The sequence below is a fragment of the Bombus vosnesenskii genome, unplaced genomic scaffold (assembly GCF_011952255.1).
Source record: "Bombus vosnesenskii isolate JDL3184/JDL3185 unplaced genomic scaffold, Bvos_JDL3184-5_v1.1 scf7180000013266, whole genome shotgun sequence".
Lineage (NCBI taxonomy): Eukaryota > Metazoa > Arthropoda > Insecta > Hymenoptera > Apidae > Bombus > Bombus vosnesenskii.
The window spans coordinates 6084776-6154349 of record NW_022882926.1 but is presented as its reverse complement, the minus strand read 5'-3'; the positions used below and the strand labels follow the sequence as shown (position 1 = coordinate 6154349).

The window sequence follows — 69574 nt, the reverse complement described above, 5'->3', positions numbered from 1 at the left end:
GTACGTCCGGTAAGGAAATCAGGCCGGGAAACGGCGTTCTAGTGAAAGAAAGGAGAATAAAAAGGGAAGAAAAATGACGTTCGCGCAGGAGCAACCAGAGATTTTTATCGAAAGTTCCTACTGTGCATGGCAAGCATGAAATTCGTTCGTAACTGGTCACCATTTCATTTTGTTTTTACAATGCGACATCTGTACAGGAAATAAAGTCCATTTTGCATCACATCCTTGAATTTCGCTCTTTAAACTAATCTGTTTCTGAATTATTCTAAATAGTTGGGTACTTTCCAAACAGACTTCGTAGGCCAATTTAACCGCTCGTTTTATAATTTCTTCAGCTTTGCTGTACAAATAACACAATGTCGATGCTGAAATATTATATATACATCATTTGTATCTGACAATCATCAAGTAAATGACACTTTAACGTATACAAAGCCTTAGGAAAGTATTGAAAATTCTTACAAACTTCTTACGTATATCGTACAAAATTTTTCGATCAGCACTATAACGAAATATCACTATCGTCATTATATTGGTAAAATTTAGAACGAATCTGCAAATGTAAAGCTAGAAGATATTTATTCGTAGCATACACTTCGTAGAGATTGCCAAATATTTGAACGGTCAATTATTCGTCGTATCAGTAAGTCGCGATATGCAGTAAAGTCATCTTCGGTGCTGATTATACGTTTAAAGCTATTATTCATGCTGTATATCAATTTTTCGCTAATAAGCGAAAATTCCCAACCGCCAAATTTAAAAAATTATGGAACTTTGTTATGTTATTTCTTTTTTACTTTTTACTATTTTACTAAATTCACCCTGAGAGGGCGACATCGACCCCTGAAAATTCGGGTATTTTCCGATTTTGCGTTATAACTGATAAACCATACGAGACAGAGAAAAAATGTTCAGACAAAAGTTACATTAGATCTGTCATTCGATTAAAAATCAAAGATCAATTTCAACCCCGTAGACGGAGTGAATTTTAGCAGCAAAACAAACTTGCGTAATATATAACACTATATTTTCTCTACATAACATTGCATTTACTCATTGACGATCTTCTCTTGCAAACGTATGTTGGCAATAAATATCTTGTAACTTGTGCATGCACTTCTGATCTCAAATTTTACTATTACGATCGCTCTGATAGCGCCACACTACAGTGGCAATAAAGTTTCAAAAAGTTTCGTACAATCCACGTACTATATTCATAAAGCAAAATTCTCTGATAAATATAGTATCGTGGAAAAAAGGCCTGTGGCGGTACTCGATAGCAAATACCACCACTCGACACTAACTAGTGTCGGACGACGGCAGCGCAGTGATTAGCGCTTTAGGTTGTGAACATTCGAAACCCGGGTTCGAATCCCGGCGACCGGATTTCCGATTTTTCTTCCACAAAAAATGAGAAGAAAAGCGGCCGTACCCAGCAGAGCGACATCTGCAGCCTAAGTATTCCGATACTACATGTTTTAATGTTCCAATACTTTCGAATACTTTCGCGTAAATCGTAACTAGAAACTACTATACCGTGCTACAACCCCGTGTACTTCAGTGCAAATATTCTTGAACTATTCTTAGTATATAATAGTCTCTTGAAAATAACGTTAATTCCATTCGAACAAACGGTATCTGTAAAATCGATAAAACGAGAGCAAATATGCAGAACGAATGAATCAGCTTACACGGATACTCTTCTAATAAATTCCCTACCCATCATACCGATACTTTACGATAAATTCCAACGATGCTTTCAATTATTCCGATAGAAACGCGATCGAACGTGGCTGTTTAAAAATACCGTTCCACGTTAACGACATTGGCAGCCGAATTTTCGTCCGACGCGTGGAAGGATCGACGAACGTGCACGCGATCGAACCTTTTCGAATAATAATTACGGTGTTGGCGGGTCAACAGCGCCACTCCGATAATAATACGACCCCTCTCAGCCTCGTTTCCCAGCTTCGAGAGGCGATCCTGATAGACGCGTTTCGATACTCGATATTCCGTTCCTCTTGTCCTTCTACCTACCTGGAAATTCTATTTGGCTGTTTGTTTATGCCAAAATACAGATGCGTTTAGGATGTACCTGTAACCTACCCTGGCTGCACGCAGCCGGACGTAAATCGAAACTGCTACACGAACGTATGGAAAAATAGTGGAAAAGAGTTTCCCATGAATACAATGCAGAGAACATCGCAGCGTTCTTTATATATTTGAAATTCTTTCTCGTTTTATTCGATTCGTAGAATTTTATTCTCTACTCTGTTCGTGGAATTTTTTAATGGATGAGTTCGGTTGCGGATATTTTCCGAGCCTGTACCCTGTCGTGGAAATCTTTGCTACCAGATATCGTTAATATTGTTTATTTTATTTGAATTCGCAACGACTACCATCCTCGCTATCGGCTAGAAATTCTTGTTAATATCGATCGAATCACGATTATCTTCTTTCGTAATTTTCAAGCGGATCTTTAATAATCCGACTTGTTTTACGAGTATTTTAATGGAACGAGAAACTGTACATAATAAAAGAAAGTACGTAAAAGTATAGAAAAGAAATCAGTTGCTTCTATGTTACTTTTTCCATTCTCATTGTTGCGACAAGAAAATAATAGAATTGAAAGATCTTAACACGAACGTGTAAATTTCACATTCGTCGAACCGGTGCAAATAGATTTTTAAATTTCAGCATAAAATATCAAATCTACATAGACTAGAGAAGCTCTACCGAGCTAAAGAGATGACAAAGAATTGCAGTACACGTAGCACGCGATGATAATCGCGTTTCTAAAAGCACCGTCAAAGGCAAACGATTCCAATGAATATATCAAATTTCACTGGCCACTTCCCAGACAGACAATTGAAAATCGTCCCTTTTGTACGCGACGAAACGAAAACAAGAACTTCAAAGAAACTTTGCCCGCGTGTATCGCCGAGTTACTCTAAATTCGCATGAAGCACGCGTGACACCAAATCATGCTCTACAGCTTTTGTTCGTTCGAACGACCACGTCGGACAAAAGTATCGCTGGATAGGTTTTGTCGCTTTTTGTTTGACAGAAACGCGTGCCCCGCTTTGACACGAGGCCGCCGGTGTTTGCATTTTTCATTACTCGACCCAGCAAATTCAAAGGGGGCGACGTAGCAGAACCCTTTTTCCTTCGCGTTTCTTGTTTTCTATGATAATCCGGCCGCGAAAATCGCCACGCTCAGCAGTGTCTTTCACCGAAATTACGTATTCCAAGTGGGGCCAGTGTCTTGAGCAGCGGCCCTCCATCGACTCTTCTGTGTCCTTTCACTGCCTTTTCACGCCTCTTTCTCCCTTTTTTCCTTCGTCCTATTTCGAGTATGCTTTTGATCAATCGTTTATCTCTTTTGATAGAAAGGTTTATTATGACGTAGGTAAAAGATGATAAAATCAGAAGAATATTAATTGATTTTTCATTATACTATTGTGTAATGAGTAATATCGTAAGCAGCGAGTACATGCAGTATATTCTTTATACACACTGTACGTATAAAAAATAATGTTAATGTATCATTTGTAATAGAGAACGTTATTAAACAATTTGTTAATAATTTACCTCGTCCATTGTAGAAAATCATGAAACAAAGTAAATATTAGGTTGTCCGAAAAGTTTCTTTCGTTTCATAAGGTGATAATAGATGAACGACAATTTCTGTTCTATATTATTTTATTGAATTAGGTGTGATTCATTTCGTTCGATTTCTATTGTTATGTTCGTGCATAATTCAATAAACTAATATAAAACAAAAAACATTGCGCGTCTGTTATTTCCTTATACAACGAAAGAAACTTTTCGGACAACCTAACAGAAGGATGATACAGTACATCGTTGACATACCGTTTAACGATAGTATCAGGTTGTCCCAAAAGTTTCTTTCGTTTTGTAAGGAAATAATAGTTGAGCAACATTTGTTGTTTTATACTATTTTATTATACTTCGTGTGATCCATTTTGTAATAGGAGAACAAAAACAGAACAGTACATATGTAAATAAAATAATATAAAAGAAAATACTTTGCCTATTTATTGTTTCCTTATAGAACGAAAGAAACTTTTAGGACAATCTAATATTTTACACTAACATGATATTGTTTACAAGTTAGAAGAAATCTCTATTTGCGCTCCAGTTTTTAAGTTGTAGTGGGAACAGTATACAGTATATTTTCTATTTCGCCATTTTTCAATACTTATGAACAAAACTATGTATGAAACAATGGTTACGATAATTACATACTTGGTGAAAACGAGGAATTACACGATGCGTAGGTGGAAGCTGCGGGAATTCAGATATTTCGCGATCCATCCAAATTTCACTTGGCCGATTCCAGTGAACGTTGAAGTTTGGCACGTAATTTGAAAACGATCGATAACAGACTCGGGGGTTATTTGTTAATTTAGTAGAGAGGCCGCAACTAAGACCAACTGTTTGACTAGCAACATTGAAGTGAATTGCAAACACCCGAATGCCGAAATCGGCTGGCTATTCGTTTGCAACTCTGGTCGCATAATATTTGCACGTGCTAATGCGTTTGAAGATGTTACCGGTGTTAAAGTGATCCGCGACGCGGTAATGCGAGCCAAATAACGCGTAAAATGGAAAATTTACTTAACAAAAACCGTGGGTGCTGATGTGCCCGACCAGCCGGTGCAAATTACCAAATGAATTACAACATTGTTGCATATTTTAACGTGCATTAATGTTGCACTTTTAGCGTGTGCATCGTATCTGTTTTAATTCGTTGAAAATCGCAATACGCCAATTAATCAACGCGTCGATATTCTGTTTTATTTGCGTACACGTAAAATGAATAAATAATTTATTCGAAAGCCTATCGTATATATGTGTGGGTCGTCATTTTCTATATCGAATCGTAGAGGAATATAAATGGAAAAAAGAATAGTCATCGACTGGGGCACGAACAACACCTTTCGCAATTTTAAAATCGCTCGAATATAATTTTCTACTAAACGATTCTTCTATTCAGAAATTTTACGATATTGCATGGTTTCTTTTGAACGAATAAATCAATATCGGGCGAATTTTTATTAAATAATTAAATCAATATCGGGCCTCTTTGTCCAATGAAGGAGCTGATATTCGAGGTAAAGAACGTTCGAGACCTTGTGGCAAGATTCCACAAATTCCGAACTTTCTACTTTCAGTGGAAATTTCAAATAATTTACATGTAAGCAATAACGCTTCAGATATTAAATATTACGATATAAAAATCCGAGATTATATACACATATATATACATATATATCGTATATATACAGAAATTATGTACACATAAATAAATATTTTCTCCGATAAAGAATTGTCCAAAATTTCATGACAATGTTCGGCAACTACTGACACACGTTATTATTCTCTACTTGCTGTATTTTTATTTTTCTTCGAAAAGAAACAAAACGTGAAGGAAATGCATTTTAAAATTTCCTGGATTTATCAAAGAGCGTTCAGACGATCAATATTATTGTCGATGTTATTTCCAATATTCAATTAAAACAATATTTAATTAAAAGGAGCTTAAGCTTCTCAAAATTATCATACGTGAGACTCTCTAGACGATCAATTGCATATTGTCAATATGCAATTACCTTAAATTTTTTTTATCATTTAATTTGTACTTTACAATTTGTCAAGCTGGACAATAATATCCATACACATAATAAAACAGTAGGAGAGTTGCGTCTGTACGTTGAATAAGAAAAAGAAATGAAACAATCGTTCAGGAACGATCCATAAGCTATAGAGTCCGAGAAACTAATTTTTATGGAACTTGTGTCTGTCCGTTTGTTTGCCTGTTTGTACTCGCATCACGAAAAGATTACTGAAGTTTCCTTTGCTGTATGATGATGTCTATAGCGTATAGTATGTTAGTATCCGGAAAAGAAAATAAGATATGTCTCATCTCGATCCGTATCGTATAAGTTAAGAAATAGCCTGACATCTGAGTTGTATGCTTTTTCGTGTTTGATAGAAGTGAAACAACAATGCTTATTGTTTACATCGTGTTTGTTCCGAAATCGAACCGTCTCCTAATTTAATATTTTTTATTACGGAGAATAATCTAATCGTTGACATAAAAGTTATGCAGAAATTCATAAAAATTCATCTGCTTAAAAATCGTTGCGTATATCAATGGGCCAGGTCGCAACTAAAAGGTAGAATAGTTGACAATATTATCGATCGTCCGAACATTGCTTTAACGTTTCCGAGGAACAAAGAACGTTTCGTATCTTCGTTGGAAAAATAAACGAATTCGATACACCCGAGAGCAGCGTAGTTTGAAACGCAGAGCAAATGTAAAAAGTTAATTTCAATATCATTCCGCGTTCTGCCGGTTCTCTCTTTTTCCCGCGCTCAGTTTCAATTTATCAAAAGACACGATACATTTCATGTCTAGTGAAAAGGAGGAAAGCGAACGCGGAAAATTAATCTCAGCCCGTCCACTGTTTTCACGATTCTTACCTTCATTTTTAATTTCAATTTAGCGGGCAGTAAAAAAGCGACGAAAAAAAGAAGTAAAGAGAGAGAGAGGAGAAAATAAAGATGACTGGTATTCGTGACGTGACCAAAAAGTCAATAAATTTGATTCAAGAAAGATAGATAAAAATGGCGTAAATGAAAAATTAATTTCAACATGCCACGTATGTGTACGGAATACTTTTCTCATGTTCTTCGTTTCAATTCATCAAGAATCCGATATATTTTATTCGACATCGAATAAAGGTATTTACGATTAAAACGATGTAAAAATATCGTTTAATAAAATTTGCCATCTATATTCATGAAAAGGACATTTTACTAAAAATAAATATTTGTTTTTGAACGAAATACACGATATAAGCCACAGCAAAAATGTGTCTCTTTTTTAATATATCGGTTAAATTGCAACGGCTAACATTTTAGAGAAATTAGAAGACTAGAAATAATAGAAGGAAAAAATGAAAAAGAGACCAAAACAGAAAACTGTAACTAACCGGTTGTTTGAGAACTTAAAAAAAACAAGTTAGTTTGGAAGATCTAAAATATCTCTGAAAATCGATAAACTTTTCCTTGAATTTAGAACTGATTGGAAGAAAATTCTCTGCCATGAACTTCTGTCAGTTAGTAACAATAATAATTAAATTCGAGCAATTACTATTTCCAGTAAAATACTATAGAGAATTGAAGGTAAAGAGTCAAGTTTGATTAACAATATCATTTCCTAACAGCGAAATAACTACAAAGAGTACAAAAATTCGAACTATTAAAAAATATATACACATAAATATCAAATACCTAACAATATAATCAAGCAATATTTTACATAATTCTAGAAAAACCACATTGTCTGCAAATCTTTCTTAAACTACTTTTGATCTTTTAAATCTTTTAACAAAATAATACAATTTTCAGGCTTAGAGAAAGAAACTATTTCTACAAAATAATTTTTAAACAAAAACGACCATCTCCTCCAATCAAGATGACACCGATCGATGTCTATGAATATTAAAAAGAACAGATCAATCGGCAACCTATCGTGATAAAAGATTGAAGAAGAATCTCGCGTCGAACATGAAAATCGATATTCCGCCAGTAATTTCCAGTTCCATCGTCCGAGCGAAAATCCCTTAAACACGGTTAATCCGTTGATTGGTCGGCGTACAAATCGCATTAGCACCGGCAGGAAGAGTTGTGTATCGATTTCTTCGTGCTCGGGATCCGTCACACGACCTTATGCAACCAATTTCAAACGATTATTCGCTTTCCAACCTTTTTCTAATCTTCGTACTTTTTCTCAGTTTGACAGTTTCATTCCCCTCGGCCTTGCCACGTTCTGCTTCGTTTCGAATCTGCTTTGACATCGAGCTGGCTTGTTATTAGCAGATAATTGCGTTTATCTCGCAGTTGCTTCAAACCATTACACAATGGGTGGAACGGGTTGTGCTTGCTTTGTGTCTGTTATGTTCGATGCGATGAAGATGAAAGACCGAGATTTTGGAGGAGGCTACTCACATCGGTGAAGCCAGACAGTTTTAATGGGGCAAATTTAATTACTCGAATACGGGCAATCTAAATTGTCAGTTAGATTTTTGTCAAGTGAACAGCTTGTGGCGATGGAAGGGAGAGAATAGCGCAGCGAATAGGATGTCCTTTTGCAGGTCTTGGTTCGTCTTCATGGTTATAAAAATTTACTTTAATCGCGTTGATATTGCTGTTAAAATTTGCTTGTTGTTTAGTAATAGGACTGTCAAAATTCATGGAAGTGACCGATTTTGGATTTTTCTGCTTGCATCGTTGCTGTAGACTTCCAAGTAATTTTTGCCAAAATCGATATTGATTTTTATTTAGATAGACACAATTATGTAGATCTATTTAGTTTGATTAATATCATTTGAATTATACCGATCTGTGCATAGTGCATTTAGATACATCTTACAAACCGGTAATTTTAAGATATACAGTGGTTGAAAGTATTGATACTTGCGTTAGCCACAACATATTCCCAACTTCATTTTCCAATTCAATTTTCTTATCAGATTCTATGTTACATTTCATTCTCGTAGCATTAAATGTTCGTAATCGTATGAAGGTACTACTGAATCATAGGAAAAGATTTTCTACGATTCTAATCTTACGCAACGATTATATCATTAATACCACGTGAATAATTATATCAATCTACAGAGTTTCGCTTCCGTATCTTTTAAATGCAAATACCTCGAGTTTTGAGACAGCCTTGGCTCTCATAACTGGCAGGGTTCTCCGACCTCTAATATAATCAGAAGATAGATTGCTCAATCCCTAGAGTAACAATTAGAGCTCGCGAGAATCCTCCACGAATAATTACGTTCCTGGAATTTCCACCGGTCGTTCACAACGCGTAAAATCATTTATCCAGTCATTAAAAAAAAATCTCGTCCTATCGAAGGACTCTGTATAAAAAGAAATATTAATTATGTTAGAAATATATTAAATGGATTGATATTAAAAATTATAGGAGTCGAACGAAAAACCTTAAATCCACCCCTATATGTATACGTTACTGTACACAATGATACACACACACACACACACCAGATTTTATTCGCAATCTTTATCTTCACTTCGCCATCGATTATTCAATCGATATAGCACGAATTCATTGTACAACAAATTTTTAAGAATCCAGCTATCGTATTACGTTCGAGCATCACGTGTACATTTTACGAACGTAGACCTCGCAAGACGGACAGGACGTGGATCGACTTTACGATGCACGCTGCTTTTGACGTCATGAATATTCATGCACTTTTACTACGCCGCTGTTCACCTCTGTCGTTCTACAGCTACCTGAAATCCCAGATTCTAACAGTAACTTAGAGAATTTCGGTATTTTTCATAGTAAAATACAGCCGGTATTTCGTATATTCACGCTATACACGTGAATGGAAAAGACAGAAAACGATCGTAAATTCAGCAAGCAGCGAACGAGATGGTTATAGCTCGTTTCGGTGCTTAAAACTGCGTCTAGACTAATTGTGACTAGTAAAATTAACGCGCTGACTGCCACGGGTTGCCATCGGTGACACGCGTTTGCTTTACCATGATTGGTGCGAATTCTCGACTAAAGAGCAACCGGTCAGGTCAAACCGATCGGTCGATATCGCGTACGTCGAATGGCTTAACGCCCAAGGTGAAGGAGGAAGAATAGATCGAGCGTCAGAGTAATCTAGCACTGTATTTACACTTGTTGTATAAAAGTAAAATGTGATGTTATTGTGGCGGCACTTGTCACGTAAAATAAAAAAAAGGAAATCGAAGATGAAAAATAATAATAATAAAAAAGAGAGAATTTATTTCTTAACACTTTGTTTACACTAATTAAAATTTACTTCCGAACTCCAGCCGTGACTTATCAAGACTGAAGCTCTTACAACTTGACTTTCAATCGGATCCAATTCTTTTCCTTTGTCACCCTTCAATATCCCCACTATCCGTTCTTTCGCATTTTGACGATCGTTCACCGAATTGGGAATCGAACATCCGGACGTTCATTTATATACAGGGTAGTTGGTAACTCGTGGTACAAGCGGAATTGGGGTGATAAAAGAAGTCGAAAATATAGAATAAAAATTTATTTTTTATTTTTCCATCGAGACAACGATCTACAGTGAGATCCGTTATAACGTACCGCGCGCGTACCGAGCCAAAATTCAAAGTCGATTTTCTCGAAAACAAAGCCTCAAACGAAAAACTTTTATTCTATATTTTCATCTTCTTTTTTCGCGTAGAATCACCCCCTTTCCGCTTGTACCACCAGTTACTAACCACCCTGTATATGTCGGAGATGAAAGGACATGGGGGCCTCTCTTTTGGAATGTTTGGAAAGGTCCCCAATACTTTTGTCCAGTCTTTTTATTACAGCTGTACTTAGATAATAAAACTAAGAAATAGTTGAAATAGTAGAACATCGTTGTCACGAAATCGAGTGAAAACCGAGTTGAAAATAAGCATTGAGCATTTTACATGCTTCGGCCGATATCTGGGAACGTCCGCTCGGGTTCGTCATGAAGAAATCCTTTGACCAAATTACGAACAAATTGTTCGATGACCGTTTATACTAAACGAGCTTATACCGTACGACTGAATGCTTTTAGCCTTGTTCTTGGTGTAATCGCGCCTCAACAAGGTTGTAATTGTCTGTCCAATGGAGATCGTAAATCGAACTTAATCGCGTAGTCGATCTAAAGGTTAAATGTTTCGGACACTGATCGTTCACCGCAAGACCAGTATGGCTTCTGAAATGTCCCAACAACGCAAACTATCACACACATGTCGATAACATGATCGTTTGTAGAATTATTTCGATATTTGTCTTATTCAATGAATTACGTTTGGCGAACATATAAACAAAAACTTTATTTCGGTGCGTTTGACCTTTATACTCGTCGTCGTTTGTACTTACGCACTCCACGACCTAATCCCATGAGAGATTTCTAAAACTAAATTTCGCAGTTAACTGGTATATTCCTATAGATTCATTTTTGTATGGAAAAGATGGTGGAAAACATGGTTTTGCATTGTGCGAGAGTTATCACGATTCTATAAATCTAGAGAAACCTGTAAAGTAAACGCGAGGCAATGGGAACGAATTTTTATTTGTATTTTCCATAGTGTAAATATCATAAAATCTGTAATTTCACGGCCGATAAATGTTAAACGCAAAATATCAATAAAAAAGAAAGCCCAGAGGTACATGTTAAAAGTACACATATAACTATCCTTATCAAGCTCGCATTGCCATTTCAAAAATACACGAAAAATATCAAATATTCAGAGTAACGAAATAACTTAAACGCGATGTAATTGAATTCTCCGATTTTTACTTTTATTTCTCATATACTAAATAATAATAAATTAGTAATGAATTAATGACAAAACATATATCTATGTATATTTAGTATGAGTCACTAATCATTTCAGCCAAAGATCGATAGAAGATTTGAATATTATCTAAACTTAAATAATAAACGATAAAATATTCTTATCGGACTCGCATTTCCATATGAAAGAGAAACAGCAAAACCACATCGAGAGACGATCATATTTAGAATATAAAACAAACTAAATGGGATGCGCACATACGAGCCAGATAAAAATAGCTCCATTTTACATTTGAAAATCCCCACGTCGACGTTTCTTCTCCGCGCGTACAAAACGTCCCCAACGACAAAAGGCCCCAGAGACGCCGCCGATACAAATCTTCGGCTATCATATACGCTGGCTGTCGCAGTGCGCTGCAAACAACATGCTGTTGCAAAACGAAATACAAAAAAGCAAAGGGAGTGGAAGTGAAAGAAAGAAAAAGAAAAGGAGGAGAAAAATGATTGTTAGACGACATGGAATTTTGCCACGAAGATCGAATGGTCGCGATAAATTCAACCGGAAAGTTTGTGGCTGAAGCTGCCAGTGAAGGACGAGCAGCGCCTCTTCAACTTTTCGACATCGGCTAATACGCGACTCGGCTGGCAAAAAATGAAATTACGTGGCGGGGTTATGCACTTGGCCCCATTCCGTGGCCACCGGCGATAATTGAGCAAGTTGCACCCGACAGAAACGTTTTTCACCGGAGTGTCAGCGACGTTTCGAGATGGCTTGATAAATTCACCGCCGATCCCGTAATCGTCCTCGTGTAATTAATTTCCCTGGCGTGAAGTAGGTGTTACATTTGAAATTCATTCGCCTGGTTTTATGTCTGGAGATTGAATGGATGATCTTCGAGGCTTCTTTCCTTTTTCTAACTGATGCGCTGGAATTCTTTTAAATCTTTTGTACAGTATTCGGGAACAAGATATTACGTCTGATAAGATACCACGGTAAAATACTATTCATTCGTCAACTACTGTGGTGTAAGTTGAATAGAAAATTTTCTTATTAATGTATTGTATGGAATTCTTTCAAGACTTTCATATCTGTGGATTTCAACGCTGTGTTAACAATTTTGTATACTCATAATCACTGGTGATATGATATGGATGTTAGTTTGCAATTAAAAATAAAAAATAAAATTTATATATTTTCAAAATTAAAGGTTTTGTCGCTTACACTATTTTTCTATACATATATCTACTCGTTGATATTTTTCATACGTCACATGTTGTAATTATCAATATATCATATACGTCCATTCACTAGGATGAAAATACGTCATTATATTTCTACTATTACAAACTCGTTATAGTATATCTCAATTCAGGAAATTTAAAATAGACTAAACCTTGTTTCATAAATGTTTCGTTCGATGCCCGGAAAGGCTTCCGATTAAGAACTGACCCGGTTAACAGGTTACAGTAGCCAACTGCTATCAAAATGGAATATATCCGATAAGATACTTAAAGACGCGACTAAAAATAAAAGCACAGATAAGTAAATGAAGGCGAAAGCGTCTCAAAGGAAACGTTATAACGTTCGAGCTTTATAAAAGGGAACGAGAATTACGTTAGCTACCCTTGAAAGAAAGACTTAACGACGTCAATCGAATAATCAACGCCATACGTTGTACAAAGTAGAGGAAATAATAATAGATTTAACGCGATTATGATACGTCAACTATCCTCTGCCTTACTACGCATTTAGCTACGTTAATTAACCAACGAAATGAGATTACACGGTCCCTGTGTTCGCACGCGCGCAAATACACTACGAACAGCATCGCACAATGCACAAATATTAAAAGATTAAAGAAATTAAATAGCTTTTACTAAGAGTAATCTAGCTTTCTGAAGGAGAATATTTAATTAATACGCTTTTGCGACGACATTGCGTGAAAAATATGGATGAAATAGAGTTTTTCAAAAAGATAACGAGTTCAATGTTAAGTTGTTGAATAGATTGTTAGAGAATGGACGGATTTTTTTTTTGCACGTAATTTGTAAAATTTGACCTGAACTGAAAAATTCTCAGCTAATTGAAAAACTCACATTAGAATATTACTTTAGAAGTATTAACATAATAGCGTATAGAGACAAATGTTTAACTGGCTATTTAAAAATGACTGGTACTTGCCAAAGTGTAAAAGAATCCTGCAATCTGTTTATCGAACCCCAATTAACCAGTTTTCTCCTTTTGTACAACTTCCCACGCGTTTTTAAAATTTTTACTGCGTATCATTCAATACGATGATGTCACTTATCAGGAAAATTCCGGATCGATCGCTAGATCGTTAGATGCTAACGCTAAAAATATCATAGCAGTCAAAATGACTGGCTCTAGAATTTTATAAATGTGTCAACCCTCGTTTAGGGATGATGGTCCCAGATGGCTTAATAATACCAAAAATCTACTACATAACATGGAATTCCTTCTGTAAAAAAGTAATAAATCAATAAATATAAAAATATTCTATTATTTCGTATTTTTTAAAGACCAGTCATTTTGACTGGTTTTAGTAGAAATAGCTTCGTGTTAACTATCGATAGTTCTAGTGTTAAGAAGACAATCAATAAAATTGATTACAGGAAAGAAAATTATTAACATGTTGCTTCTGCGTTGAAGCTCCATACGATATCTCTAAATTTATCGATAAATATATCGACACGAATATTAATTTTTCACAAGATTTCATAGAAAGTTGAAAGAACTGAAAGTATAACGTAGCTCTAACTTGAAGATTAACAGAATAGCAGAATAAAAAAAGAAAATGATAAAACTCTGTATGTATGTACATAATTCCATAAATCAAAGCGTATTTGCTCTCGAGTAATTTTATGTTAAATTCTGAATATTTTGTATCCGAATCTTCATTCATTGTGTTTTATTCGTAACGTTAATGATATACGAAACTTCCCTTTTGTCCTACGTTCGAATCGAAACGTAAAGAAAATTACGAAATAATTTCGCTAGGAAAGCGGTCAATAAAATAAAATTGACAAGTAGGAAAGGCGAATTACACGCGATCCAACGATAAGAGAATGACTCTCAACCAAAAGACGACGAAACTTACCAAGGAGGAACAAAAAAATTTCGTGGAAGCTTATTTATCGAGCAGTTACCATTCGATGGTATTAGATCACCGCCAGTTTCCACGGAGATTATCGAGGTAGAATAACGTTAAGAGCAATGATTCCCACCGCGTTTAACCCGTAATTGATCCATGCGGAATTAAATTAGACGAATATCATGAGACCAAAGGTAAAGGGTTATATCCACGACCTGGTTCTCGTCCCCGGAGGAGGTTAGGCGATAATCGTGAAACTTCGCGTCGATATTCCTCCGCCGGAAAGCTGTGCTTGTCAGTTCGCTACAGCTATATTTACTTACCACTACTACTTAGCTATTAGTTTCAGGACACACTTATAAATCGATATATGCGATCTGAATAATGCATTCGATACGCTATTACAGTCTTTCTATCTTTGTCTTACTCTGCCACCTAACCTCAAACATCATTTTCTACCTCTGCTCATTTAATTTATACAATTGGCGAATGTCGAACGTTACAATCGTCGTGCTTTTCGATTTCGTCTTTTATCCTATGTTAATCAACGAGAAATGTTTGCGAGTATTCGCGATGTTTAAATTGATGCAGGAAATATGAAGTTCTAACTGTACACGAGGGTGCTCGTTGTAAATGGGAAACTTCATTTATTCGAAATGTTCAGCGATGTGGTGATTATTTACTAATTTTCTTTACCAGTGAGGCGGATATTTTTTTTAATTGTTGAAAAGGGGATAAATGAAGGAATTGCGAACATCGGTAGAAACGGGTGTCGATGGCTGTTGTTGCAGTTTATTTATAAATCGTGTATCGAAGAAATCGTTCGATCAATTGACGCACGTTATTTTTTGTATCTGATCTTTATGAATTTAAGATTTCTTACTATTTATACGCAGCAATTTAATATGAAAATTACTATAAAAGACAATGAAGAAAGTCGTAGCTCGATGCAATAATCGGATATAAAAGCACAATGCAGAGATTCATATATAAGAACTATCACGTTGTTACTTAAAATGCTTTAAATTATGTAGCAATCTACAATCTTAATTTTTCATTTCCCCCTTTTTCTTTTTCTTTCTTTTTTTTTCTTTTTTTCTTTTTTTTTTTTTGTAAACGACTAATGCGACTACAAATAATAGGAGGAAACGAAATTCTTACTACCTGCTCGTTAAACCTATAATTCTTCATAACGCTATAGTTCTACTTGGAAAAAAACCTTCAAATTATTTCAAATTTCGTATAAAGGAAAATCAGTTTCCAAATATATTCGTTACCGTAGATTGACACGAATTACGCAAATAATTGACGCAAATAAATTACCGAAATTATAATTAAATATAATTACCTTGCCACCACGCGATCGCAAATAGAATTAAAAAAAATAGAATCATATTATTCCGCCATTAGCATTGATCATTTAATCCATTGTATTCCATTCCTTTGAACATCGTCGCTATTAATAAACCATAGCACCTCTCGTTATTCCAACTCCCATAGAATACAATGCCAAACCGATGTATCCATCTCGTTCATGTTAACCCTTTCTCTGTCCGCTTTATTGCTAATGCTTCCGGCGTTTATCTTACGGGATATTCCCCGGACATAGTGGCACATCTACATTCCACCGAAAATCATGACAGTTGGCGTGCTATAATTTACGAGCTTACGCTAACTACCTTCCGGCAGATCGGACTCTACGATAAAGTGGTCTTACAGATTAATTATTTCGATAAGGAAGATCGTGAGAGCCGCTAACCAGCGAAGTATCCTCCTCCGTCGATGGAAAACCGATAAAAGTTGTAAGCTTAAAGTGATTTTAATGAATTTGACGACATTAGCGGATCGATGGATACGTTTCGAAGAAGTTTTGGGGAATTTCAGGTCACATTACGTGCAATTAGAAAGCGGTTACTGTGGCGGTTCTCGCCAGTGAGCCTATAAAGAGGCAAAACGGTGTGCCATAGGTTGCAGAAGATGGCGTTGCTCTTGGAAATTGATCAGACTATTACTTTGAATATAGTTCGAGCGATTTGCAGAGTAAAGAGTGGATATTTTTCTGAATGATCGATGATTCGAGGAATATTGTTCGATTATGTACATTTAGCTGAGTAATTTATAGTTGAACAACGAATATATTCGTAGAACTAAAGTAATTGGATAATTGAGATTTTTATTTAGTATTTGTAAAATATAATGATCATTTCGTAAATATAACCAGCAAGTTGTTATTGAACATTTAAAAAGTAAAGTACACGATCGGCGTCTATTTTTACGGCGTAGTTTTCTTCGTTCACATTTTCAGTTGGAAATAAGTTCTTCAGTAGATAATTTTTATTATTACGAAGCAAAAACAAAAGTTTTACGTTACTTACGAATATTATTCTCCCTGTTGATAAATTCTTTGAAGTAATAAATTGAAGATAACTAACACGACACTCCATCTTATTTTACGAATATTATTCTTTCTGCTAATAAATTTGATTAAATACTAATCTCGCATTTCTGCAACGAAGACGTAAAGATAGATACGCAAAAGTAAATTATATATTTCAATTCGTACTATTCATATTCCATATTCCAATATCATTCACCAGACTCACGAACGAATTCATCAATAATAGGAATACGAGAAAACTTCAGGAATGAATACATCAAGGTTTAATAAATTCGAGAACAAGAATGGCTTCCACGTGTATGCAGAATATAGACGAGAAATAAAAATGTTATTACAATTGGCCAGTTGATAACGTGCCAAGAAGAAGTGGATCTCGTGATGGAACGGCTCGATAAGATCAAGCTTTACGGGTTATCGCTATAAAACTGTTAAAACAACTCGACGATAAAGCCGGAACAGAGACTACTGATGGAATCAACGTAATGTACGACGCAGAGTAAATGAATATTAATTTAATCAACGTTGAATACCATGGAGGAGGATGATTATTCTCGATCTCGAGAATTCTCTCAGCAACTCGGTTCCTGCAGTTAAGTAATTATATTAAATTTATCAGATGTAAGTGGATCACGAATTCTCTCCTTCCAGCTAATAATTATTAATGTAATATAATAACATTAATGTGTTTGCAAGATTATATTAACCCGATCGCAGCGTATGAATTTTAATATCATAATCTTATTGCTTTAACAAGCAGAAGGACTTCTAACGTTCTAAGAACAACTTTGGCATGAATTCAAAACAAGATACGTGCCGTGTAGATCGCTATTGATCTCTTCGTGTTATTCTCTTCAAATTTAAGAAACTTTTCTACAATAGAAGATGAGGATTCGGTCGAGAATGACCCAGAGAACGTAGGCCAGATTCTTAATCGAGTAATCCAACGTATTCGGCTTGATAGTGGTACGTATAACATTATATTAATCACGATAATAACGAACTATCAAGCAAAATAATAGTATTAGGTTGTCCGAAAGGTGTCTTTCATTTACAGACACTTCTTCTACATTTTTACGTTCTTTATACAAACATGAAACCTAATCTGTCGAACGTTGTGATCTTTTCGGACGACCTAATAGCAAATGTTTGCCTGTTAAAACACGAATACACGATATTCGATCGAAAGAACGTTAAACACAATTTTGCCGAGCTTTGTATCGTAATTTTACCTTCAACTTTAATTTCACGTTACGCGATCCTCCAATAGGAAATCTTCAAACTGATTTAAACTTTGATTTAAACTTTTATTTTCCTGTACATAGCTGAAACGTTCAAAGGATACCACAAATTCGCGGTCCATTGGAAACGCGCCCTATATTGGAAAACGTTTAAAACTCTTAGTTTAGGTTATATACTTGACTATACTATAGTTACGAATTTAACACGTTTCTAGTAAAATACATAAAAGTTCACAGATAAAATTATAAGCGATACGCGAATCGATTTATTTTTCGGTTTAATGAAAAGGTCCTATAGAAACTGTCGGCCATGTTGGAGAACCAGAATGATGGTTGGATGACGCTTGGAAAATTATATTTGCGAGATGGATTATTAGCGCGCAAGATAATACTCGTATCTGATTCAACGAAGCCAATCCGTGCGCGTCCATAAATGAGACATTTTGAACAATTCATCAGTTAACGAAGTTAGTTGTTCCGCTTTATTACAATGTTACCTCGATGAACCTAACCTCGCACGTTCTAACAATAAACTATAATCAACCACGTAATTTCAGGACATATTCAAGCGTTTGATTAATATCGTAATTTTTCAAATGTCCTACAATTTTTGTCTTTTAAGCAACGTTTTGATAGTACTAAAATTGTCGATGGTTTTTACGTGAAAGACTCTCGTTACTTGAAAAATACAAGTAGCAATTCGAGTTATATGATATATTAATTAAATCCTGTTAAAAGTACGAACGAGCGTTAAGCGCCATCTGCAATTTTCACTTTTTACCAAACATTGAATAGATGCGAAACGAGCTGAAACTTAAAAAACAACTAAATTGACACTGCGTTAATTGCAAGCGTGAAAGAAAGAACTTTAATCGCTGTTTACAATTTTCTTCGGCCTTTGCAAGCTTTTAAAATATTCCAAATAAACCGAAACTTAATAACTTCAAGCCACATTGCGTTAATTGTCAAAATGTCAAAGAAGAAACTTTCATCTCTGTTTATGATTTTCATTATTTATCGAACTTTCTGATACGCTCGAGATAAGCTGACATTTAAAAAAACGTAACATCGAGCAACACCGTGTTGATAAAAAAAAATGTGGAAATTACGAAAGACTTAGTCGCTGTTCAGAATTTTCGTTCTAATTATTAATTTTCATTAAAAATCTGAACGCTAAAAATCCTCTACTTTCGAGTATTCTAAAAACCATGTCAATATCCATCAAATCCCTCAGAATCCTTTTTGCCATCGAAACAATCTTTCGCCGCTATTCTTTCTGTGTGGTCGCGTTTTAACGCGAATTGGAAACGTCGTGTCGCCGGAAACGGGGCGCTTTGTCTAAAAAAATCGCGGAAAATCGCCAGAACATCGAACCATCCGTTCGACGAAGAAATTCGTGTCACTGGCGAATTTCAGCCGATGGATACGTTTCCAACGCTTGGATAGAGACGCTAGGAAAAAGATGTAACGCGCAATCTTCGCCTCAAAGCGACGGAATTTATATCGCGCACGGCTTGCTTTCACATCCGAAACGATTCTAATAAGAATTCCCGATCGAATTCCATAAAGCTCGACGAAAAGGAGTGCATGTTCGAAACCGATCACTCGTCGACCTGTCTGAGAAGTTTCAGAAACATCCTGGAAATCCTTTGACAGATAGAGAGACGAAATTTTCATCCCTAAATGCAGCTCTGCGTTTCACTTTGCTATACAGATACTACGAATTTCTTGTTTTCCATGTCATAGGATTTTAATCGCAATATTCAAAGTAAATATCTTTCTTAATGATCTGTAGGAAATTAATTGATCACATCAACCACGTTGATTATTTGTTTTCTTAACGACGAGATATGAAAGAGACATTTTATTATCGTTTCTAATAATTCTACAAGTCTGTTACCAATGTAAATCAACATTATTTGTTCGTGTAGAACTGCACATGCAGTTGGTAGAATTCAATGCGCCATGATTTACAATTCGCCACAACAACCAGAGCACGTACTTTAACGCGACCTATACAAACGATGTATTCCAGGATCGGGAGGCGCGCATCGATCCTGCTACCGTCGTTTCGCGATGCAATCAAGGACAAATACACACCACAAATAATGCAAAACGAAGAGCGGAGGGGAGAAACAAAAGGAATTTCACCGGACGAGAGTCGAAGTTTTCTAATAACACTCGATAATGAGTATTCGCGAACGGAAAAATTCCTGGTGTTCTCGTTTCCTTCTATAAAATACGAACAGAGTTTCGTGCCGGAAGATCAACCTTCCTCGTAAAATTGAACAAAAAAGTGCAAGAATACTGAAACAGCGAACGAGAACTAAAAAAAAAAGGGATTCGTCGAATCGTAAAACTTCATACAAGATATAACGATGAAAAGCGAGAGAAAGAGAAAGAGAGAGAGAGAGAAGAAAACGTGGGAAATTGTGGAAATAAAAATTTTGTAAAAATTTCACAATCTGTAAAGGACTGAACATACACGGTACATAGCATATATGTATATGCTTTCGTTTTTTTTTTTTTTTTTTCTCCTTTCTATTATAACTCCGATGGCTTGACGTCACGCGTAACAGACCGCTAGTTGGCAGAGTCGAGAAGGTTCGTTTAAAAGTACCTGCTGGCTCCGGTGTCTAACGTTAGGAAAATCCATACCATCGTGAAGACAATCTAGAAGGTTACATTTCTCTCCTCTATGATCCTCGTCCTTCCCTTCGATATCATTCTCATTCGTTTTTTTGTACTTCCGTTCACTCAGCATAGCTGTTCTTTCGCTCAACGGCTACTCTGAATGAAGACAAAACCCATTTCTTCGTTACTTCCCTCGACTCACGCTTCAATTTATGCTACACTTTCCTGCCCTTATCTCTTCATGGCCATATCGTGACTTGCTTCTTTCTGTTCTACTTTTCCTTGTAATTTAGTTGTCGCTTCGTCCTTTAACCCCTTCTTTCATTTCCTTTCCTTTATGATAAGGTATGATTAATTTTGTCTAACTTCTAGAGATTTATCAGGTTGTATATGATACGTCTGATCGTTCATATCTTGACGAATATTAAAATGGCTACGCTTATATCTGTTAATGACACGATATATTATACAGGGTGGTTGGTAACTGGTAGTACAAGCGGAAAGGGGGTGATTCTACGCGAAAAAAGAAGTCGGAAATATAGAATAAAAAAAATTTTTTTTTTCTTTTTTAATTTTTCCATCGAGACAACGATCTACAGTGAGATCCGTTATAACGAGATGTTATAAAGTGCACACGTATCGAGCGAAAATTCAAAGTCGATTTTCTCGAAAACAAAGCCTCGAACGAAAAATTTTTATTCTATATTTTCGACTTCTTTTTTCGCGTAGAATCACCCCCTTTCCGCTTGTACCACCAGTTACAAACCACCCTGTATATTATAAAGTTAAAGAATTATATGAAAGGGAATAAGTTTCTTGGAAATGATCTTTTCTCGTTATTTTATTTTTCTTCTTTATTTTTAGAAAGGCATAATTAGTTTCGTCCGCTTTATAGAAATGCATTAGGTTGCAATCTCTTAGTCTGATATCTGTCCTTTGTTCAGCCATCTATTTTTATATCGGGTCTGTACCTATCGGTTGGTATTTCTATTTTTTATCTAGTTTCCTTTACCTTCGTTAGCAACAGAATTATCTTCTTTACTGGTTTACTTACTTTGACTGGTTAACTAATTCGTAATAAATTTTTCTTTTGCATTTTCCTTGTAGATTCAAAGGCAGAAACCTTTGATGTTTTAATCCCATTTCTCTTCTTCTCCATCTGGTAGCAATTGTATTTATCTTTCTGATTAACGATCGTTTTATCTAGACCTTTGGTAATTTCTATCCTTTTTACTATCGATGTAGTACATGTAGATACTAATACGATGAAACATATGTCGGAAGCTTTACATAACACTCACACAGGAAACGCACATAAGAAAATTGCTATTACACCGAAAAATATCGTAGATTGTACGAATATAGGAATAATAAATTTCATTTTCAATGAAACCAGAAAATTGCACGATAGGTTTAACATATTTCCGATTTTCCTAGAAAAAGATCCATCGATCTGGCAGAATAAATCATCATACGTAGCAGAATTAGAAATGATAGTGAAAGTAATACTCTGCAGACCGAGATACATATTTGTTAAGAAATATCTTTCGTAAAACTATATTTGCTTCCACCTGGATTACATTCTCAGTAGTTTTCTAATATTTCTAAAATACGTTATGTATTTTTTTCCATCTTTTGTTAAGGAATTATTATACTCCGACATTAACTTCACGTCACGATCTGCACCAGATGTCACAAGTTAGCTGAATAAGACCAGGAAAAAAAAAACAACAAGAAGGAATCAACCTACTATACATTTAAAATTCTAAGCTTTATATAAAAAATTCCTCTTTTATATTTTTTTCTGAACATTTCATTAGGGATCCAATTATTTCTCTTTATAAGTTATCTCCATGTATTTTGTAATACCTGTTCTTTACTTTTTTTATGAATTCAGAATTTAATATTCTTGATGCTTTAATCCTATTCACTGCCTTTAACAATATACGTATTTCTCTTCCCTATTAATGAACTTCATCCTCTAGAAATTTCTCTTTTTCGATCTTTGCTATGCACTCATAATTGAAGGTTTAATATGTATCCTTTTGATCTCTCTTCATCATAGAAATTTAATTATTTTCTTTATTAGTAGATCTTTCTCCTTTATCACTTTTACGGATCAAAAATAAAAAAATTTGTTTCAATATTACTCATATTTTCTTTGTTAAAATAACACTATTATGTATAAATATGTACAAATTATATTTACACAGCTTTTATTAAGATGATTTCAATTTACTTTTCATTAACTTTGCTTTAATTTACTTTTGATAATTTCTTCTTGTGGTAGAAGTCTTATGTTACAATGTATTCGCATTGCGTGATTAATATTTTTATTTTATTCCATACGATCTCCCTTCATTAGCAACCCAATTATTTTCCTTCTCGTTGGCTAACTTCTCGTAACAGCTTTTTCCCACATTTCCTGCATACTGTAAGTTAAAAGCGATCCCATTCCTTCCTTCATCCCTTTTTAATAATCTACTTATTCTTTTGTTAAGCAATTCTCTCTATGCCCTGGTAATTTTCTCTCGACTACTCCTGTTGCGAATTTAAAGTAAAAAGCTTCTGATATTTGAATTTCGCTCGTACTTACTTTTTCTTGTCTTTGTTGCGGAGTATAGTAGTGAAGTTTGCTACTGTTGATAATATAGGGTGTTCAGAAGTTCCTGTTGAATTCACGAAAAGGCTAAAAGAATCTTCGTTACATTTTACATGCTAATTAATTAGGCCTGAGTATGTTAAATTCTGTATTATTTTGTATCAGTTAATATCCTCGTACGACCATCAAAATTTGATACTACACAAATTCTTATGTTCGAATTGACTATGTTCGAATACTCTTTGCAACCACTAAATAGCTGTGTAAATTCACTAAAATCCAACATCCTTTACATACGCACCGTGTTCTTGTTTGTGTTCCCGCGTATTGCCCCCTCCCCCTACCCATTCCCAGTACAGCAATTTTTCACATTACCTTCTTCGAGTTTACTCTAATTTTTCCGCGTCATACGCGTCCCACGCGACACTAACCGATTCCTCTATTTTTCTTCTTACATTCTCACCCGCAAGTATAACATTCCTACCCTATGTGCACCGTCATTGCTTCCTTTCTTAAATACGCACTGTCATTTCTTCGGCATCAGCGCGTAGTTATTATTCCACAGACGTTCCCTCAATATTCTTCCCTTCGTCGCACTTCTCTCTGTAATTCGTCCAGCTTCGTCATCCCTCGCTTCCACAAATCCAACCTCACCCTCCTCCATTTCATTGCCTCTATCTCTCTCTATATTTTCTTACCGATCATCAATCTATCTCAATCTCTTCGTCTCATCGAACCGTTATATTTCTTCTTTGCTTCGGTTTCACGATTTACAAAGCATATCTCGGTGAGATGTATAGCTTGAATTATAACGAGATTGGATAACATCGAATTGAAGATACGATATAATAAGAAACAATACCATCCGCGTTGTAATACTTCTGTACTTCTACCAAACCGAAAATAACGGATAAAGACATGACATAAGTATAGAATCGATTTCATACAATGACAAGTGTATTTTGCCATTCGAGAAAGGAAACATGAATTTAACGTTTCGGCGAAGAATTTCAAAAATAGATTATTTCTCGAATATAAACTTCAAATATAATTGTAACCCTCTACAGGGGAAAAGCGAGTCGTTTATGTACAATTAAAAATTTTTTTTGTTATTCTACATGTTTCTAAAACATCTGAACAAATTTTTCTCTATTTATCAACATCCACACTATCATACAATCATCAAACTGTATGTATATTATGTATACATATACATAGAAAAAATATTCAATATTTTCTTCAGCAAGAAATAAAATTCGCAGGAAGACCCAAGAGATGAAATTTCAGTTGATTTGAATAATATTATTTGAAATTTTCTGCCAAACGACGAAGCTCTGCTCCAAATCCGAAGCCACCCTATTTTCATCTCCCTTACTCGTTCACTTTTACTCTCAGCTTTCACCTTCTTCACCCCCTTTCGTTTCTTCCTCGTGTCAGTTTCTCTCTCCTTTACAACCCAGCCCAACCTCCAAGATCTCTTCCAACCCATATAATCCCGACTTACATCTTTCTCTCTTCCTCCATCTCCTCTCCCATTCACCACCTTTCCTTTTTCAGCCTAAAACAGCCTCAGTTAGCGATGGGTTCAAACGCGTGGCAAACAGGTTCGAACATGCATCGAGTAGAGTCATTACTTGAGAATTAATATGTGAAGATCACGAAAGAAATGCGCAATAAATACATTTTCGTTGATTTTATTATTGTAATGTAGCATAGTGATCAAACAGGAATATTTTGATACGAAATAACTAACATGGGAAAGCATCTGTTATGTTCACAGATATACATGAATATGTACCATATTGAATATATGAATATCGAATAGATATCAGTATAATCGACATTTTGTAGACGCTAAAGATATTAGTTGAATAAGACCAGGAAAAAAACAACAAAAACGAATCAACCTACCATACATTTAGAATTCTAAGCTTTATAGAAAAAATTCTTTTTGTATGTTTTCTTTCGAACATCTCATTAGGAATCTAATTCTTTCTCTTTATAAGTCATCCTATTATGGTAAACTATATTTTACCATCCTCAATATGTTCAAGATACGTAATATACAGGGTGGTTGGTAACTGGTGGTACAAGCGGGAAGGGGGTGATTCTACGCGAAAGAAAAAGTCGAAAATATAGAATAAAATTTTTTTTCTTAATTTTTTTTTTTAATTTTTCCATCGAGACAACGATCTACAGTGAGATCCGTTATAACGTATCGCACGCGTACCGAGCGAAAATTCAAAGTTGATTTTCTAGAAAACAAAGCCTCAAACGAAAAATTTTTATTCTATATTTTCGACTTCTTTTTTCGCGTAGAATCACTCCCTTTCCGCTTGTACCACCAGTTACCAACCACCCTGTATATATAATATTTAAAAATATATGAAATATGTAAATTATATAAAGTAAACATTTATTTCTAGGTTTCATATACTTAATAATATCTAAAAATATATGACTTTGTTTAAACACCAATAGTCTATTCAACAGTCATACAGTCTTTATACTGAACTTGATTCCATCGCTACCTTCACCATAAAAACGTCCCTTTCTGCGTTCATCAGCCGTATAATCTTCGTTTCTGAACTTGATCCTACAGCTAATGTAATAAAGTTCCATTAATCTGAATTTGTCCAGGCAAAGACAGTTTATATAATTGAAGTTCACGTAACAAGAACTCGTCAATTTTTCTCACAGCCTACTACTTTTCGTTTGCATAATAGAATCACGTTCGAATAAGATTAGATAAAAATTCGATTAACGAAAGCTCAGTTCATCGGACGTTAACTAAAATTTTCAATCAGTAGAGATCAGATAAATGCAGTTCTACCGTAAAATCATCGCCTTCTTCGTTTCTACGTATCACTCATACAGTGTTTATAGCGAACTTAATCCATCGCTAACTGCGTCATACGCCATATAATAGCATTGCGTTTATCTGAACTTGTGGTAAGAAAAACAGTTTACATAATCGAGGTTCGTACAACAGAACCCCGCCAATTTCCCCCATTGCCTATTATTTTTCGTTTGCATAAGAGGAGCTCGCGTTCAGATAAGCAAATTCAATTAGCAAGAGTTCAGTTCATCGGCCATTAACTGAAATTTCCAATGAGTGGAAATCAGATAAACAGAATTCTACTGTAAAATCACCGTCTTCTTCGTTTTTACTCAGCAGCCGTACTCTGTTCATGATGGACATGATCCCATCGCTATCTTCACCATAGAACCACCTCTTTCTTCCTTTCTGTTTATCCATTGTTATATGAACCAAGTTCACAGAGTGGTTATAATCTATCGTTTAAAACTTGTAAAATTCTAGATCCAAAACATTTGATCGATGAATATCCCACATAATTTCATCAATTTTTTGCACATTTTGTTTCACGGAATTAATCGACATGACAAACGAGCGACTCATATAGCATTCATAGTGAACTTGATCCCATCACTACCTTCGCTATAAAACCATCTCTTTCTTCGTTTCTCTCGCGGTTTCCTTCGCTACACGCCACTGGGCGTCACGACCTAACCCCTATCTCTCTCTCTGTCTCTCTCTCTCTCTCTTTCTCTTTCTCTTTCTCTTTACCCTCATCCCTGTTTCTCTCGTTACGCACCCCCCACCCCTTCTATCGGGCCTAGCGCTCGATCCTGCGTGCATTCCCCTTGGTCTCTCGGTTTCTCTGTCGCGAGCCGTGGCAACCGGTCCGCGCAGGCTACCGCCGCCGCAGCCGTCGTTAGACGAGCGGCAACATTCATCCGGACGCCGTCGCGCCGGGGACGTTTCAGTCGGCGTTCTAGCCGCGTTCGTAACCGGCCAAATCTATCTTCCGTCGGCCGGGAATTATTCGTAATCATTCGCATTACGTTACGAAGAGAATTAATGAAGCCTGAAGCTGACTAAGGGTGCGTCGGACAATTTGTGCTGGGTGAGAGAAAGGTGACACGAAGGGGTCGTGAACTCTCGCTTCTCTGGATCTTCGACCTGCTTGTATTCTACTCACGGCTGCGTTTCAAGTGGAGAGGAAGAGATTATTGTAGCAGACGTCCAGGTGTGTATTGTCTGACCGCTTAATTTAATGTATGGTGTTCATGAGAGAACGAATGGTTGTGGCTCGGAATAAAAAAAATATTGGATTTTAGAGAATTCGTAAGGAACACTCTGGCTACTATAGTTGTTTCAAGCGGAGAGGCAGAGATTATTGTTGGAGACGCCGAGGTGTGTACTACTTGATTGCTTGGTGTGATGTATCGTGTATGAAGGAGTGAACGATTTTACTTGCATGACTGTGGTTTGAAATATATAATTGTCTTGAAAATTTGTAACAAATATTTTGGATGTGATAATTGTTTCAAGCAGAGAGGAAGAGATTATTGTTGGAGACATCGAGGAGTGTACTACTTGATTGCTTAGTGTGGTATATCGTATATGAAACAGTGAATGATTTTCGTTAATATGATGCATGGTATGCATAAAGCAATGAATGGTTTTGGTTGGATGTTCGTGGTTTGCTAGAAATAATTGTCTTAAATAATCTGTAATAAATATTTTGCATGTAATAATCGTTTCACGCGAAGAGAAAGAGATTATTGTTGAAGACGCCGAGGTGTGTACTACTTGATTGCTTAATAAGATAGATGGTGTATAGTATAAAGGAGTAGATGGTTTTGGTTGGATGGTTATGGTTTGGGATAAATAATTGTCTGAAATAATTTGTAATAAATATTTTGGGAATAATGCTCGTTTGAAATGGAGACGAAAGGATAGTTGTTGATGGCGATTACCTGATGGCTTACTGTGATATATTGCCGCATTAAGGCTCGTTTGAAATCTCTGTACTTCTCCAAGTACAGCGTCTGTTAATGGGTTAAGACGCGAATGGTTATAGTTTGAGATAAACCGTAACCATTGGGAAAAGAGAATAAATAATTATTCCAAATAATTTGCGATAGATATTATGGTTTTGGGATCTTCATCCTGATAATGCTAATTATTGCAAATGGAGAAGAAGAGATTGTTGTTGGAGACGTTGAGATTTGTATTATAGGATAACGGTTAGTACGATGTACAAAGGATGTTTGGGTGGAATAATTAGGGTTTGGAGCGGAGGATGTCGATTAATGTGCGTGTTTGTAATGGATGTGGATTTTAGAGGGCGAATCAGGGTGCCAGGGTGTGGTAGGAAATTCAGTATCTAGTTACTCGAGTATGTTTATGCTGGATAGAGAGATATACGATGACATATCGTGGTGTTTGTCCCCAGTGCGTAAGTGTGTGCACGAACGAGGGAATGACCAATGGTCACGAAAGTTCAGATCTGAAGTTGAGATGTAGCTGGATGTCGTAGAGCAGTTCTTTGAGTTCTCAGTGTGATTTCTCGATTCTTGTGCTGTTGAGAGACAAAAGTATATTGCACGTGTATTTCGAAAGTGTAGTAGCTGAAAATGATTCAGCCCGATGTTGGAAGAACATTACAGCCATCAAAGAAGAATTTCAAGGGTTAAAAAGGGTTAAAGGGTTAAAAATTTCAAAAAGTAACATTTGATCGCCGTTCCTTTCCTTAAATAATTATTTTGACCAAGTTTGAAATAGTTTTGAATAGTTTGAGTTGTGTCACGTTTTAAATATACTTGCGATATGTTTTATTGGGGTTATTTTGTTTAATTTGAAAACTTTCTAGGCTAACTATATCTAAATATATGAAATACGCGCGAAATGACTTTATGAGTGTTGTTAAAGGAAAATATAAAATAAACTTTCTCGACAAAGAGTGTTTTTTTATTAAATCATAAATACGATACGGAACCCGTTATTCAGCTAGTCGCGCTTCGCTAAATCTCAATAAAGGTGCATTCACACAAAATTAAAAAAACTAAGTTCACCGTGAAAGATAAAATTCACAGTTTTAAAACAGTTACCAAAATATTCTACAAGAAAGAGATATTTGTTGGAAAAAAGAGGCTTAGAAAGACAATACCAGAAGAAATTGGATCTTTTACATGTTTCAATCTAACATACGACAGGTATATCAAATTTCTATAATACATGTTCATCCCATGAGAGTGGATACAGAGGTGTATCGTGTATATTTTTCTATACTTGTGTAAATTTCAGAAATTTCTCTACCTCTAACGTATAATAATATCATTTGTGATGGATATTTTAAATACCTTACATATCCATTAATTATTGTCATTTAATGTAAATAATTCATCATTATTTATTTAAATAAGTTATATGTCAAAATAAATAAATCAGCTTATTCCAGCGTGCAAACGAATATTTTTTATTCTGTTTAATGATGAACGATGCCTCTATTTTGATAAAATTAAGCATTTTTCGTACTTCATGTGGATTTTATGCAAGAGTTACTCTGCAACCTGGTGGACGTTCGTGAAATCCGTAAGAAAGAGAAAGTTTTGGAAAAGTTGACTGCGGTTCCATGGTGCAAGTTCGGAAAGGTAATTTTCTTGCCCCTCTTACGTATACGTAGGAATGATTAACGTTGTTAAAGTGATGTGAAACTCGCGTATGTTGAAGAGAAATAGTTTAAGAAACTTTTTGAGACGTGTTCTCTTGAGGTTAATAGTGAATTATGTGACAGAATGAGATTTTAGACAGTTTTATAGCCCGGATATTCTCCCGCTGCTTTATATTTCATCTTCTTAATTTATTAAATTTGTCGGATATTACTGAAACATTTGGGAAATTAGAATTGAAAACTTTTCAATTATAATAAAAAATTAATTATTAGCTTTGTTCAATTTCAACTAATTTCTTACTGTCTTACTTTAAATAATTCTTTTTTTTTCTTTTATTAAATCGTACTTTTTCATTTGCAATTCCTCGCTTAACTTTCTTTTTTCTCTTTAATTTAGTACAGAAATCGAATTTCTCATTATATTTTCTCATAGATTTTAACGTCTATTAATAATTATTCTTTGTTAATCTCCACTAATTCCTTTTAATTACTGCTTCCGCGATTTACAGAACAAGGAAAAGCTCTATGTAAACTCGATTAACTGTAAAGTATCTCGCAATTATCTCCAATTCTTTTTTAAATCCCCCTCGTTTGTATCTGGTACCGAGGAAATTCGTTCACATTCATTCGAACACATAATTCCCTTTTACTCGCCACAGTATCAAACGACTGATCTTGATTTTCGTTCTCTAAATTAGCAAATATCCCGGCGAGCATCGTAACCACTTATCTAAAATGGAAACTCACAGGAAAACACGAATTTTGTTTGAAAAATACAAACGAAGCTGAAAAGTGGCATTTTATTGCTCGTAACATAATATTGCTATATTACATTATATCATTTATGCATTTGAAAATAATATTTCATTGAGGGGGATTACTAATATTTAAAAATAAACGAAAATCCGAGGCCACATTTCCCATTTACCATAATTTTATTGTTTCTATCAAAAGGTATTAATTTTATTATTTTATTATTAATCAACCGTGGATATTTACGCGTTTATGGGAAATTTAAATATGCATAAATACGTACAATGTCCAGAATATAACAAATATCCAAAGCAAAATATGCTTTATAATTTAATATATTTGTAATAATAAATATTTTCAATTATTCGACCAGTAAAACATATCTCCGCTTAGCTTTCATTTCTGCAATCGTATTGATAAAAATATAAATTTGCATAAACACACGCAATCTGATCATTAATTTGCAATCAATGCTTCGAACATATATAGCAATATGTCTTAGTTGGATATAAGTTTTCTACGAACTCGAAGGATGAAAATCACTCGTCAAGTCTTTTCTTCGATTCTTCAAAACAAGCTGACCAGCTTTTTAGCAACTTGGTTTCTGTAAAACGCACAATAATTACAATCTTTTAGTTGCTAGAGTACCAATTGCAAATGCATATTGGCGACGACGTATATTTTGAAAGAACGTCGAAAGCAATTACCTTCTTAGCGCTACTTCACTTCCCCACGATTTTAGTCTAATTGCTGGTACCAATGCTTGTTGAGAACGAGCAATCCAGATATACAAGACTGCTAACGATTCGAAGTCACGTAGCAATAAAGTGTCATAAGATTGGTTTTTTTGAAAGATACGAGAGATAATTTAGGAATAGATTGCTTTAACCTTCGCTGCTGATCGAATTTCCAATACCTGTCTTATGTGCTAAGTGCTAACAAAAAATTTCCATGTGAAATCTGTTCCCATGTTTTGCGAACTTTGCATATTTGAAAGAATCCTTGGCGTGATAGCGTTTTTCCCTTATATTGCTATAAAAATACGTCTTCTCAACATTTTGTCATTTTTAACCTGCTCTAATGTTTGCCTTGAAGGCAAAATTGCTATATTACTACTTTTACTAAAAATTAAAAATTAATTAAATTAAGTAAAAAATTTTTTAATAAAAATTTCCCTTTTCCCAGAATCCGGTAATTTCTAACATAGTAACACTGTATTAATTCATTTTTTATTTTGAAAAGTCATTCGAAAGCAATTGTACACAGATTGTATTTGATAGGATCACAATATTGCAATGATATAGGTAATTACGTATTAATTAATTAATACATTGATAATATACGTAATCACGCTATATATAAATTTAATAATAGCACAAATTGTATTTGCAATTTTTCGAAACAAATGAAAATAGGAAGAACAGCTACGTGAAGTTTTATTTGCTGTTATATTGATAAGTTTTATGAGAATTTTGAACTTGGCGTGAAATATGGCGCTTAACAAGAAATTCTGCATCACAGAATATGAAACGTCGATTGCGGTACGGAATTATAGCAACATATGTAGAATTGATAACTTAGTTTCTGATATCCAACAAAATTTGCCAGGAAATTCGGAATGTAGGTAATAAATTTCGTATCACGTCGATACGACTCTATAACGTAACGTCAACGTGACATGACCATAATGCAAAACGAATATTTAAACATTTTAATGGACTGCATTTCTGTTCACAGACTATTACGATACGCAATGAATTAAAAACCTTCTACGAGAATATCGTGTTGTATAAAACGTTTTTATTGCAGATTTCAAAATCTATAGTACATAGGAGAACACTTATGATATCAAAGCTATATTTCTGCCTATAAAATCTTCTATTCTGTAAGACATAATGTGCCGATAAAAAAGTTTGTACGAGTATTCAAATGCTGCCATGAGCAGTTTATTATGCCGCTGCAACTTGTACGAGAAAAATTAAAAGCATCCTGTGCTTCGCGATTTTTTCAGCGAAATGGCAAGATTAAAAGAAAATAGGAATAAAGAGAGAAACGCTATTCCTAGAGACTTGGTCACGAACTGGAAAAAGGTGTAGTTTGCAGCAAAAGAACCGTAAGCAGTGCTGTATTTACCCCAGAATCTCGGAATCGAATGAATGCCCGAGTGATTTGGCTATTCTTCGTCACAAAAGACTTTTGCCTTTCCTTTTTACAACTTCAAACACGTCTCTGTCTCACCGATGGAAATTCTTCCAATTGTCTCGAAAATATCTTTAATCTTGTCGATTCTATCAACGTCCATAATTTCAAGTTATTATGAGATTCGAACGTGTATTCGTTCTCTTCCACGCCGTTTATACAAGAAACGATCGGACAAAACATATATCGCGTTGTGTTAATCAGGTCAAGTAGGTAAAAAGAAGATCGTATAAATCGATGTCCGAAAATGTTTTATTTGAGAGTTATCAGCGTTCAAAAATGTTGGAAATTCCTTGCTTCCCCAAGGACGCAGACTTTCATCGATCTTAATGATCGTCGAACTCTTTCGAATATTCCTGTAATCGTTAAGCACAACTTTCCCGAAAATCTTCGAACGGTTATAACTCTTCGATAAAGAATTTTAAACTTTTCGCAAGTTTATACGAAGCCTTTTACCTACTTGATCTCGTTAACGCGTAGTACGAGTTTCGTTCCGACGCGACAAGCTTTTTCGCGCCTGTGTAATAAATAAAAAGAAAAAACACGGCGAATTTATGTTAAAACCCGAAGAAATAGTATAAAAAGTAAAAGCTTTTATCCATACAAACAATTATTCGACTTCCGAAAAATGGCTTCTGCGAGATAACAACAACAAAATATTTCTATGAAAAGTTACGATTTGGCCATTTGGTCAGTTGCAGTATTAAACGTTCAAACGGTGAAATACATACGTGAAAGAAAAAACAATTCGCATTGGAAAAGCTAATTCAAAGAGTATCGAAAATATAGGCGGAAGGTTAGAATTTTTCGTCAATGGAAATGGAAGCGACAGCGATGCATGTTGGAAAGTTATTCGGTGCTTCTCGCGGCCAGTTGAACCAGCGGTGCGACTACATTTGTCCGGCCAGTGCACGGGTCAAGCTACTCACCTCTCGCCAGCTACTCACATCTCGCTGGCTACTCACGCCTGATCAAAGGACGACCGAATTTACTTGGTGCCCGTTATCTCCGTTCGAATTCCGATACGGCGAGAAATATGATAGCTCTGCCGAAGCTTTCGAATCGACTTCCGTGAAATTTGATCGCGTTCGTCACTGCCTTAAACCGAAAGCGAGAGAAAGAATGGGAAAGTGAAGAAGGAAGCGAAGGAAATGTACCAACGTATATGGATAGACCGCGTTCCAGTCACGGTGAATAGCCTCTGTCAAAATGCTGAGAAAGTAAAATGAAACGAACGTCGATCAATTTAACGACGAACCATCTTTAAGGTTTTTTATTCATTGAACAAACATATTTTTCGTGGATGAATCCGTAAATTTAAATGTTCCAGGATTTCTACAATTTACTGCTTTTACTCTGTTAGCACTAGAATTATCAATCTAAATGTACTGTAAATTTTGCTAAGAACACCTATATATTTTTGGTAATTATAAAAATAAAAAAATCTCTGATTTATCATTTTCACGCAAATAGTACGGTTTATTAATTACCTACCGTTGTTTAATGATCGTTATGAAATATTTATGATACGACTGGTTATTGAAAGCTAATGGAAGTGCAGAAGATACTTTTTCATAAGCTTAACTTAATACACGAAATTTATTGTTACTTCGTATAAAATAAATTTTAAACTTATGGTTCGCAGCCATTCTGCGAGGAAATATATATTGGCCACATCTTTGCGATTTTTTCTGATAACCATAACGTTAAAATACAGAGATAAATTATATGAAAAAAAGATGCAAATTAGACGTATCGAAGCAACATTATATCATTTTTAACGTGTCCTCCGTATCGCAAGTTACCCTGCACCCTAATCTCCCTACCCTAAACGATCCTCCCACGTCTTCATTCTTCTCGTAATCGTCTTACCCTTAAAGTCATCTGTCATGCATAGCCTCATCCACCTACTCGAAATCAGTTAGTCAAGGACTAACATAAATCAATATTGATATTATCAATCTCTCTAATCCAAATATAAATAAACAAATAAAATCTAAGCAAGAATTCTTCTCACCTATAAGAACGTTTCAATGATAGTAGAACAACGTCATAACGTAACAGACGCTCTATTTTGGATATATTACGTATTTTTCCATTTCCTATGAATTTCTCCTATTTCTGCATCTACGAACTTCATAGATACGTAAAAATCCGCCCCCAATTGTAATTAATCAGACTTACGTTCCTTCTGTTAGTGATATTCTCATCGTTATATGATACTCGAGTGTTTTGTTGTCCACGTCAGGATTAAATTCTCTGGAATTCTGTGGAACACGTAGCAATTCCAAACTTTTGACCTACGGTGTATCATTCTGAGTACCTTCTTGGTCGTCTGACAAATCGCCCCCGAGCCATTAATTTATCTCCACCGGCGTATCCAGCATCTTGAGTTACAAAAATGGCATCACGAAGAGTAATGCCAAGTATAAAAACAAGCTGCCGAAGAAGGAACAAAAATAAAAAAAAAAAGGAAAAGAAGAAAGAGCGAAGAGTCGAAAGCACAGACAGCAACGAGTGGATGAAATTGAAAAACGAAGTCGGAGAGCCGAACGTCGCTCGAGGGTGTAATATGAAGAATTTCCGTTAAAAACAAGTTGTTTGTCGATGTATTTAGTCGGTGAAAATTCAGATAGCGAGTTGGGGTCTGTGAGGCCGTAGCTCGGCAAGAAAATGTCGATGCAACGTTTCTGACTAGAGAATATTTCGAAGCTTGAGTGAAAGCTGAATATGTAAACAGCTTGTCGATGCTTCTCTCAACAGTTTCCGCGAATCGTATTTGTTTCGAGCGAAAATAATTTCTCGATGGAATAGCAAGGACTATAGGTAATTTGTGTTGTCAATCTGATTTTTTTTTATTCTGATATTTTTTCTACTAAAAATCGTGTCATACAGGCAAGCCGCGAATAAACCGCCGATATTAAACATCACGACAAATGACAGCTCTGCTGTGTGCTTCGTTAAAAGTGTTCTTCGACGTTTTCCGATTGTACGGTATAAATAGATGTACACGATAAATCGCATCGAAAGAGGCAAATAACGTTTGCTTAATAGGAGCATGGAATACTAATTCTCTTGGTTAAAAGCATTTATAAAAAGTCGAATATATGATTTGAGACGGAATTTCAATAATAATAATACAACTAATTATTTGAAAATCAATGATATTAAACGTGTACGATGGAAATATAAAGTAAAACATTACCGGGAAACATGTAAATTATTCTGTGAAATTTTTCTTTCATTGTGATCAAAAGTTTATTATCTGATATTTTTTAATCTATATGATCTGCTTAATGATTAATAAAATACATAATATTTGGAGTAATCCATGTAATAACTGATGAAATAAAATATGTATATATAAGCAATATAATAAATACGTAAGCTTTACGAGTAGGAAATTATATTAAACATTATATTAATTATATTAAAACATTTAAACTAGGAGGCATTCTTTATGCATACTATACATATTGTATATGTTCTGGAAAACATTTTGCAATTTCATTAACATTATAACGAGGCACGATTGTTATATATTGCGTTAACGAACTTTTTAGTTTGAAAACGGACATAGTAGTTATAGGATATTTACTGCGAACGTATATTTAGTGAAAAATTAATATACAACATGAATAGTTATATAAAACATACGATAAATGTTAAAGACGATCCCAGTGAATATCGAGTCTTATTAACATAATGAATAATCGACTGTTTAAATATTTTTCTAAACTCTGCAAAATATACAGGGTGGTTGATAACTGGTGGTACAAGCGGAAAGGGGGTGATTCTACGCGAAAAAAGAAGTCGAAAATATAGAATAAAAATTTTTCATTTGAGGCTTTGTTTTCGAGAAAATCGACTTTGAATTTTCGGTCGGTACGCGTGCGGTACGTTATAACGGATCTCACTGTAGATCGTTGTCTCGATGGAAAAATTAAAAAAAAAATTTTTATTCTATATTTTCGACTTCTTTTTTAACGTAGAATCACCCCCTTTCCGCTTGTACCACCAGTTACCAACCACCCTACATATTTATGCTAAATATCTTATAATTTTTATACATTTTTTCCAGATTGTTTTCAAACTAATATACGAATATAGCGATGACGGTCAAGTCTCGTTACAATATTAAGGAAATTTCAAATTATTTCATACGCACAAAATACAGTCATAAAATATTTCTAACAACATTTCGAAATACAGCAGCAGCACAATACTTGCGAAAAAGCGATGAAGCGACTGTAAATCAACTCGAAGAAACATTTTCGAAGCTTCTAATGCAAAAAACGACAACTATTTTCTAATCTTCCAGCGTAATGAAGCGAACAACACACTTTCGTGAACAGTCTCTCGCATAACACCGTAACGAAGCAGCCTGCCGAATGATTAATCGGTTCTAATCGCATTTCCGGCGGATTTCCATTCCGACGACCGAGCACTCGTAGCCGATAGAACCGATACGACTGAAATTTCGAGGTAGCAACCCTATTTATTCACTAGGAGAGCGGCAAAGGTAGACAGAATACAAGGACGTTTCATTAATCTCGTGTAACCTGATTTTTCTTCGTTTAACAGGAAAACATTCCGCTGACATGCTACTTTCTTCCTTTTTTTTTATTCAGATTAGAGAAACAGGACGTAGAAAGAGATACAAACAAATTTTTTCATATAAATAAAAATGTAAAGTCAGCCGTAATATACCGATATGCGATGCCAGGGTCCTTTTGCAATAATTTATTAACTAATAACATTGGTAACATGACAAGTGACAAATTCTGTGTTACGCGTACACGTATATTGCATACGTTAATTATAAACCAGCTGAAGGTCATAAATAGACGGCGGATATTTATGCAAATATGCATATTTTTCATATTGCATACGTTTCGCGTATTTCATTTAAAAGGCATACGACTGAATATATTTTAAATTCCCTACATATTTTACGTAGATACTTTACTTTTGCCATTTCCTTGCAACACCTTGTTGTTGCAACTTGTTGTAACCTGTATGATCAATAGGCTGCGCATTTTTATGCATTTGCGAGAAACGTAAAGCTGCAAGAGTACACAGAATGCAGAAAATATGGAAAAATATGTATATGCGCATGCGTTTCGTGTAAACAAAGTCGTGCAACAATTGATTTGCAACAGAGTACAATAACTTGCGTTGAAATACAGGAAACGATAGAAAATACAATTTAAAATATGGAACATTTTATACGGTAAACAAGTGGGCAAAGGGTAACGTGTTAAGGAAAATAGGAAAAGTATTTTTTTTTTTTAAATTGACACTTCACTTATCACTCTGTATTATGTTACAGGAAATACGTTTTCCTATTACTGGGAAAAAATCACTTTCGTTGCTCGATATCGGGTCGTTTCTGTATCGGATTGTGATGAGATACTTTCTATCTTTTCTTCTAATAATTCTTCGTAACAAGCCGTACAACTTCTCAATTCCCTTTGAAATCGTGTAGAACGTTCGAGATTGATACCATTTACAGTGAAACGATAAAACGTGTTAAAACATATCGCATAACTGTAACCAAAACGCGTTAAGTTAACCGTGTTAAAAGTTAATAATATGTGTTGAAAAAAACCGAGTAAGGGAAAACTGTGGGAAAATGAGTCGTCTGAAGGAAAAAGTACCGTGTAAAAAGAGTCCCAGGTGTAAAATACAAAATGTATAACAAAGTGTAATACTCGTTATAATATCTAGTACGTAAAACAATCTTTTTTTCTGCGTTTCATTTTTCAAATTATCTCAGAAAAAATAGAAACTCGCACAAATATCCGCGATCTAACTATCAGTTTATGTCTCATAGTAAGCTTATCCGATGTAATTTGAATTAAAAACTTCTTCCAGCTTACAAATTAATTTATCGTCACCTAAGCGATACCATTTCACAGTAGAAAATCTCAATCGTTATACAGTTGTACTGAGAATTATGGAAAGTAAAATAAAATAGCTGATACATTGCAAATGTACACTCGATGCTTATGTAATATTTGTATACGTGTTACGCACTCTTAACATATCATTTGCATATTGCTTGCATATTTGAATATATTTCAGCTGTATACAAATCCGCAGTGTAATAATCAACTTCCTAAACGACGATATTGCGTCACGTCCGAATGTTTCAGATTCACAAATGCCGGTTCTTTAAAAATAAATTTTACGCAATAGAATATTATTATCCCACTAATAGTATCAGCGTTAACAGATCGTAAGATCGTCTCGACTCTTTTCGCCTGCGTTTTTCCAGCTAAATTAGGTTGCGTTAAAAAAAAGAAAACAGCAACGTTCCAAGTGTCGATATGTCTTTTTTACGTACGTAAGTGCGTACGCAACAGCCACGGTTTTCTCTACGCCATAAAAGCAGGTGTTAATGCCCGGAGAATGCAAGGAGGGAAAAATAGACGCTCGGTTTAAAGTAGAAAGGTCTTTCGATGGCAGGCACGGGCTCCCAATTTCCATTGATCGCGCAACGAATCTATACATTTCGTTTAAGCTTAATTGCTCTCAAAATGCCCTCGTTGCGAGGACCTCTGAAATCTGGTTCAATGGTTTTTGGCTCGACGTGCCGCTGGGGAATAAAACTTTCGTCGAAAACGCGAAGAAAACGTGGGGAAGGCCAAAGGGCGTGGTCCACGGGGTAGGTGCGCGGTGATTTTTCTTTTGGGGAAACAAGCGTCGGATAATCCTAGGCTGGCTACTCGTGCGTGGCCAGGTCGATTGATTCGTTAGCTAATGCGGCCCGAGGATGAATCGCGGACGCATTTAACCGTGTATTCGAGTGGATTGCGCTGTCGGCTGGTGCTGATGGTATGCATATCGAAAACAAACCGGGTGTCGCGAAAAATATATCGAAATATCTCGGAAACGACGCATTGTTTAGAGAAAAACGTTAAATTTGTTAATATTTCTGAGATAATCTAAAGTAACAGAGAAGCGAAAGTTTTACGATTTCAAAGAGGCGTTGATCTTATTTGCTTTGAATCTCTTGAACGTTTTCGAGATTATCTCAAGGCTAGTTTCCTTCTTTTCTTTTTTTCAGACAGAAAGTTATATCGCTTTTTGTAACATCTTATTCTTCCTCTCTCTCTCTCTCTCTCTCTCTTTCTGAGAAAAAGGAGAAACTATTGTATTTAAGAGATCTCATTTTAAAATGTTGTTCGGTAGAAGAAAAAGAATTTCCATGTAGTCTAACTTCGTGTAATTTGATATTTTAATAATTGCAATTTGATGAATCTCTCTGAGGAGTTCATAATGAAAAATTGTTGGAAAAACGCTACCCATCGAGTGGCTTTTAATCATGAAAAATACAGAGATGTCTGATAGAGATAGTGTGTCCGTCAATATTTGTCGAGTCTCCATGGCAGATGTGTTCAATTTAACACGAAGCTTCGACAAACGCGGTGATTGCACACCCTGTGTCGAGGAATTAGCGATACGTATCAATATTATTCAAGGATTTGAAACGAAAATTTAGAACTGTCAGTAGCTCTAAATTTTCCTAACGACTGAATAAATCTTTAAACGCTCGTCATTCACCAGAACCTTTACAGTTGCAGCACTCTCTCTCTCTCTCTCTCTCTCTCTCTCTCTTCTATAGTGTCGCTTTTAATCATCTTTAAAGGATCTCCTTATCAGTTTACCCCTTGTTCCTTCGAACCGGACAGCTAAATTTCATTAGCGTTAAAATTACCGATGACTGCAGTAAAGTAAAACTTGTGAAATAATTAGACCAGCCAGTGATTGAGAAGGCTCTTCCTTTGAAAAAAAATACGTCTACAGCGATTCGCGAAAGTATTCACTCTTCTTAGAAACATTTTGAAATTTCTTCTAAACGAGACACAGATATTTTCATTATATTGGCAAAACTGTAAACAGATCTTACAATGCATATACAAAATAATTGTTGAAAGCATAAATCTTCCGAGGTATATCAAACTATCTAAACAGTCAATTATTCGCTTTGATTGATAAACCAGAATATTTAACGAAGCCATTATTTAGCACTAATTTTAATATTTTATTTTTAATATTAATTCATAGTGTATACAATTAATTTATTTAATTTATCTAATACGCTTAATCTTTCGTCCAGCGTATGTTTGCAATAAGCGTCTTGTAACTTCTCCTGTACGTTTTCGGATTGATTGCAAATTTTATTATTACAATCACGACAGTCGTGTCTCATTACAATGCAAACGAAGTTTCAGAAAGCTTCGCGTAATGCACATAATACGTTCGGAAAGAGTTCCTGCTGCAAGTGTTCGAATACTTTCGTCAGCCGGTACATCCTGTATCGTGAGTAGATTGATTATTGGGAATTTTATTTGAAAGAGCTCCATTTTCACAGCAACCTAACATTTTTCTCATAATCATAAATCAATCGTATTTTCAGTATTTTTATAGTAACACTCTACGTTATCGTCTTTCCAACATATTAAAAACAGATTTTGATATTAGATAACGGTTCTGCGGATAAAAATTCGCAACACGTTGGAATTTTTCCCCGCTGGCGCAATCCTCTTGCCTGTAGTTAACAAATTCTCACGTCGTTGCGCATATCTCCGTCGTCGGAGTCGTCGTCGAGGAAAAGGTAAATACTTGATGAAATTCGTGGCACGGCGCGTTTACAGATCGTTTAGATGAAGCAGCTCGAATCGAAATAACTCTCGATCAAGTAAACCGGCTACGTTATTTAAACCCTGTCGACGAAACTAACGACGTGTCTGTTTCACGACCAAATAACCGACATTAATCGAAAGTACAAAATAAGCCTCTACAAGAAGACCATTTGCAAACCATTTATTTTTTTGTTAAAGTATTACGTTCGTTCTATAGCGTTTTATTTTTATTAGAAAACAAGATATCTGCTAAATTAGCTACAGATCAAAATAAATAGGAACGTTATCGTTTTACAACGTACAGTGATTCAGTAAAGTATTTAAACATTTATTAAAAACAATTTTCATGAACATATTTATATGTCGGGTTTGTCGGGTTGGCGCTACTTTTAGGGGCGCGTTACGTATCTTCATTAGGACAAGCCGTCGTAGTTGTTCAATGAGGTTTATATTTACAATTATGTGTACAAGTGTTGATTTAACAGGGTTTAATGATTTAACGTGTTTATTAGACACTCTTAAGTAAAGACAATGTTCTTAGGTTCGAACGAATCCATCAGTCAACGGGATAACTCTTTGTACAATTGAATATGTTTTGAAACTCAAAGTAACGTTAGCTGTGACGCACGGTATCTTTCAGACTGACTGACCTGACGTTGTGAGTAAACTCTCCACAAGGAGATCATAAGAATAAAAGACTGACACGATCACATTTGTCAATTGCGTATTGACCGGGGTTATCAACAAAATTCCAGGCGCCGTTACTAGGCAGACCCGCGTAGAGCCGTCATTGCTCCTGCCTCGGGGCTTGTTTGTTAACACAGCGTGTGCCCTCAATATTTATACTTCTACTGTTAAGTAAAAACGTTCATCCCGTGACCGTGGCCACGTTCGGCAACCAGTTGTGTCACCTCGACCCCAAGCCCACTGTCACAAACCTTGGGCAAACATAATCAGAACGTATCACAACAAGTACTTCTAAGTTCTACTATTTAAGTACAGCTATAATGAATAGTTTAGATCAAAGTATTGACAATCTTCCCAAAATTCCAAAAGAAAGGCCCCTTATCCCTACATCTCCGACATATATATTATTGAGTTGGCAACTAAGTGATTGCGGATTTGGTCATCAGATAGTATTGACAAAATCCGCAATCACTTAGTTGCCAACGCAATATGTGAATATACAGGGTAGTTGATAACTGATGGTACAAGCGGAAAGGGGTGATTCTACGCGAAAAAAGAAGTGGAAAATATAGAATAAAAATTTTTCGTTCGAGGCTTTGTTTTCGAGAAAATCGACTTTGAATTTTCGCTCGGTACGCGTGCACTTTATCACGTCTCGTTATAACGGATCTCACTGTAGACCGTTGTCTCGATTGACGTTATTTTAAAAATTTTTTTAAATTTTTAAATTTTTATTCTATATTTTCGACTCCTTTTTTAGAATCACCCCCTTTCCGCTTGTGCCACCAGTTACCAACCACCCTGTATAAAATAAATGAAATTACTTTTTTGTTTGTATGCTTCAGATATGTTTAAAACATTGCGTAAAACGTTATAAATTCTATGTATTACGTTGTATATTATTTGGATAAGTATGACGTATCGTATATTTTAGTGCATCTTATTCGCTCCAATTATATCGTGAATTACGATCCACCCTGTACATCAGCCGCTTTGTCATCTCCACGTTGAAAAGGTTCGTTCGAGGCTTGAATTTTTATAGTATTTAGTGTATGTCATTTAAAAATGTTTCTTTTAATTAATTGATCCGCAAAAGTCAAATAAAATTCATTTTATAACGGTCGTAAAAAGTTGGCGCGCTTGGAACGATACCTGGTTTTCAATTAACCGTAGATTAATTAAACTGAACAATCAATTTATTTGATAAACGAAACGCGAGGTCGCGAGAGCGCAACGGAATACAATTGATTACTTTCATAGGGGAGAGCTTTACGTTCGCATAATTACAGCGAGGAAACGAATGGAATCCGATATTATATATTCAAGTTGGTAAATTTGACAACGTTAAGTGCAAGTTTTTATAAAATATGGACGATATCCGTTCGTGCAAGATTTGCCAACATTTGTCCAATCGGAATTTTCATTTCTCCACTCATCGAAAAGAAGAATTATCACCAAATGTAAATTTCCACAAATTCTACACCGGCGTCTCGCGTACTTTTTCATTAATTTTTAAATACAACATGATTATTCACCATTTTTCCGCCAATTTTTCGTGTAGCCAAAATTTTCGATCGTCCACCTTTCGAAGAATAATTATGACCAAATTAAAAAATTAAAGTAGTTAAAATTGAACATCAGCGTCCTCGTAAATATTTTTCACGATTGTTCACGGCTTTTCCACGTTCGTGCAACTAAAACTTTCGTTTCTTCAATCTTCAGAATAAAATTGTAACCAACAAATTTTGGTTGCACAAACGTCGATCAATCGTGGACGATCATATTCCATTTCAACGAAAAATGTTCACGGGCTGTTGATGAGAAATGTTTTAATTTGTTGATAACTTTTCTTCAGAGGTAAATACAGCAAAATTTCGATTGGACAAATGTGAACAAGCGTGAATAAACCATAGACAAATCATGGAAAAACGAACAATACCTTTTTATAAAAATTGCAGTTTTGGAATACTCGCAGATCATTTGTATTCTGCATTAGATGATTCATACGATTCAGCAATTTTGGTTGACAAAATTTTAGAAGGATTATTGAACAAATGGAGCTGATATTCAACGAAAAAAAGAAAATATTTCAACCAATTGTACGTTTCTTTGAGAAAATTCTTAAAGCTTTTTTTTAAATCGAAGGTACTCATTTCGAAACATTACGAGACACGATAATCTTTTACGATATTATTTCAATTTCTATTTTAGCAACAGAATCTTCTTTGCAACTTTTTCACATATTATTTTCACTTTCTGTTCCATCTCCAAATATTCGACTTCTTTAAAATTCATAGCAAGTATAAACCTTTTCCCCAAGATGTACATTTTGGAAATATTTTCGAGAGTTTCTTTCCAAACTTTCACATCGTACCTATTCTGCGTACGATACGATCTTCGATCTTTTTCCGAATTCAAAATATCAATTCCACGCATTCAAGTTTGACGTATAGCCTTCCATTTTTTTAACAACAAGACGTAACCCCTGAAATATTGCTTCCAATTTCCTTCAACTTTAAATCGTTACTGTCGATTTCCTTCTATTCTCTCGGCGAATACTCGTATGCCCGTACAATGTGCATATGTGTATTATTGAAACAAAATTCCATAGTAAAATACGTATGCGTTACAAAATATTTTTTCATATTATTTCTTTTAATATCCTGCGATATATCTTCTGGTTAGAAACCAATTGAACAATTAAAAGAAACCAAACCAATCAAATTTATAACAAATACAAACAATATACAAGAAAACGAAAATTATAACAAATTTTCTAGTCTTAGCAAATTTATCTTTCAGATAATTAATTTTATTTTAACATTTTCCCTGTTATTCAATATTCTTGTTTCCTGTAACATTAAATTTTAACCTCACAATATTTCCGTATCTAGAACCTCCAAGGGTGATGTATAGTATAGATACAGTAGTTCATGTGTACTGTAACTCTCTCTCTCTCTCTCTCTCTTTCTCTCCCTCTCTTTCCCTAGGCTACCGTATTCTGTACGCTAAACGAGTACACTAAGTTCGCTATTCAGCCCGTTCAAATATAATCGAGAGCACAGACTCGTTCTCACAGCAGAGAAAACTGTGAGTTTCCTCCGGTTTATTGCGAACAGAGTTCAACTTGTTGATAAAAACAGGAACACCATTTATTCTTTGTTACGTGCATACATACGATTAATTACATCGTAATGGGAAATTTAATTGTTTGACGTACAAGGCGAGTAAGAAAATATACAACAAGCGTTACTACACGCAGGAATAAACGAAAAAGTATACGACGAAGTTTCTGTGTTTGAGGTTTACCTTCTGAGAAAATCGATTTTGAAAATTTCTTATACAGGGTGGTTGGTAACTGGTGATACAAGCGGAAAGGGGGTGATTCTACGCGAAAAAAGAAGTCGAAAATATAGAATAAAAATTTAAAAATTTAAAAATTTAAAGAATTAAAAAAATAACGTCAATCGAAACAACGGTCTACAGTGAGATCCGTTATAACGAGAAGTGATAAAGTGCACGCGTACCGAGCGAAAATTCAAAGTCGATTTTCTCGAAAACAAAGCCTCGAACGAAAAATTTTTATTCTATATTTTCGACTTCTTTTTTCGCGTAGAATCACTCCCTTTTTGCTTGTACCACCAGTTACCAGCCACCCTGTATATCCTACATATACATACGATATAGACGAAATAATGTTAATGAAATTAGCCTTCATTGTAGTCTTCTAGTCATCAAATGTCGCATTAATGCAACATCTCATTCACATTTTTCTCCATCAACGTACGTGACTGCATTTTAATTGCATTCGTTCGATTGTATTTTAATATAATGATAAAGAATAGCGAGAATTTTTGTACGCCTTTTCTTACATTCCTATACCTTCTTCCAATTGAATCTTATAATTCTGTGATATTTACAAAAACTGAAATATTTACGCATTTTCTTACACAGATTCTCCGCGATAGGTTCCCCGAACAATAAGAATTTTTTTTTAATCTTACGTGAATTTAAACCGGGAAATAATTGCATCGGTACGACTGGCAGTGTAATTTAACATTTCGTACAGATAAAAAATATTCACTGCTTCGTCCAAACAAGTTTTTATTAAGTTCATCATTTCGCAGGAAACTGCAACAGCTCCGTTCAAAGAGTTAATAAAAAGTAATTTTCATAAATCTGAAATAACGAGACCTATTAGCGTGGAAATTACTTTGATTAAATAACACGATACCTTGAGAAAGTTACGGTGAAGTTGAAATTTTATTCAAAAATATACTTCGTTTATGCTACAATCTAATAACACAGGTGTTTATACGGATATTGGAAAAATTAATGTTTCTACTTAATTAGAACAATTCGAACGTCATGTTGTCACACGTATGAATGCGGTCAACCACATTGTGGTACAGCTGCAATTAACCCTGCGACGAAACGTTCGTGTACAGGCTTCAAGATCATTTTAATTGATCCGCCGGTACAATCGAATCGATTAGCAGGTTATTGTTTGCTGGTTGTAATTCATTTTCTCCACCAATATATTGCACTGTATCGATTCAGTTCTTATTATTTATGGAGCACGGTTATTCATGCGATAAATAACAATATAATTACGGCCGTATTTATGAAACGCGGTTATTAATGTGAAAAATAACGATACAAGTCGTAGTAAGTCAGTATAGTGGTACTTAGATTGCATACTCGCGTTGGTATTGATTTATGATTATTCGATAAAGAAAAGTGACTCGTAAATCGATATGCTAATTTGAAAGTATATGACAGAACATTCATTTTGTGTCTTATCGTCCTTTTTCGTTCGTTATTACGTTCCCCTGTAGAATCATAGAGCTTTTAAACTTCTCAGTTTACAGATTCCGAATTTGGATATTCGATCTTTCATCTCCGATTCCTAATCTCCAAATTGTAACTTCCGAACGATTTATTTGAAAATCTTAATCCTCGTTTCTCAACATTCTCCCTTTAATTCTCAATCTTCAAGTTTTAATTTCAAAATCCATCGCGTTCGAAAGATCGAAGCGCATGTTACCCTCTGGATCGGACAAACTTTCTCGCTCAGTTTTCCGAGAAATAATAACATCGTAATCGCAAGTGTGGTTTCTACATAAAATTGATCAGAGTTTTTAGACAACGAAACAGTAATATCACGGACATTTATCTACTCGAGAAAGTTAAATATTTCTTCTGAAATTCCAACGTGCTCCAAATTGTTGCTGTTTAACGTAAATTAGAAACTATTAATTCGAATTCTCGGTACATTAACGAAATTCGAAATTTCGACGTGGAAATGAATTACAGTTCTAATTTCAAAATCTATCGCGTTCGAAAGATCGAAGCGCATGTTACCCTCTGGGTCGGACAAACTTTCTCGCTCAGTTTTCCGAGAAATAATAACATCGTAATCGCAAGTGTGGTTTCTACATAAAATTGATCAGAGTTTTTAGACAACGAAACAGTAATATCACGGACATTTATCTACTCGAGAAAGTTAAATATTTCTTCTGAAATTCCAACGTGCTCCAAATTGTTGCTGTTTAACGTAAATTAGAAACTATTAATTATTAATAACAAAATTCGAAATTTCGACGTAGAAATTAACTCATACGCATCGTTCCGCCAGCCAAACTTAATAACAAATTTGCACACATTTCATCAGTTGAAATTCGATACTTCACGTTCGAAAACTTTAATATGGAGGCTGTGTTTCGCAGCTACCCGGTATGCTGTGTGCACGTTATCGGGAAAACTTTTAATTGGCGTGCACACGAAATAGCGGCCGACCAGCGTTAACCGTGATATTGGAAGAATTCTTTCCGAGTGACGCCAGGATAAATACCGAGCCGACAATCGAGAAGCTTCTCAAAGCGGTTGCGATCGCGTTGACACGTCCGCGTGAAGAAATTTTAGCCAGGTTCCTTCAGGATGTACAATAGACGTTACGATTCGTCGGCGAATTTCATTTGCAAAGTTTTCACAGGTTTCCAGTTACATCGAGGCGAATCGTCGCTCGAATGCAACGATGCGTACTCGATTATCAAGTTTAAAGGGTTTCACTGCCGTCTCGTTCGAATTTTCTGTCATATTCATCGAATTCGGCTTCGGATTACTTGAAAAGCGACAGAAGTTGGGAAAGTAAAGCTTGGAGGAAATCGATTTCGAATAGGAAGTCTCGTGCAGACAATTGTTAACACTATGACGAGTTATACAGGGTGGTTGGTAACTGGTGGAACAAGCGGAAAGGGGGTGATTCTACGCGAAAAAAGAAGTCGAAAATATAGAATAAAAATTTTTCGTTGAAGGCTTTGTTTTCGAGAAAATCGACTTTGAATTTTCGCTCGGTACGCGTGCACTTTATCGCGTCTCGTTATAATCTCACTGTAGATCGTTGTCTCGATGGAAAAATTAAAAAAAAAAAAAATTTTTATTCTATATTTTCGACTTCTTTTTTCGCGTAGAATCACCCCCTTTCCGCTTGTACCACTAGTTACCAACCACCCTGTATATGTTTAAGTGAATTGGACATTAACTTAATGTGGTAGTTTTCTTCGTACAGACAAATTCGCTAGCTTAAAATGTTCAATAAGTAAGAAGATAAAAGAAATAAATAATTTAAAAAATGCAGGTGAAAAGTAGATAAGTAAATATATATATATATATATTGTACATTAATAATTAACACATGCACATGATGGTAATGTCAATGGTCGTCGCAAAGTTGATAATTCGATCATTCGCAGATGAACAAATTTTGTTTCGTTTGAATATTTATTCGAATTTTGTGAGCTCTACGAAACGTATACTAAATTTATTATAATTTCCATGTACATTTTTAGTTTCGTCGTGAACTTTACCAACACGTATGTTGAGCTTATTCGATGTGTAAACAGAGAAAACTCGTGGATAAATTCTAAGGCAGAAAATATATTTAAATAGAAGTGTAATTATAAGTAAGAATACAATTTGAGCTGGTCCAGATCCGCACGCTAGCTGTGTTACCCAATAACTGAAAACCCCGAAGCCAACGTCGTCTGTCTACTGTTTATGGTCTGTCTTCGTCGCAGTCTTTTGTCTACACGCTGTCGATGGCTTCGGTGCTTGAGAAAATTAAAAAAGACCAGACGTAGAGTTTTCTTAGAAGTGGTGACCACTTCAACAACGTAGAATCACGTGAGTCGAGTGCATTGAACGTTAGTGGACGGAGAGTGTTAAAGATGTCCATTTTTGGCATCGCCGGATACTGAAAAATTCATGTAGGATCCTTAAGAGTGTCAGCCAGGAAACAACGAAACATCGTCAATTTGCCGAAAGATAATGTTGTTAAAAATGAATGGAAACATGTGAATACGACAGCGGTCGAACTCACCTAACTCTTGATAATATTTCATCTTCTTCTTCTTCTTCTTCTTCTTCAGATATTGAACGATCTTGAAAGTGGTTTGTGAGAAAATCCTTTCGAAACATTTCGTATAATACGAGTAATATATTCATGAAATCTGTCTAAAAGTGTACGAGTACTCGTATTTCTCTTAAAACATTGTAGTTTCAATATAAGACACGCAGACCGTCTATGACAGAGACAAGAATAAATTTTCATCTTCTTTATTATTCGGTAACTTAAATTAGTATAGCAACCGACCGAGATAATTCTCGGTTATTCGTTCGGAACGAACGAATTTGTAGTTTTCGTTCGAGCTTAACACCCGATTTCGTAAAATACGACGATCGTGAAAATGGTTTTATCGGCGCTAATATTAAGTAGTATAGGTAAACAACATAGCGATACGATCGTGAATTTATGTAGAAATACGCGATTCAGCCTCGCAGAAATTTATTCGCCATTTTATTTCGTACGCAGGATGTTTCGGTAAGTGATTCCGCTTCGCGAGAAATTCTTACGATGCTCTACTTATTTAAAACGCAAGCAGAAGACTCTTAAAATCTTTCTCACGGGATAAAAAATGTCACGAGTTTGCAAATTTTTAACGCTGTCGTTGATAAGCTCGTGAAGAGTGATTTTTTAGCACTATCCAGGTATTTTGCTTTATCGTGAGATATTTCAAACGAAAAATATTGAAAACGTATATTACATCGTATACAAACGTCAACAAAATTATCGAATGAAAACATTGCTAATTTTCTTTTTTAAAATTAAATTAAATAGGGGAATAAATGATGCATACATTTAATATCCGGGGATTTTCATCCTTGCTTTCGCGTGAAATTAAACGACTGAAGATTTCTGCTTGTTTCAAGCTTCATTTAACCCCTCTTAGCGTTAAATATGAGAAACGAATACACAAAATGATGGAAAATGTAATTTTCAACGTGGGAAGTTTTCATTTTTTTTTCACTGGAATTTACTGAAAGACTCAAACGATAACACGTAACATACGATTAATTCCATTTTATTAAACCACTTTAGAAATGGAAACTTTCCTTCCATAAAATATTTACCTATAGAAAATAAATAAACAGAATAGTGGGACGAAAATTTGAATATGAAACAATCCGTTGGCTTGCAAGATAAATACATGAGATAAGATAAAGTATTATTTTAACCTGTTAACTGCGGAGTTTAGTTTCGAAAATCCCTTACGAGGTGCGTAATTGAAATCAAGCGATGACGAGTTTATACTCGCGTCGGAGGCAAGGTAAATGCTCTTATTGTAAATTTTACGAAAAAAATTAAAGCAAACCGAAGTAGGATCACATTTTTGTTTGATAAAACGATGAACAATTCGTTGTTGAAGAAGATATTAAAGACTGGAAAATTGCCAAAAAATAATAAAGTGAAGTACACAAATGGGGATGGATCGAGTGTTACGACCGTTCGCGGAGAGACGCGGTCGCGAGGAAAACGCGTCAGCGAGAGGCGTAAATTCTCGCTACGATTCGGTGAATCGACGCCGCGAAGTAGTCGTTCCCCTGTTTCGGTTAAGATAACAGAGGTGATTAAATGAATATGACACAGTAGAGTAAGTTATATTTCACCGTTTATTCCAACAACTTATAACGAAGGCAGTTACGCTGATGCGTATGTACGAGATGAGTGAGTGGCTGATCTACGGGTGTGTTTACCCGGTTAAAGGATGTTGACCGTTCGAAGGATGTAAAATCAGTACTGTCTTGGGAGACGATGCTGTTGTCACGTAATTTTTGGGTTGGTCGGTGAAAATAAAATATAGTCGAGTCGTAACACAACTATTTACTTGGTTTTAATCAACCTTTATTATGAATTCAGCAATCACAATGTAACACGCACTGAATTAACATAAATCACAATTCACTCCAACCACGTTATGTAAGACTTAGTTACAACAATACATTAAGTACGCGACTTATAAAAGACCGACATAGATATGTTGACTATTCTAAGGATACAGAATAAGTGAAGTTTTACTGACGATACTGTGTCTGAGGAAAGCTAGGGGTGGGTGTGTCTAAGGACACGGGACTATCGGATTTGTTGATGACAATTTTGGTTAAGGAAGTGAGGGCAGTAGACACCATCTCCGATTGGATAATAGGACGGTTGGTGGACCAGGAAGGGTTTTAGCCGCCCTCGCGAGAAAGTTGCCAACGGAACATACCAGATGTGGAGAAAACCAACTTTCTAAGCTAACACGTGGTAGACAATAAACGTAAAGGGAAATTTAAGACAGGAAATACTCGCTTGGTCCGAAGGACCTTAACTATAAAAATGCCAAGGCCCCCTGGTGGGCACTTAAGACTATTGAGGGTGTGCGCCAAGGATATGCAGACATCTGGGTGCCATCCTGTCCGTGGTGTGTGGCCTGGTCTCTGATATGAATTGACGTTACACTGTCTCGGAGGAAAGCTAAGGATGGGTGTGTCTAGCGCACGGGACCATCGGATTTGTTGGTGCCGATGTTAGTTAAGAGAGTGAGGGAAATAGGCTTCGTTGTTAAAAACGAAGGGTTTTAACCGCCCTCGAGAGAAAGTGGTTAGTGGGAGGAAAGTTGCAGCGTACGTGAGAAAAACTAACTTTCCCTAGTTAAGCCGTGGTAGACAATAGTCTTTGGAAATTCTTCGAAAACAGACGTTTGTTTGGTTTGAAGGACCTTTTCTAGGAAATCTATGAGATTTATGGAAGGTACTTGAAACTATGGAGGATACGCTGCGAGTATCCGAAGACATCTGGTTGCCATATTGCCCGCGGTGTGTGACCTCGGCTAGGTAGAGTGTTACGCGACGTAATATCGAGAAAACTAATTAATTTCAATTTATAAACTAATCTCAATAAATTCAACTTATAAAAAGCAGCACATTATACGGAGAATAATCGACATGGCAAAGAGAATAATCAAATAGTCAAACTGTTTTTTATAAAATACGTAATAGGTTTACCGGAGGTATAAAAGAAAAATACGACTAAATGTCATTTATATTGCTTTTTACTAAAATTTTAAGTTCTTATAATAAAAGTATACATTTTTTATTTCACGTCAAACGCACCGAAATGAAGTACTACTTTGACGTGTATACACATCAGAACGCGGTTAACCGTTTAACCCATGAGAAACTTGAAATCCAAGAAAAATGTCCATCTACTCTTTGTTTAAAGTCAAATGTAAAAACTAAATATAGAGAATTGTGAGAATATCTAAAGGAATGGCCGTGCTTGCAAAATATTCGAAAACACAGGGAATAACATAAAATATTATCTTAACCGTGAAAATGTATTTTTATTCGTTTCCAAGACTCGACGTTATGAAATTGATAAAGCTAAATATAGAGAATAATGAAACGCATGGTATACACGTAAAAGGATTATCCATTTATTTCAGTCTCTCTTCTGAGATCAAGAATCGAGAATAAATCCAATGTACAGGGAATAACACGTAGCATATTATTACAAGCATCCGCGGTTCGAAGGTGAAAAGATTCAAAGATACAGAAATGTATAACGTGACGCACAAGAACAAGGAGAAACGGAACGTGTATTGTCAGACACGTCCTGGAAGCAATACAACACGAACTATACCTCGGTCTCACTGAGAAACTGGTGAAATACGAGGGTAAAGAGGAAATGGATCGTCTATTGTCAGACACAGGTTGGCATTATAATGCAACACAGGCTGTAAGTCTCTGAAACTTTCCACGTACGTGCGTTATTTTCCAGCAGAGAATTAATGCTTTAAAGGAAGCTTGCACGAAATTTCGTTATTCTGTTTGACATACTCGGTTTAATCCTTTGGATATCGACTGGACTGACGTTGACTGATAGTAGTAAATCATTTTGCATCGTCAAAGAGCGATATTAAGCTTTTAATCGAGCTTCAGGAAATTATCGACCAATCCGTTTTGTGCTTATTTTACTATACGATACAATTGTAATTTCGTGTTTATCCTGTGCTTTTTTCTACCAAATAACGTACCTACCAAACTTAACATATCTACCAAATAAAATAATAAACGTTAACTTTATCTTATTTTAGATTAGGTTCGCTCGTTGACACGTGCTTCATCGATAATGATATTCTGTTAGGTTTTTCACTTTTTCGCGTTTCAAGGAATAACTTGTGAAAACGTCCCTGTAATTAATGGATTAAGAGCTCGTTCAATTACCATGTCCATACGTTTATCGTTTACTGTTCTTTGTGAGAACAGTAAACGATCATTTTTATAATATCAAGTGTGATACGTTTAATTTATTCTAAAGATTGAAAGACGCCACTGTGAGAGAAAAATGTTATTTTCATTTGGTTTTAATTACTGCAGCTTATTATTATTTATGCTTTGATTTATTTATTGTAAATTGTAGTATACATATTCATGGTTTAAATGCAGATTTATACTTTTAAATATTTATGAAGATATTCTGTATCGGGGTATGTTACAAATAATAATGGATTTAAAAGTAGTTCAATCAAATCCGAGTATTTAATTTACCATTTCTCCGGAAGAATTTTCTGGTGGATTCACTCTGCAGAGGTAAAAATTTTTGAAACGCCAAGGAAACCTATAAATTACATTTAAAATGCTCGAAATATCGAAAGTTCTGTTAAAGTTCATGAAGCTCGGATGGTTTCTAGTTTCAAAGTAGGGAAACTGCAAAGTTATAGCAACACCAACAGTGGAAATTTCACTTGAAAAATACTCGAGCTTTTTAAAATTAGCGTAACATAACGTTGGAAATGAAATATCTTCCTTTCAGATGCTTTCCAAGGAGCCCGAAAATTTTCCCAAACATTTCAAGTCTATCTCTAAAAAATTATTCTACGGTCTCCAATTTTACTTGGAAAGTTTACGCTTTCGTGAATTTAAATGATGTCTGGAAATCGTTATCTGATATTAGAGTTAATCTACATTTCGTAGAACGTAGTAGTTGGATCGATATTTGAAATAATTTCAAACTTTTATTGTTTCACCAATTAAAACTTTAAATTTCATTTTATTTTTTTTTTTACAGAGTATTAACGATCTAAGGTTTTATTATATTTTATCACGCACTACATCTTTGTGTTTTGTTTAATTTAAATTTTTTACGTGCTACAGGTGCAGTTCATGCATGTTCAAAAAAGTAGAAAATGTTGTGATGTATGGGATAATGAGGTACATGAGCTTATATGCTGTATGGAAAAATAATGCGCTGTGTGAAGTTGCGAATATGAAAGAATGCCTGGTCTAACACGTGTACACTAGAGATAAGAATTAAGGAACTAAAAGTTACGTACAAAGTGAGTCATACAATGAATTGTTAGTAAATATATTTACCTTTATATTTTTTCTTTTTTTCTTTTTTTGAGTCAGACTTCGATGATATATGTTATACAGAAAATGTAGATTTTTTTACATCATAACTCCATTATATGGGCTCAAACATAGATCATCAATAATCTCTTATACCATCAATCTGTCGGTATACCAAGCAGACCTAAAAAAAAACGAATTATTGCCAGCAGAAAGGCTGCCTCGATCCAAAAATAAAATTCTATGGCCTAAAAACTGGCCTATTGGGCAATCCCCAAGGATGCCGATTCACGCGATCCAACTCCATTTCCGAACATTCTCTACCTCTGACCTATTATTTCCACAAACGAAAATCCAAAAGAACTGAATTCAAAACTAAATCTTGAAACTTTTCTCAAATCCTTAAAATACCATCTGAAGAACCTGATCCAAGTTTGACCCATTTTCCTAGACATTGCTCGTCCCTAATCTGTACACTCAGCCTGTCCAAAATCCAAAAAACATTATCAATCAGGAACAAAAATATCATCTCAGCTCAAATTAGTTCTCGAACTTTACCTAAACCAGCAAATTATGTACCTTAATCTACCACTCACCCAATCTATCAATTCTAAAAAAAGAGCAATTTCAAAGAAACTACTTCAACCTAAAAACCAAACTCTTTTCTTAGGAAAGACGCTATTCTAAGGATTTCCGACTAAGCAATCGAACCTCCTCTACGAAGGTTTTCCAACCTATCGGTCACACCGTTCAGGTTAAAAAAGGCTAACGACCATAAAAAAATCTCGACGTAAAAGCAAATATCCAAAGTTTTTCTAGAACCCCGTAGGATCTCGATCCACGGAATCTGAAACCTCGTTTCCAAAGGTTCTCCACTCCCAACCCATCAATCATCTCACCGAGGTTTAAAAAAAGACAAGAAGACAAAACTAGACCTCTCAACTCGTGCCAAACCCTTCAAAACTTTCGTCTGTATCTGTATCCACGTAATCAAATTCCCTTCTAAAGAGTTTCCAATCTATCACTCGCACTATTTTTAGGTCTAAGAATATTGACTACCATCATCGATGGAATCTGCACTTAAAACTAAACCTGCAAACTTTCCTAAACTCCTCAAAACACTTATCCCATAGGATTTCGACCCACGCTATGCCAAATCCCCTTTGCAAAGAATTTCCACTCTTAACTCACAAATCATCTCAGTCAGGTTCAAAAGAAAATCCAAGCAGCACCAATCGAAAGCTATTTTATTCGAAAACTAGACCTGCCAATGTTGGCAAACGCTTCGAAACTCTTATCGGATCTGTATCCACGTAATCAAATTCCCTTCTAAAGAGTTTCCAATCTATCACTCGCACTATTTTTAGGTCTAAGAATATTGACTACCATCATCGATGGAATCTGCACTTAAAACTAAACCTGCAAACTTTCCTAAACTCCTCAAAACACTTATCCCATAGGATTTCGACCCACGCTATCCCAAATCCCCTTTGCAAGGAATTTCCACTCTTAACTCACAAATCATCTCGGTCAGGTTCAAAAGAAAATCCAAGCAGCACCAGTCGAAAGCTATTTTGTTCGAAAAATATACCTGCCAATGTTGGCAAACGCTTCGAAACTCTTATCGGATCTGTATCCACGTAATCAAATTTCTTTGCTAAAGAGCTTTCGACCTATCACTCGCAGTATTTAGATCTACGAACTACTTAGCATCCAAGAACTAAGTACTATTATGAAGAAAATCTGGACTTAAAACTAAACCTGCAAACTTTCCTAAACTCCTCGAAACACTTATCCCATAGGATTTCGATCCACGCGGTCTCAAATCCCCTTTCCAAGAATTTTCCGCTCCTAACCCATCAATCATCTCACGAAGGTCTTAAAAAGAGCCAAGCACCACCATCGAAAGCTATTTCGTGAGGAAAATGGACCCCCCAAGTGTTGACGAGAGCTTCGAAACTCTCGTCGGTTCTGTATCCACGTAATCAATTTCCCTTTCTGAGGACTCGGTGCAGCATCCGCCGTGCCAACGTCGCCCCAATTCCGGCCGACTCTATTCCAACGCGTATATAATTATACTCGCGAGGCAGCGACAACGCCTTATTTCCCCCGGTTCGATTCGAAACGGCTTCTCATTATCGATTTCCATTGCTGCCGAAACAGATGACGAGCGCCGCGCTAACAGGCGACGATATCGACGCCTGCCGACACGACAATAGGCCTCGTGCCGCCACCCAGGAAGACGTCCGACTCGCAAAACGCCGCGACGACCGCCAGTTTCTCGCGTAATTGCGACAAAACAAAAGGGCGGTTAAACGCGTGTTGAAAACGCGGCTATCGTACACGCGCGTCACACGCCGCGCGGTCTTCCACAGGGTGAAGAGGACAGAAAGCGAGGGACTCGGGTAACTTGTTGCGTCGGTGTACCAGTCGCAGAACGTACAGTACCGACAACGCTTCTGACTGCGTGGTATTCTTTTCTCACCGATGACAGAGAGTAGCTGCCAGCGGCTCGCTGTTTCCTCGAAAACTGGGCGACGAACGAGAAGCGGAATCGAACTCGATTAAGGCACTGATTGGATTCTTGGCCACCGTGAAAGCGCCAACTTGCTCGCTCCAGGCTTCACGAAAGAACGTTGGTCGTGGAGGTGAGTGAAGAAAGAGGAAATGGTTAGGGGGGATTTTCTTTTGGTCTTCGGGTCGCTGAAGTCGTAGCGGAGCACCCTATCTGATTGGATGTATTGTTGCGGTGACCAGAGGTTTGGGAATTTAAGAAATTGAAGGATTAAAGGGTCCAAACGATGGGTCATGGGTCTTTTGTCCTTCGGATCGTTAGAAACGAAGAATCTGCTTTTTAACGCCACGAGGTTTCCCATTCTCTTTTACGAGCGTCATAATCGTTGAAATAACGAAGCTGGCTTTTTTTTATTTATCAGCAAAAACGTGCAAGAGTTGTTCCAACGAATGGCAGACCATCGTGTGAAAGATATTGTTATTTTACGATAAAATCGAAAGCTTCGTTGTTTCTTTTCCAACGTATATTCTCGTCGATAAGGATTCGGCAAGTTTTATCGTAAACAAATATCGATCGTTCAAAGTCACCGATAAGGAGGCTACGAATAATTTTCAAAATAAACCCACCTCCATCCGCAATTCTTGCAATAGTTTTTACAAGTGTGCTTTCATGTGCAGTATATCGACTTGTATGAACGCGGAGTTTCGATTAATAGTCATCATCTCTGGTAATTTGCGTTAATTATCACGTTCCCCGGAACGAGATCACCAGGTACTCTCAATATTTACGAACGTGGCTGTGTGTTGGGTATTTGGTTATCGCGGTTGGCAGTTTCCCGACTCGGTAGTGGGGACTTTTGCTTGGGTTGTTTATTGGTAGAAGCGTAAGTTGAAAAATGAATATAATTAATCATGGAATGTTGTAGATATCTGGTCGAGTGTTTGTTACTTTTCCGATTGCTTTGACAAATGCACATTATGCTACTTTGACATGTTGTGCTACAAATTGTGATTTAAAGCGCTGTCATCAGAATTTATATGGTTGCACATGCAGCTAGTGTATTTATTGGAAATGGTATTCAAGTTATTTTTGGCTCTCATGGCAACCCGAGAATAAGAAGAGAACTAGAACGCAGAAAATCGACCGAGTTTTATACTTTTAAGAGAAGATTAAAATTTTTTGTTTTGGATAAACAAGATTGAAAACGTGTCTCTTGAGATTTAGAAGGAAAATTTCCAATTCATAGAATAATTTTATTCGCTGGCCAATTTAAAAAGAACATTTAATTCGTGTTTATCTTAAAAAATATCGACAAAACGTTATCGTTAAAAACGTTAATGTTATTTGTCGGTGTTTAATCGTTCGGGTCTTCTACAGTTGAAGATTCATCGATAGATCGTGGTAATAAAAATTCACGCTTGAAAATACAGTCGAGTGGCCTATAGTTGAACGTTCATGTTATTAGTAACTCAACGAAAGAAATAGAAAAGGAAAAAGCAGCTTATATGTCATTACAAAAGCCATTGGAGAAAGAGTAGAAGAAGTCAGGTCGTACAGATCCTGCACGTGTTTTATGCATTTGAATTCCCCAATTCTCTTCTATGTTTCCATTCGCCATTACGTAATTAATCTTCGACTCTTTCGCAAACTCTGTGTTCGATTTGGCTGAACTTTCCTCTCGTAGAACTTACAAATCACCCGTTCTCGCTATAAATGGAACGAAGAGGGAAACTCTTGCATAGATCTAATTGGGGGCCTTCCAAGAAGAAGCCTTGTAAGCTATGCAAGCCATTAAGTTTGCAAAGTTACGAGCTCCAGTGTACATAGAGAGGTTGGATGAAATAATAGAAGCACCTCATACGTGTCATATACGTCATAAATGAATGTACATTGACCGTAATGCGAAAAAGAACATTGGAAACTTTGAAGCCAAAGTTTCGAACATTCACTGAATTTTTATTGAAATAATTCGTTTCTTCAAAGTGAATTTGTAATATTGGAGATTATCCGATTGAAGATGAATTTTTATATTTCTATACTTTTGTTTCTTAATTTTCATATTTTGCTATTTTACAAAAGTTTATTGGATAACGCTATATGCATAGACTATAAAAAACATATTGAATACGATACGAAGATCAGAGGGAAGAAATATATGATCCAAGTTGACTTTTGTACATTGTTCTCTGACTTTAACGCCATCATCAAGAAGAAGGGGAACTTGATATAACGTAATTGAAAAGCAGAACAACGTCGATACCAAAATGCAAGGACTTTTTAAGTAGACGATAAATTCACGATAACTTTCCTGATCAAAAATTTCCCGAATCTTTTTAATATCCCGGGCGAGACGAAGAGTACAAGTGTAAGAAGTCCAGAAATTTTCCCTTATTCTACCCGTTGGGCACAATGTTCCATGAATCTTCGACTAATCCCACGTCTTTTGTCCTGTCATATCACAATTCTCATTTATACAAAGCGCTTGATCTTTTCCTATTCGATTTTTCATACAGTGTCCCGTAAATCCCCAATTAATTTCGCCTTATCCCCCCATATTACGATTCTCAATTACAAATTCACAAGCTTAATTTCTGCCTATTCGACCGATCCGGCCTTCCTTCTCCTTAGATGGCAATTTTTCTTCGATCAACCGACTGGTACGGTCAACAATTTCCAAGTAATTCGCGTGGAACTAGGATCACCGTGTATGTTCGTGCAATCGGCGATGAGAGCAACTGTTTCTCTGTTCTCGTCGATAACACGCTTTCGGAGGGAGGAAAGGCATCTTATGAAAGGGAGCGTTTCGTTAAATCGATTCGTGCCAAGCATACACACCGGCCCGGCCACTATCTCCAGCTTTGTCCAGAAAATTGGCTCGCGCTAACGCCGCGAGTTAAACTTCAAATTAAACAGCTCAGTCTCTCGAATAGAATGGCGTGAATTTTGCAAAGCGGAAAGACTGTCGTTGGAATCGATTCAACGGAGAGATTAGACGTAGAGAAAAGAGTTAAAGTGGCACTCTTGTCTCTTGTACGTGGAAGTGTACAGGGTGTCCTAGTAATCACGGTATAATCAGCAAGATGATAGAATACATTTTTCTTTCTTTTTTTCTTTTTCGAGAGAATCGGCTGTGAAAATTCGTAGAATAAATCTGTCAAATAGTTGGAATTAAACACCGTTGCTGTTTCGAATAAATTCGAGTGATTTTGCAAAGCAGACAGACTACCGTTGGAACAGGATCAACGGAGGAATTAGATGCACAGAGGGAAGTGGCGCTCTTATCTTTTGTGAAAATATACAAACTGTGCCGGTAATCACGGTATAGTCGGCAAAACGACGATTCGACGTGAAAAAATAAATAGAAGATGTAGAATAAATATTTTTTCAGCCGATGCTTCGATTATCGAGCGAATCGAGTCTGAATATTTGGCAAATATAGCTCGCATTAAACAGCTAACTGTCCCGAATAAATTCGCGTGAATTTTGCAAAGCAGAAGAAAGACCGGCGTTGGGACAAAATCAACGGACGAATTACGTGTACGGAGAAAGGAATTAAAGTGGCCCTTTTATCTCTCATGAACGGTGAGTCCAAGATGTAAAACGAATATTTTTCCGAATTTTCGACGCCTCGTTTTCGAGAAAATCGAGTTTAAAAATTGGCCAAACATGGTCTGACTTGGTTAATTTTTTTTCAATATTGTCAACGAATTTTTTTTTTTTAGCATTAACTATGCTAAAAATAATCTTCGCGTTCCGTCTATTGTGTAAATAATGCCGGAACGCAAAAAAGAAAGATCTAAAATATTCAAAAGAAAAATGAAAAGATGAGTTTTTAATATAACTTTCTAACAAAGCATTAAATCGCCGTTTGTATAACATTTTTTTCTTGATTATAGCTATCTATATCGTACAACAGGATCTAATCTGTATTATAAAATGTATTAATAAAATTTGGTTATTAAACTCTGGGACACATTGTATACGTGTAGAGTGGTCGCTCTTTGTTTGTATGTATATACGCGAAAATGTATTGACCCGTTGTTTTGTGCGGTTACGGAAGAATTTAAATCGAGTAATTTGCGCCGTGTTAAAGAAGACAACTTTATTTGCAATGAAAAAACCGTTTAAGTAGCTGGTTCACTATTTTCAAGTAGATAGAGAGAGGCGGTAAACTTCTTTGCATTGATCCGTTTAATGTTATACGTTGTAAGACTTTGTAACGCGATTTTTAAACTTTACAACTATAACGTTTGGATGATGAAATGGTCTGGCTGATTAAAGATGGTTTAAAACGAAGATCATTGAGAACTTTCGCCACCGAAACTTCAAACTTCCAATATTTAGGTCACATACATACACACACGCGAGAATGGAAATTTAATATTATCCACCTCGTTTCTTAATTTTAAAGTTTTAATATAGAAGATATAATATATAACAAATTAAACTAACTTAACTTAATATAGAAGATATAATATATAACAAATTAAACTAACTTAACTTAATATAGAAGATATAATATATAACAAATTAAACTAACAATGTTTTAAGTACTTGATGACAAATTGTTCACCTGGTATACTTGATAATCATATAGCTATCTGTATTTATAATTATGAAATAGAGTGATACTGAATAGAGCTAATTATAGAATACAACTGTATTGATAGAACTACGTTTATTATGTTATACCACTCGTAGGACTAATTAATACAGCTACATATAGAATTATAAATAACTGATATTCCATTATTTGAATAATAGAAAATCAATGCCAACTTTTATAAATATTTCTAAACGTGAAACACGAATATTTATGAACATGAAATTCGCGTAGAAACGACAAACAAACGTTTACAATTGCTAAATATTTTTTTAAGAAAAATATTATCGATGAAAATATTACCGAATAAAATTTGTCTGTTTTTAATAAAAAATAAAAATTTGTCAGTGTTCCTGAATTTTCCAGAATTTTCGTCCGACGCGTATTTCTCCAACTTCTGTATTATTTAACCGCTTCCATTTGCTGCTAACTCACTACTTAATCATTTATCAAATGCTTCAATTGTGTAACAGTGAGGCACTGCATGCGCTACGATAACGACAGAATAAAATAAACAACAATTTCAAAATCGTATCGCATTAACTCGTTCACAGATGTTCGCCCATTCGACGTTCCGATTATTTGTTTACGCTTAATTTAACAATTAATAATTCGAGCGAATAAACAATCCCCTCGTGATTAAACGAATTTTAACGTGATGCGAGAAAACTTGATCGAACAATTCATTTAATCAGGAAGTCAGTCCGATCGTATATGTGTATTCGTTCTCGTTGCTTGCACTTTAAATGTATTCGTCCCAGGCCGTCAGTTTCGTCGGTAACATCGAAACAGTCCATTAATATAAGTGAAAACGGAATTTAATGCGGAAAAAAGGCCTCGCAACGTGTCGTCTCTTACCATTATCGACTTTTGTTTCACTCGTTTGCAACGAACGATAGCCTCAGCCCGTTGTTTTGACTCCGATCGATCGACGTGTTGTAGCTGCCCATTACTTAAGATTGCCAATCCATTAAGTGAAGAAGCTTCGACGATAGACGGTGATCGTGAAAAAAAAGGGAGATACGAAAGTTGGAGGAAATTTATGGTAAAAGTGAAACAATTGTCCTTGAGATAGATCTTTATACAGGGAGTGGCCGAACAACATACGAACACAACGTACGAACGAGCATCAAGTGATTCCTTGCTTAGTTTTCAAAAAAAACTGATACTGGAAATTTTGATAGGTCACTGCTTGGCATTGATAGTGGCATTGATAACTTAACAAGTGTAAATTTTAAGGGAGAGACATTTTAAGCTAGTGTTTTTTTTTTTTCTAAAACTAAGGCTAGTAACATAAATAATAATTTTGCTTTCTCACACAAAACTGATGGAATTGTAAATATATCTTGATATTTTTTACATGATAAAAATAGAAACACAGCGTATATCTTCTATTCGATGAAAAAAAATTGAAAATTTGCTGAGTCGTGCCGCTAATCAACGCCAAGCAACGAAATGCGAATTTCCCTAGTTACCGATTACGCACGCGTTAACACGAGACAATCGAAAGGAGGTTATTCTTCTTGTGAAAATAGGCGAGAAACGTGGAATACAATTTTTCCGATTCAGACATCATTTTCAAAAAAATACGATTTGTTCGTGTTTTATTAATAATCGGTCTAATACACGCGGGTAGAAGTACAAAATACCGATAAACAACCCACCAAATTGGAAGAGAACGTAACTATCATTAAATTTCAATAAACACGATCTCAAAGAAGCTCCAGACGTAATTTTTTAAAAAACAAATTTCTTCGAACTTGTTTGAAAACATACCGAAAGATTTTATTATATAAACATGTTTGGCTCGTTTTTTCGCGTATTACGCAACGCACGAAAGTAAATAAAACGCCCATAAGCAATGCAGTAAATAAGAAACGATGGCATCGTTAGGTTTCAATGGACGCATACGCAAAAGCTTGCGAATACAATTTTCTTGAAAAATTCCCCACTAAAAATCTCTATCCGACATTTCCGTTTCGCTCTTTTTCCACTGAACAGCGAAATAAATAAAAAAGCCACAGCTACCAATGGTCCCAGCTATAAAATTATGTATATCACGTTTGGGGACATTTGTCTTTTCCCCTAGAAACCGCAACAGCTGGCACAAGAACCGATTTATCGCGCTGTCCTGCTACATTTTTTGTCAGAAAATTCTAAAAGCACGGAAGAACTAGAAAACATAAGTTGACGTTTTCTCTTGCAGGTTTCTGGCCGACAAGTGAAACAACGGAAAAATGCCTGTGGGAGGACGAGTCGCTGGCAAAGTTGGGATTTACAGCTCCCATTATAATGGTAATGTAAGCAGGGATATTGGATCGTTACGTGTACTCTCGCGTGATATGTATCTGCGTTTCCGGCGTGCAGGCTTTCACGTTATTTATTAACATTCGTTAATAAACGATAAATGACGATCGTTCGATATTTGCGTACGCGCCACAGTCGGATGATATGATACGGATAATAACGAAACGAGACGCGAAAAACTCTTTGCTCGTCTCGAAGTATATATCGACTTCGATGAACAATAAATTACACGGCAATTCGAAATGTATTTCAATGATACATCGCCCACAACGCACGATCGTTCCGTTTTGTACGTTTTAATTGGTTTCGTCGAGAATATAGGGCGTATATTTTTAATATAGTTCTGAAATGGACTTTCCAATAAGTACATAGCTTGTTTTCTACATCTACATTGTATGTTGTATGTGATCTCGTAGAAATAACAGGTCGGTGCACGTGTCGTGTCATTTTTGGAATGAAGCTTTAACCACACTTGGCTTATTCGGAACGTGATATACAGTGACTCGCCGAATTATTTGAACACTTACGACGGAAAATTTTTCTAAATGTAACGAGATGTATTATAAAATGTATTACAAATTGCTTGACCTTTGCCAATGATGTATTTGCTCAATTCGTGGTCCAATTTCCATCCAAATATGGATTAACTTTAAGTTCAAACTTCGAAGAAGATGCGATATTTCAGATGAGCCAACTTTGATAACATGCAGATTAAAAATGGAAAGAAACTCAACGATTTACGTGCAAATCGAAAATGAGATAAGTCTTTGTATCGGTGAGAGAATGATGTCTAGTTGCAACGTGATTAGAATTCAAGCGTTACATTCTGATAGACGATCTTTATCGTATAAACGTGCACATGTCGAAGTTAAAATAAGTAGATAATAAAGTAGAAATTTTATACATATATGCACACACGTAAGTAGTTTTTCGTACGGCGTAAATAATTTAGATAACTTTGCATAACGCTCTCTTATAGCGTTCTGCTTTTATTATCTTTCGCGTGCATTCTGTAAAACGTAGAAGTCGTTTAATTATTAATTAAAATTCCTGCTGTAACGCTCTGTCGAAGTTTGGATCGTTAAAAATTTCAGGCTGTGCAAGCTTAAAGGTGATATTCCTGAAGGAAATGTCATCTCAATGGTTGAGATCAAATTTTCTTAAATAAGACAATTATTACTTATTACTCATCTTGTATGCGTAACCGGAAGTCAACGCAAAGCCGGAAGACAGACGGAAATAAAAAGACGAATAAAAAGTTATTATTTATTATCTGTAAAACTCGATTTTTATAAAAATGATGTTATTTAATTTAAAAGAAAAAAGTATATCATTTTTTTAATTAAAAATAACTATTATCGTTCTTTGTGATGTATTATTTGTAAACTATTATCTACTTATTTCATGTACCATTTATAAAATTTGTAAAACTTCTTTGAAGTGCAATAATTCAATAGCAAACTCGAACGAAATTCACGAAACGGATAAATCTACCAATACGAACGTTCTAACGTCCAATACACGTTCGATACAGAATAAGATAACAATATCTTTGCACTGCAACAAAGATAACTGAAACACCATTGCAACAGTTCGAAATCGAATGTTCAGTACACTAAGACCACAATTTCCATATTGTACAGTCAATATGACGAAAAGTACAATTTCAACAACTTCAACCCGAATGGCCGGTACATCAATCGAAACTTTAACCACAACCCTGATGGCCACCGTAGACGGTCTAGTAGCAAGTAACAAGTATCAAAAAGGATTTGCAAACGCGTTTGTGCATAGAATACGTAATACTAAGTTTAAATGTGGAGTACACTGGTTACAGCCTTCGTAACTTTGATTTAGATATCATCGATGCGGCTCTGTACGTTGTAACAAGCTTCACCATAGCACTCAATAACCCATACACTGTATCAACTCATGCATACAGACAAAAAGTAATTATGCAATTAGTATGCGACAGAATGTCTCTTTGACGGTATAATTACGACTTTAATTCCTTCAATATAATCTTGTAACGGCGTCAAAGTATTGTTATAACATTCGTGTGTTTCTTCCTGATTTTTATGCACATTTCATTCAATCAATTATAGCGTTCAATTGAATTACTCCCTCTATAACTTGATTATTTGTAGAAAACTTTACAAACAGTGTTCCTTTTAAGTCAAAGTAATATTAGGTTGTCCGAAAAGTTTCTTTCGTTTCATAAGGAAGTAGTAGATGCACAAGATTTTTTGTTTTATATTATTTTATTGAATTATATTTGATCCATTTTATTCTGTTACTACAAAATGAATCATACATAAATCTATAAAATAATATAAAATGAAAAATGTTATGCACCTATCATTTCACTTATGAAACGAAAGAAACTTTTGGGACGACCTAATACAAGACTTTTGGTTTTAATGGACCAGTGACCATCGGAATGGGGACTATACTGACCCATATGTGGGAAATTAAGTCGTTTAATAGCAGAACACACGAGCAATAGATTACAAATATTTATATAAATTCATATTTTTACGAATAGAATACGTTCCATCTACTATACGTTACGCCGAATGTTCTACCATAAGTATCTATATATTTTTACGAATTCTATAGATTTCCAGCTCGTTAAATATTCTACAAACATTTTATACATTCTTGTATCTTGAAATCTTCCATAAAGATTTTATACACTTTTAAACCCTTTAAATTCCCCGTGAATATATAGAACAATTATCCAATGTCCGACTTCAAATTGCACGAACACTGAATAATCAACCACCATAAAATTGTTCGATTTCGCTTCTACATATAAATCGTTCGCATACAGTACACGTTATTTCTTAAATCTGCCTCAGAATTTGCACATTATTTTTTAAACTTACCTTAACACAGCGGTTCTTAATCTTTCGTTTACCACGGACCTCCATCAAATAAACGTATCGTTGTCACGAACACCCCCATGACTCGGTTCAAAAGTTAAATCCCTATGTGCCAAGTGTGTATATCTGAAACATTGATCGACTGCTCATCGACAACCTTTTTCGAGAGAAAAGTTTCATTAGAAATAATCAAGCACGAATGTTAAATATTTTATATATAAATATTTTATGTACAATAATAATAATATAATAATCGGATCTCCTTTGTTCCATACATTCGCAATGTAATAAACATATCCAAGACCAACTACGACCCCAATAGTTATATTAATCGTATATATAAGCAGACCAACCCACTCGCCCATCAGTTACACTTTTTCTGCAAATCGTTGCCCACGTTTAAAAAACATTCCAAAAACGCTTTACATTCACATCCACTTCCGCATCGTTTAACTTTTGATCGATTGACTCGCGATTAATATCATACTTTTATTATACGTCGAAATATGTTCGCTAGTGTGGTAATATTTTTCTTAAATAATTATCAAAATATAGTTCAAATCTGTGCGCTTATATTGACTATAGCTAAACCAAACGTCGTTACTCGAAATGAATAAATAAATAAATAAATAACTTGCGTGTGCGAGGGTTTCATGGTCTTTCAAAAATGCACAGGCCACGGGTTAAGAACCGCTGTCTTAAAATTTATCGCTATATCATCTCTATACAGGGTGGTTGGTAACTGATGGTACAAGCGGAAAGGGGGTGATTCTACGCGAAAAAAGAAGTCGAAAATATAGAATAAAAATTTAAAAATTAAAAAAAATTTTTTAAATAACGTCAATCGAGACAACGGTCTACAGTGAGATCCGTTATAACGAGACGTGATAAAGTGCACGCGTACCGAACGAAAATTCAAAGTCGATTTTCTCTAAAACTAAGCCTGAAACGAAAAATTTTTATTCCATATTTTCGACTTCTTTTTTCATGTAGAATCACCCCCTTTCCGCTTGTACCACCAGTTACCAACCACCCTGTATATCATTTTCATGCAATAAACGAACTCGTGAAAATTTGAGTAATTTGAGGAATTTTGAAAACATTAAACATATATTCTGTACATACACATCCATATGCTGAAATTGTGGAATCCATCGGTTTAGCTTCTGAGAGACTCATACGTGACTCATAAATGAATCAAGAGCTTTAAAAGCGTGAACGTCATCCCACAGTAACGAAACCCTGGTGCAAGGTGTCGATTACAAGATAAATCCAGCATGCTTTCAGGAAAAGGCTACAGTGGTATTAACGAGGAGATCATGTGGATCAGCATCGGGATGGGGATCACGATCGCCGTACTGATCACCATTGCTCTGTGCTACATCGCCCGTGAGAAATGCCGGAAACGACACGAGGGCTACTACGCTTCCTGACGGACGCTGCCGCCGCCCTCGTGGGCCTCTTGGTCCTTCTCACCATCGACACCTGGCGTCTTTTTCAGCCCGACCACGTCGAGAGGTAAACCGAGGGCGTACTATATCACCGTATAACGCCGAGATCTGGTGACCAATACCTTGCTTTCGGCTCGAGCAAGCTGACGTTTCACCATGAACGAGAAATCGAACGACGACTCTCTTATCCCTCGACTTTTTTCATCTTTCCCCTCCCTATTCGTCCCTTTCCTTTCTTTTTTTACTTTTCCTGTATCCTTCGACTAGTCTCATCCCATTTAACAGACACAAGAAAAGAATATAACAAGTCGATCAATGTGCACCTGCGAATCTTCGTGCCACTCAATGGCTAGAAAGAAGTATTTTCGAAAATACGTAGACGATAAGTCCACGTTGTTCTACCAGTAATTTACTTTCAATCGTAACTAAGCAATATTTCATACTTACGGATATGGTATTCTCGAAGAGAAAAAAAAGAAAGGAGGAAATACATCTCCATGATCGCTCAAAATTCTAGCGAACCGCGAATTTTCCAAGAAAATTAGAAGCTTGTCGTAGATTTGATATGGAAATTGAAAACCAAGTAAGAATATAACGTTGAGCTCGTGTAAGGTTAATTAAACAGCGTACTTCGAATTTCGATATTGCGCTGCGTATGAAATCCAAGATATGTAAGTTATCGTATCTTGCTGCTGCGACTTTTCGTTCGGTCTGTCTGTGCGCTCGTTCGTCGCGGAATAAACATCAGATTGCTCCTACCGAATCCTCGAATTTATCGAGTCGAAACTCGACCATGATTTATGGAGCGTGTGGAGTAATCGCTCGAAAGAAGAAGAAATCGAAGGAAAGCTCGCGTAATTCCGTTTGATCGACTGGATAATTAACCGAATTCCTTCCGTTGATGGCGTTGTTACAGGCAAATTTTAAGCACAGA

The 69574-nt window shown here is 35.7% G+C and overlaps 1 protein-coding gene across 2 annotated transcripts; it reads left to right on the top strand.

Moving 5' to 3' along the window:
* Nucleotides 1-27073: 27073 nt before the first annotated feature.
* LOC117230177 lies at nucleotides 27074-68888 on the top strand. Of its 2 annotated transcripts, none has more exons than XM_033487319.1 (3): nucleotides 27074-27427; nucleotides 64204-64292; nucleotides 68483-68888. In XM_033487319.1, the coding sequence occupies exons 2-3, from the start codon at nucleotides 64235-64237 to the stop codon at nucleotides 68620-68622; spliced, it is 198 nt and encodes a 65-aa protein (XP_033343210.1). In that variant the 5' UTR covers nucleotides 27074-27427; nucleotides 64204-64234; the 3' UTR covers nucleotides 68623-68888. The 2 variants fall into 2 exon arrangements, with proteins under 2 accessions (XP_033343210.1, XP_033343209.1); XM_033487318.1 differs by having other exon boundaries at nucleotides 68477-68886.
* Nucleotides 68889-69574: the final 686 nt, after the last annotated feature.

Bases quoted from the DNA above. Each gene is read 5' to 3' on its own strand.
- LOC117230177 (XM_033487318.1), top strand. From the start codon at position 64,235: ATGCCTGTGGGAGGACGAGTCGCTGGCAAAGTTGGGATTTACAGCTCC. The intron at 64,293-68,476 runs GTAATGTAAGCA...GCATGCTTTCAG, and splicing joins TTACAGCTCCCATTATAATG to GAAAAGGCTACAGTGGTATT.